The sequence below is a fragment of the Hemiscyllium ocellatum genome, chromosome 24 (assembly GCF_020745735.1).
Source record: "Hemiscyllium ocellatum isolate sHemOce1 chromosome 24, sHemOce1.pat.X.cur, whole genome shotgun sequence".
NCBI lineage: Eukaryota > Metazoa > Chordata > Chondrichthyes > Orectolobiformes > Hemiscylliidae > Hemiscyllium > Hemiscyllium ocellatum.
Window position 1 is genome coordinate 54,350,939 of NC_083424.1, and position 72,089 is coordinate 54,423,027.

The 72,089-nt window shown below is 40.6% G+C and overlaps 1 protein-coding gene across 2 annotated transcripts; it reads left to right on the forward strand.

Moving 5' to 3' along the window:
* Positions 1-806: 806 nt before the first annotated feature.
* On the forward strand, positions 807-56,387 carry patz1 (POZ/BTB and AT hook containing zinc finger 1). Of its 2 annotated transcripts, XM_060843819.1 has the most exons (5): positions 807-2,327; positions 38,263-38,326; positions 44,530-44,701; positions 50,924-51,106; positions 54,075-56,387. In XM_060843819.1, exons 1-5 carry the CDS (start codon positions 1,117-1,119, stop codon positions 54,533-54,535), a joined length of 2,091 nt encoding a protein of 696 aa, XP_060699802.1. In that variant the 5' UTR covers positions 807-1,116; the 3' UTR covers positions 54,536-56,387. The 2 variants fall into 2 exon arrangements, with proteins under 2 accessions (XP_060699802.1, XP_060699801.1); XM_060843818.1 differs by lacking the exon at positions 50,924-51,106.
* Positions 56,388-72,089: the final 15,702 nt, after the last annotated feature.

Consider the following 72,089-nt stretch of genomic DNA (forward strand, 5'->3'; position numbering starts at 1 on the left):
GGAGATTGTGGGGTTTTGAACAGCAGAAACGTTGATGTATATGGATTGGATTGGGGAATCTTGATGTATTGGAGTTGATGGTCAGGGTGGGGTGATCTGGGATAAGAGGCAGCTGGGTCCTGGCCAGGGTTAGGAGGAGTTGTGGTGGCCACAGAAGGAATTTTGGTATGGTCTGGGAGAGAGTTGGAGTTTTGAGCCAGGGTGGATATGATCAGGACATCTGAGGGCAGGGAGGGTGGATGTTTGGCTGGGTAGTGGTGTCCAGGACAGGAGGTTTCATGGAAGCTGAGGGTTTAGTCAGGGAAGGAATTCTTTCTCTGATCAAGCCCTCTGCTACCGCTGCCTGGCCGGGTGGTGGTCTGGGGTCAGAGAGAGAAAGAGGTCTAGGATACACCAGGGTGATTGGTATGGAGGGGGAAATGCCAATATACTAAGACCCAGAGTATTAGCCGAGGGACAGAGGGGTGGGAGTAAGGCCAAGAGTGTGGGGAGGAGATGAGGGTCTAGGCATGGAGAGTTTGGGGGTTGTCTTGGGCAGAGGGGGATGGTATAGAACAGAAGGAATGAGGTAACTGTCAGGGTGGGGGTTGTCACTGAGGTGATGGGTTATGATCCTGACTGTGATCTGAAGCAATGCGGGATGGTCTGGGGGTAGCGGGGGATGAGTATGTGTCCTCCCAGGATGGGGGTTGGGGGTGGTGCGTGTCCGGCTGGGAAGCGGAGGTGGGGGGGGTTCCTGCCCGATAGCGGGGGGAGGGGTCGCCGCCAGCGGAAGCGCCCGCGCTGCCATGTTGTTTGGAGGCGGCTCCGGATGGTGGGGGCCCGGGCTCGGAGGTGAAACAAAAGCAGCGGAAGGATCTCCCCCCATCCCTCCGCGGCCCACGCTCAGGCTTCGGCCTAAAGCCATCCCTCAAGCCCGGCTGTCGGTGTGGCTGCAGCATCGGGCTCCCAGAGTCAAGCGAGGCGGGGAGCGTGCTGCTTTCTAAAAAAAAATCTGGAGAGCTTTTCCTTTTATTATTTATTTCTCTTGGGGAGAGGGGGGTGGAGTTTTCTTTTATCCTGTTGTTGTCCCCTGTTTGTCGCTGAGTGAGCGAGCGAGCAGGCGGGCGGGCTGCCATGGAAAGAGCTGCCGAGCAGGCCTGGAACAGCTACACCTACCAGGTGAGCCAACACAGTGCCGACATGTTGAAGAAACTCAACGGCCAGAGGAAGAACGGCGGCCGCTTCTGCGATGTGGTGCTGCGGGTGGGCGACGAGAGCTTCCCGGCTCACAAGGCCGTGCTGGCCGCCTGCAGCGACTACTTTGAGTCAGTGTTCGGGTCGGCGGCGGCGGGGGACGAGGCGGCGGGCCGCGAGCTGGAGATGCACACTATCAGCGCCAAGGTCTTCAGGGACATCCTGGACTTCGCCTACACCTCCCGCATCGTGGTCAGGCTGGAGAGCTTCCCCGAGCTCATGACAGCTGCCAAGTTCTTGCTGATGAGGTCCATCATCGAGATCTGCCAGGAGGTCATCAAACAGTCCAACGTCCAGATCATGGTGCCCCCAGCCCGAGGTGATATGATGCTCTTTCGCCCCGCAGCTAATGTGGACTTCGGCTTTACCCTCGATCTTGCCGCTGCTACTTGTGCCAATGGGACCTTTGTGGGTGAGAATGGACACCTACTGGGGGCTGGTGAGGTCAAAGTGGGCAGCCCCGGTGCCCCTGCAGCTAGCCTGCCCTCCTTGCCTGGCTCACTGCCTGCTGTGGATGGTATGGTGACCTCGCCTGCTGCACCTACACTTGTGGCTGGTCAGTTCCAGGCCCCAGTGAACTCGGTGGGCACCGATCATGCCAAGGTTAAGAGGGGACGTGGGCGGCCTCGGAAATCCTCCTTGCTGGATCTGCCATTGCTGACGGCCCCTTTGGCCATGAGAGATGAGGGTTTTTACCCCTGCAGCTTTTGTGGGAAAGTCTTCAAGAATGCAAATCGCCTGTTGCTCCACGAGGCTCAACATACTGGGCTGAGTGTGGAGCTGGCGTCGGGGGAAAATCAACTTCCAGGACTCAGTGATGGTCTGCTGGCATCGTCGAGTGGCCTCGATCTTCCTCGTAAAAGAGGGAGAATGCGGAAAAATGTGGCCTGTGAGCTTTGTGGCAAAGCTTTCAGGGACGTTTACCACTTGAATCGGCACAAACTGTCGCATTCGGGGGAGAAGCCATTTGAATGTCCTATCTGCCACCAGCGATTCAAGCGAAAGGACCGGATGACTTATCACATTCGATCTCATGATGGAGCGGTGGGCAAACCTTACATTTGCATCAGCTGTGGAAAGGGCTTTTCCAGGTGAGTAGAAAGAGTTAATTTCTCTTTAACACTTAAAATGCCGAATCAGGAGAAATTATCTGGTTAGCACAGTAAACCCTGTGCAAGTGATGAGAACAAACCAGATTGAAAAACTGAAGGTAGTTTGGAGAAATTGGAATTCTAAGAGTATTAAGATTTCCAAATTATCTCCACTTGCAATGTGTCAAACATTTAAGCAGTAGTTATAATTCTCTGACTTTCAAACTCATGCACCTTAAATGTAACATTGGCCACATATTTGATGGTAAGTATTTCAGGACCTTAATTTGGGAGTGCATTGTGAACAATCTTAATTGCATTTCTCCTTTCAACTTCCTTAAAATAAAATTAAAATGTCAACCTGGGAAAAAAAGAATGGTAGAAAATTTGAAATTGCTGGGATTTTGAAAGAGGAAGTTATCTAACTCTCAGAATTGAAAGTCAGGTTAAATCCAGTTTGAAGACGCATTCAAAAGAGCATTGTCACCATAAGTTAAAGTGTACTTTTTTACTGAGTGCAGCATTCCAAAGCATTTAGAAAGTCATGTTATGTTATATTGTCTACATTTAAAAATAACAGGTGTATTGTTTCAAATCAAACTTTGTGCTTAATATAGATAATTATTTTTCAATTCTGGATGCAGTGTGAGATTAAAAAAGGGAAATATTTAATCTGTCTCATTAAAGTTCAATAATTTATGGTGAAGGATTATAGCTAAACAAAAGTAACAGGGTCTATTAGACAAAGAGCAGCATGGAGTTAAAATTCCTATTGTCTTTCAGCGATAAAGTTTGAATCTCTGAACTTGCCTTAAATCCTGTAGTAATAGATGGTAACTTTCTATTCTGAAAATATGTGCTCTGTATTTATTTTAAGACATTGCTTAACAGAAAGAGCCCTATTTTTCAACACAATCTCCACCATTTTGTAAGCCCTTTGCAAGTACTAACACCGCCCCCCCCCCCAGCTTCTGTCTTCCAGGCCGCCCCCAAGTGTTATCCACAGAGCATTGCTAGGCATGCTGTTACAGGCTGTGTGATCATCAATGAAACGCCAATAACCAGAGGGCATGTACAAACAGCACTATTTCACTCAACTTCAGAAGTTTGTTTCTTATTCTCTACCCTCCAAGTTTACTCAGCTGAGATTTTAGAAATTTTTCTTATTCACTCTCAGAATGTGGGCATCTCTGGCTAGGCCAGCATTTATTGCCCATCCCTAATTGTCCAGAGGGCAGTTAAGAGTCACATGTAGACCGGACCAGGTAAGGATAGTTGTTTGCTTCCCTTAAGGACCTTAGTTTCCTAGCCTACATGTTAATACACCTGATTGCACTGATGATGGCTGATTTCTTTCTTGCTTCTGAATTTTTATCACATTGTTTCTTTTGTCCTCAAGATCTTGTGGTATGTTAGAAGGCCAGGTGAACAGTAAACTTACAGGCTCAGCTAGTAGCATTATAAGACTGGAGTAAGGAGCAACACGTGGGCCAGGAAAGAAAATGGGAATAAGTCTGATCTTATTGAATGGTGGAAGTGGATTCTCTTGCTCCTAGTTCTTGGGTTCGAGGCACATGTACTGCTTCGCACTATTCACTTTGTTAGTTGGTTTTTACCCATGTTTCAGATTGCATCAATGCAGTCAGCTGGGATTCAGTTACATCCGCCCCCAGGGTTGAAATTTTCATATTGTGGAAAAATATCAGTGGAGCAATAGGGATTTTGATTTAGATTTACAGAAAGTAGGTAATTACGTTCTCTGACCTCATTTGAGTGTTGTTTATCGACAACATTTAGTATAGGCAAAAGTGAGGGCTGCAGATGCTGGAAACCAGAGTTTAGATTAGAGCAGTGCTGGAAACTGATGAAGGGCTTTTGCCTGAAACATCGATTTTCCTGCTGCTCAGATGCTGCCTGACCTGCTGTGCTTTTCCAGCACCACTCTAATCTAGACAATGTTTAGTGTGTCTTATTGCTGGTTGCATGTGTGTGTCTAGTTTAAACATTTGCAGGATGAATTAAAAGCACCACTCTGGAAATGTTTCTCTCGATCACTGTTTGGCTATGAGCATTGCTAGCAAGTTTGGCGTTTATTGCCCACTTCAAATTACTTTGAGAAGGTGAACCACTTCCTTGAACCATGTGATATAGGTGCTTTCACAGTTCTACGAGAGTGTTCCAAGATGTTTACTCAGTGAAAGTGAAAGAAAAGTGATAAAGTTTTTAAGTCAGAATAATGTGTAGCATGGAAGTAAATGTATGAGTTTTGTGGTCTGCTGCCTTCATTCCTCTGGGTGATTGAGCTCAGGTTTTGACGATGCTGTTGAACAAGCCTTGCAGAGCTCCTGCTGTTCAGTATATGTTATGCATTTACAGAGGAACCTCAATTATCTGGAGAAGATCTCAAGGTACCAGTAGAAACATTACATCAAAGACATGTTTCCAACACTGATCAAGTCTTTTGTTTACAGTGATTAAAAGTGAACTCGACTCACTGAAATGCTGCCAAGAACAGTCCTGGACATCGATGAGGAGCCCAGGCACTGGATCTCACTCCTTCACACCCCCCCCCACCCCCACCCCCACCAACTTTCCCTGGAGTTCTACACAGGGGTGTACCCTAAACCCCCTTCCACAGATAATCTCTCCAATGTTGTCCTATACAGGGCAACATTACTGTTGGTGTCCGGTTCAGCTGCCCCAGAGGGGGTGGGGATGGACAGGGGTTGGGGCGGTGTTGGATGGGGTGGGGAGGCAGCAGTGTTGGGGACGGCCGGGAGCTCGTGTACGGTATGCTGCTGCCTTGTCTCCTGAACGGGCAGTGGACTTAACAGAAAACTCCGAGCCCCAGAGGAAAGACGTCAAATCAACTAATCAAATAAGCAGTTATTGCATATGGATAATCCAGGTTCCTCTGTACACACTGCTGCCACTGAGACACAGTGACTGAGAGAGTGAATGTTGATAGGCTGCCAATCACGTGGGCTGTTTATTGGATTGTCTCAAGCTTCTTGACTATTGTTTGACCCGAAATTGTTCAGGCAAGTGGAGTATATTTTATCTCAATTCTGACCATTACCTTATAGATGGTGTCATTACTTGAGTTACTCATTTAAAATTCCCAGTCTCTGCCCTACTCCTATAAACACAGTATTTATTTGGCTGATTAAGTTTAGTTTCTGTTAAATGGTAAATTCTCAGCCTATTGATAGTGGGGGGATTCAGTGATAATAATGATCTTGAATGTCAAAGTGAGATGGCTAGATTCTCTCTGTTGGAGATGGTTGTGTAATGTGAATATTATTTGTCAGGTCTTGCTACATGTGGACATGACTGTATCAGTAGCTGAGGAGTTATGAGTGGTGCTAAATATTGTGCAATACAGCGAACATCTTATGATGGAAGGAAGGACATTGATGAAGCGTGAGACAGTAGCCTGTGAAACTCTTGCAGAGATGCCTAAGTGATGTAATTATTGGCCTCTGATAACTACAACCATCTTTTATGTTGGGTCTGTTACCATCCAGCAGACTGCTCTCTTTCGTGTGCCTGCTCAGTCTCATTCTCTCTTGTGGCTACTTTTGCTGTTATTCTTCTGCACTCACCCTCATGCTCTCTCTCTGTCATTCACTGTCTTGTCGTTTTGCCCTTGCCCTCCTGCTTGCTGTCATTCCTTCACACTTTGTCTCCAGTTTATCCTCCTGCTCTCACTTTGAACCAAGAATGTGATGACATCTGAAGCTTAGAGTCTCTTGATGAACCAGCTGAGCATTGGTGAGCATATTATTGCTGTATAACTGGCATTTGATAGCACCGCCCATCTTCCTTCGTTTTGATGATTAAGTGTGGATTGGTGGGAAGGTCATTGGCCAAATTGGAATTGGTCCTGTTTTGTCGAGGGCAACAGTTTCTGTCTCCCCACCTAGGATGAATTGCTGATCGTGACCATTTGGTCCCAGCTGGGTAGAGGTGGGGTGAAATTAAATGGATCTGAGACATTTATGGAGAGGAAAACATGTGACTGCTTCCCAATGACTGACTGAAGAGGAACAGCAGAGGTTGGCTGTTCCTTCTCTCTAGGGCTTGTGTGAAACACAATTGGAAGTAGTTTGAAACCCAACAACATTTTTCTTCTTCCCTCGCAATGAAGACATAATGTGTATTTAGAAGTAATTAAGTATTTTATCTTAAGGATCCAAATACCATGGGACCTCAGGCCATATGCAAAGTGTAAATTCTCATTCAATTAACTGGCTGGTGCTCATAGCCCTTGGTCTTCTGATTTAAGATTTGTTCAACATTAAGCAATGTTGTTCAGAGTAGCCTTTTAAAGGCTTTGAGGCCAGACAATTCAGCAAATATTATGAGCACAATTACATTGAATATTTTAGCGCCACGAGAGCCTAACTGTCTGAGTTTATAGATATAGTTGTACTTAAGGAAAATAGAAGTTACACTTCAGAAGTATTAATTAGTTGTAATGTATTTTCAGATTTCCTGATAATAAGGAATGTGTAGGATCAATCCAAGTTTGTTCTTTTGCCATCACTGAAGCTTTCCACTTTAATCCTGCTGAGCTGTTAATGACGTGACTTTGCCAGTTTGTTTTGAGTGTGAATTTTATTTTTTCCCTAGCAATGTTATAACAGGAGACTCCAGTCATAGGCTTGGATTCTTGTAATTCGCTAACACAGTCTATGATTTGTTCACACTGTGAAGTCCTGATTTCCATTATGTTGCTGTGGGCATTGCTCCAATAGAGACTAAATATGTATTCCCCATTACACTAGGAAGATGGGAGGGGTCGCCAGTGCTTGAAGTAACATAATTATTTAACCAGTTGCTACAAGGTTGAAAATAGTGCAGTGTAGCACTGAAAACCAGGTTGAGTAGGCCTTGAAAGAATGCACACAGGACAGCAGATTGTAGGACTTTCCATTGTGGTGAGGATGGTCGCTTGCAGATAGGTCCAGTCAGATAATTGGTAATCCTATGCTCCAGAGGATGCTAAAATCTAATTGGCTGAATGCATCTTCAAAACTAACTGCATCCTGTCTGCAGTTCGTCATGAATTATCCATCAATGATACCCAATACAGATGGGAAGGAAGCATTTGGCTACAAGGTTTTTGCTTAGTGAAATTTTTTTTTTCATCGAGATGACCCAAACAGAGTGACAAACATTGTGGTGACACAGACATTTTCTTCCATTTTAAAAATTAAAGTTTTCCAACAATCAAGACTGATCACCTGCTTGGAGGTTCATTCCAAAATAATGCCCTGGTTTGATTAGTCAAATATAGTTATTTTTAAGAACTCTGTTAGGCTAAAACAAGAAAAAAATGCATGTTACGACATAACTTGTGGAGTTGTGGGGCTGAATGATTCATTTGTATACTGATTGTGGGTGGAATCCCTGTATGATAGCAGCTGGTTTGTTTAATTCTTATTAATATTTTTGTTGGAATGTTGTATCACTGGGGATATAACAATCTGTAACAATATTCTGAAGCCAGTTACCTTTAATTGTTGAGAAAATGTGGAGCTGGAAGTGCACAGCAGGTCAGACAGCATCAAAAGAGCAGGAAAGTTGACCTTTAAGGGTCCTCACCTGAAACATTGATGTACTATAATTTAACTTTAATTTTAATTGGAAAATAAGTTTCTATTTAATAGTTTAACATTGTGAGCCTTACTATGTATTCCCTTTTAATTATTGACCTTCCATTCTTTTTTCCTCCCTCTCTATGGTTGAGATGTCTTTGGTGCCATGGACTAACTCTGAAATTAGTTCTCTTGAAGTGCATGTTCTGAGGAAAATTGTAAGTATCTGGAATTTGAAGGTCATGTTGAGGCATCATTTAGTTAGTTAGTAGGTAAGTCCTCACTAACAGCATGTGAAATATAGAAATTTACAGAAAGAATCACAAGTATATCAATCTGATTATCATAGTGATCCAATTTAAATACAGGCTGATACAAGACTTTCCTAAGAAAGAAGGCTGGAGTTGCAGCCAGCACAAGTCAAACTGTGTGCAGTGATATGCTGTACTTTCAGTTATGAATACATTCTAGTAACAGAAACTTAAAAAGCAGTGTCCCTTTTCAATTTCAGTTAGAATTACTCACGAGTTTTAATGAGAATAGAAAAGTCTGGTAAAGTATTAATATCTATAATTAAAATAATTCCCTGAAATAGAAGTTGATTGTAACAAAAAGGCTGCTGATTTTTTTTAAACTAAAGGAGAACTTACTGTGGAATAAAAACATCATTAAGATTGTTTAAAAGATGTTGTAAATTTTAAAATTTTGGAGTAATTGATATTTTAGAAGTGGCTCAAAGTTTTAAACAGCTAACTTGTCAAACTGAAGCAGACTAAAATTTCAAACACATCTTGAAAGCCATGGCTGAAATAAAATTTAATACTGATGTTCACCAGGTGATGGCTCTTGATTTGTTGCATGATAATCCAGTTTAGCAGATGAAGTAAATAACATCTAATAATCAATTGAATAAGGATACCGAATTCTGGTAGGAAGAATAAGGAGACGACATGATACCTGGAAAACTAGTGAAAATGGAGTAAAGGAGCAAAGCAGACAAGTTATGCAAAGCCAATTTTTGGTTATAGTTATCTTGCAATGATAAAAAGATATAGCCATGGAGAAGGTGCAGGAACAGCTCAAGGGTTAAAATTGAAACTGAGATGATGTGTTTATCAAAAAGATAGCGTAAACTGGAGGTCACTCTTTGAGAAATGAGAAGGCTGAGAATAGACCAAATGGAGGTCTTTACAATTTTCGAGTTTGTTAGGGTAGTTTTGGTAGTGTTATCACTATTTGTAGGGGAGGCTATAGATAAAGAAAATAATCAGCAATTAATCTCTTGGGGAATTCAGGGAAAAAGTTCTTTATCTAGGAAGTGGTTAAAATGTGGAAAACGTTACCATAAAGTATTGAGATAAATAGCATAGATGCGTTTATGAGGAAGCCAATCATGGAAGTACAAATAAATAGAAGGCTGTGCTGATCAGTTAGGATCAGCAGGAGGTGATTTATCTGAAGCATAAACACAGGCATAGACCAATTGAGCGAAATTACCTGTTGTCGACTCAATGTTATTTCAATGTATTGTTATTTGTATTCAGACATTTGATTTGTTTCATACCTTATTTAACTTCAGTGAAATTTACAATTCAAAAACTTTTTTTTTCCTGCCTTTTTGAGAGGCTTCAAAGATGAATTATTTGCAGAGCTATTATTTAAAACAGGGAGGATGGGTGGAATAAAAAAAGATAAAATACTCAATAGTTCATTGCTGTTCTTAGGGTTAGCACTGGATCATTATTTACATTGCAGATTGCGTCTCTATCTAGTTCCGAAAATTTGAGCCCTTAGCAATTAAGGCATCGCCACCTCCTAACTCTCCCACCCCGATCATGTGAAAGGATCATGTCTTTAAAATGAATATCAGATCATTTGAGTGGACTGTGTGGATGTCATTTTTGAGGACTTGAGCATTCCTTATACTGTTACAGCCATTTTGGTTATCATGTGCTTATAGTGGGTTGTTGAATTCTGTTGCCATGATTTTTTGAGAAGATAAAATCTCTCACGAGACCATTTAGTCCATTGTGCCTGTACCTGTTCTTTCCTAAGACCAAAGTTAATGCAGTTGAATTGATCATCTGCTTAGATATGAACTAGCACTTGAGATTATGGCTTTTATGAGGTATGTACAATTGTCTTTTAGTTTTTGTTCCTGGGAGGAGGGAATTGCTAGTTAGGCCAGCATTTATTGCCCATGCTTTTCTGTTCCAAATAATACCTGTATGCGCTTTGAATTGTGTAAATTTTTCACAAAGGTACTTCCTACTTTTAATTATTCCTTTCAATGAAGTTTAAATTATAAAGTTCACAATGTAAAAACGAATCACCGTGCATAAAATAAGATATTGAAAATTGTGCTTATGTTTGTAAAACAGAGGCCGTGCACTTGTGCTGTTTCTCTCCAAATGCAGTTCACCTAGTGACATTCCCCACCTTTTTCTCTGTAGCCCTGCTCATTTCTTTTTTTTCAGATAATGATTTTTTTTTAAACACCATATTCAGTTAGCCTCTATCACAGTCTCAGACAACGCATCCCACTGAGAATCATAGAATCCCTATGTGGAAAGAGGCCATTTGGCCTATTGAGTTAGCACCGAACCCCTGAACAGCATCTCATCTAGACACCAGCCTATCCTTGTAACCCTGCATTTTTGCCATTGCTAATCCACTTAACCTGCATGCTCCTGACTCAGCTTCCTGTTTGAAAAATGGGTTTTCTTTATATTTGATATTGCTTTTTTGTCAATTGATTTCAACTTATGAACAATGATTCTCTATCCTACCACCAAAGGATGCAGTCTGTCATTGGGTTCTGTCCAGTCCCCTCATAATTTTGAATATTTATATCAAAGCACCTTTCAGCTTTCTCTACTCTCAAGAGAACACTCCTAGTTCCTGCAATCTGTCTAAGTAATTGAAATTCCTTATCCCTACGAACTAGGATTGTGAATTTTTTTTGCACTCTTACAAGGACCTTCTTGTCTTCCTTAAGTGTGGTATGTGGAACTGAATGTAATGCTGCAGTTGAGACCAAACTAGCGTTTTCTACAGATAGATCCTAAGTAGCTTGTTTTTGTACTGTTGCCCATGAACCAATATGCTTTATTAACTGCTCTTTAAACCAGTACAGACATCTTCAACAATTTGTGCACATGTGCATTTAGTCCTTTTGCCTCACATTGCTTTAGAATTATATTATTTTTATTGGAGTTCCATGTTTTTTCAATCAAAGTGAAACACTTCAGTTCGCATTAAATTTCAATTGCCACTTGTTTGCCATTTCACACCTTTTCTGTTCTTTTCAAGTTAACATTGACCTCCTCACAATTCACAATAGTTCCAAGTTTTGTGTTACATGCAGTCACAGAATTGAAAATCATTTGACTCATTGTCTTTTCTGACTCACTGAAGGTACAGTCCAGCAATTACCATTTCCTATTTCAGCACATTTTTACTCAGGTAGCAACTAACTCCCTTGTGAAAGCTTTGATTGAACTTGCCTCCAGCATTCTCTTAGGTAGTACATATCAGATTAACCTACCCATGAGGACAAATTCAAACGGGATCTTGGGTTCATGCCAAACTCTTGCATTCAGGTAGCCGCACCACACCAAGTAAGTACTCACCCCACTCACAAGTATATACTTTGTCACACTTGTGCATGCGCACACTCTTGCCTCTTGAACACATACTCACTCTTCCTCCCCCACCCCATCCACGCACTAGCACGCACACACACATTTCCCTCTCCCTCACATGCATACTCAGCTATAAGTCTACGAGGTGAATTTGTATTTGCAGATACATTATATTTTTTTGAAAAAGCACACAATTTGTAGGCAGTCAATGTGACGTTTTATAAACTTCTACTTTGGAAATAGAACTAGTCTGACTCCAGGTTGGGTTAGTGACAGACTCTAACCTCATACCTTTAATGTTGTAGTTCTGTTCGCCGAGCTGGAAGTTTTTGCTGCCAATGTTTCGTTCCCTGGCTAGGGAACATCATCAGTGCTATTGGAGCCTTCTGTGAAGCGCTGCTTTGATGTTTCTTCCGGTATTTATAGTGGTTTGTTCTTGCCGCTTCCGGGTGTCAGTTTCAGCTGTAGTAGTTTGTATGTGGGGTCCAGGTCGATGTGTCTGTTGATGGATGTTCTTTCCGTTTCCGGGTGTCAGTTTCAGCTGTAGTGGTTTGTATATGGGGGTCCAGGTCTATGTGTCTGTTAATGGAGTTTGTGGATGAATGCCAGGAATTCCCTGGCTGTTCTCTGTCTGGCTTGTCCTATGATGGTAGTGTTTTCCCAGTCAAATTCATGTTCCTGGTTGTCTGAGTGTATGGCTACTAGGGATAGCTGGTCGTGTCGTTTTGTGGCTAGCTGATGTTCATGGATGCGGATTGTTAGCTGTCTTCCTGTTTGTCCTATATAGTGTTTTGTGCAGTCCTTGCATGGTATTTTGTAAACTACGTTAGTTTGGCTCGTGCTGGCTATTGGGTCCTTTGTTCTAGTGAGTTGTTGTCTGAGTGTGGAAGTTGGCTTGTGTGCTGTTATGAGTCCTAAGGGTCGCAGTAGTCTGGCTGTCAGTTCTGAGACGCTCCTGACGTATGGTAGTGTGGCTAGTCCTTTTGGTTGTGGCATGTCTTCGTTCCGTGGTCTATCTCTTAGGCATCTGTTGATAAAGTTGCGTGGATATCCGTTTTTGGCGAATACCTCGTATAGGTGTTCCTCTTCCTCTTTTCGCAGTTCTGGTGTACTGCAGTGTGTTGTGGCTCTTTTGAATAGTGTCCTGATGCAGCTTCGTTTGTGTGTGTTGGGGTGGTTACTTTCATAGTTTAGGACTTGGTCTGTGTGTGTTGGTTTCCTGTGTACCCTTGTGGTGAATTCTCCGTTGGGTGTTCTCTCTACTAACACGTCTAGGAATGGGAGTTGGCTATCCTTTTCCTCTTCTTTCGTGAATCGTATTCCTGTGAATCGTAAACTCTGGATCAGATACGTCGATGACACCTTTGTAATCATCAAAAACACAGAAATAGAAAAAACACACCGAATCATCAACGCCACACTCACAGGAATACGATTCACGAGAGAAGAGGAAAAGGATAGCCAACTCCCATTCCTAGACGTGTTAGTAGAGAGAACACCCAACGGAGAATTCACCACAAGGGTACACAGGAAACCAACACACACACACCAAGTCCTAAACTATGAAAGTAACCACCCCAACACACACAAACGAAGCTGCATCAGGACACTATTCAAAAGAGCCACAACACACTGCAGTACACCAGAACTGCGAAAAGAGGAACACCTATACGAGGTATTCGCCAAAAACGGATACCCACGCAACTTTATCACCAGATGCCTAAGAGATAGACCACGGAACGAGGACATGCCACAACCAAAAGGACTAGCCACACTACCATACGTCAGGAGCGTCTCAGAACTGACAGCCAGACTACTGCGACCCTTAGGACTCATAACAGCACACAAGCCAACTTCCACACTCAGACAACAACTCACTAGAACAAAGGACCCAATAGCCAGCACGAGCCAAACTAACGTAGTTTACAAAATACCATGCAAGGACTGCACAAAACACTATATAGGACAAACAGGAAGACAGCTAACAATCCGCATCCATGAACATCAGCTAGCCACAAAACGACACGACCAGCTATCCCTAGTAGCCATACACTCAGACAACCAGGAACATGAATTTGACTGGGAAAACACTACCATCATAGGACAAGCCAGACAGAGAACAGCCAGGGAATTCCGAGAGGCATGGCATTCATCCACAAACTCCATTAACAGACACATAGACCTGGACCCCATATACAAACCACTACAGCTGAAACTGACACCCAGAAACGGCAAGAACATCCATCAACAGACACATCGACCTGGACCCCACATACAAACTACTACAGCTGAAATTGACACCCGGAAGCGGCAAGGACAGACCACTATAAATACCGGAAGAAACATCAAAGCAGCGCTTCACAGGAGGCTCCAATAGCACTGATGATGTTCCCTAGCCAGGGAACGAAACGTTTGCAGCAAAAACTTCCAGCTCGGCGAACAGAACCACAACAACGGACACCCGAGCTACAAATCTTCAACCAGACTTCATACCTTTAATGCATTCTCTGAGCTGAGATGTCACTTTTTATTTAAGATACTGATAAAGCCTTAAGCTATCTCGGTGCTATAACTTGAAAGAAATTCTGGGATTCAAAGTGACTAAAGACTTAACAGCAATCTAGGTTTGTTCAATACATCCTTTCAGTTGTATGACACTTTGATCTTTTACTATAAATTCTGTGTCCTATGATCCTGCCTCACTGCCTACCTGATGAAGGAGTAGCTCTTCGAAAGCTTGTACTTTCAAATAAACCTGTTGGACTATAACCTGGTGTTGTGTGATTTTTAACTTTGTCCACCCCAGTCCAACACCAGCACCTCCACATTATGTGAAAAACATTATTCTTTGTGTCACCATTGGTTCTTTGACTAATTACCATCGACCTATGTCCTCGATTCTTCTGCCATTGGGAACATTTCCCCGACTTACTCTGTCCAGATTCTTCTTGATTTTTGAACACCTTTATCAAATCTTCTCTCCGTTTTCTCTTTCAAATGAAGTCAATTTCTAATGTCTCTGATCTATCTACATAACAGAAGTTTCACACATGGAGTTATTCTCATGTTTGCAAAAGTTGAAATTACATCCTGTGTGCCAAAGACTAGGTCATTAATAAAAATTATGAAGAGTTGAGTTCAAACTCTGAAACCTTCCCTCCAGCGCAAAAAATATTCAGTTACCACTGCATTCTGTTACTTGTCATGATGCCAATTTTATGCCCATGTTGCTACAGTTCTTTTATATGCTATGAGCCAAAACTTATCTGTCAACTCTGTTTTGTCGCACTTCATCAAATGCTGAAATCACTTTGGGCAGTTTGTTTAAAAATATCTAAAGCGGCAATGAGTAATTTGTTTGAAAAATGCATCATTATCTGGCAAGAGCATATTATATTTACAAACTATGACTCTGAGGCACTGAAGCTGTGCTCCTAACTTCTTATATCGTTTAAAACTAATGTCCATGTTTTTAACATTAAAATTGAATAGTCCTCTGTTTTCTAAATGTTCAGTTGCCACAAATGTAGCTTTGAAGTTTGGTTTATCTTCTTTAAATTTTCAGTCACCAAATGGTTCTGCAATGTGCAGCAATGGGCTGTGCTGGTGGTCTGGAATGTTGAAGGTGAACTGAGCTGGGAGTGAATTCTTCGGTGTTGACGAGTATTTCTCAGTCAGGTGGAAGGGAATTCTGGAATGTGACAAAGCTAAATCATTCTTCCAGTAGTGCAGGACCATTCAAGAATCTTCAATTTTCAAACAAATATGACTTGGGCGAATATATGTTTAAAATATATGAAAATATGAAGAATTTGCATTTAGATTGTGCATCTCATGTAATCCCAAAGTGCTTTTCAATTGGTGATTCAATCGAGCTCATCATTGTTTTCAAACAATTAATTTGCCCACTGCACGATCCCACAAGTAACAACTAGATAAATGACTTGTTGAATCTGCTTTTTGGTTAGGCCACTGCAAGTTCTTTTTGTGGGTAGGAGAAGTCTTGGTTTAATGTCTGGTTAAAAATATTATTTCTGGTAGTGCAGTGCTGTCAGAAACATCAGTGTATGTTATATATTCAAGCTCCTGGAATGAAACTTGTACTTGGAACATGGAGATAGGTGGGCTACTGACTGAACCAATATTGTTTTCCCTGCTTCTGTTGACTGTCTGTAGGTTAGTTGTCACTTGCACTTGGGCAAAGTTATATATTTATTTAAATGTTCAGTCGCTAAGTGAAGTTGTTACTGTATTTTTGATAAGAATTTCAGTTTGACAGGTTTTTAAGCACCACTCTGGTCCTGAACCCATTTTGAATGTTCAGAGTTCTTAGTACATAATTTTCACCACCTCTTGAAACTCATCTTGTGCTTTATAACTCCCAGATTCTTGAGTGTGAGAAATATAACTCTGGGAAGGCAATAATAACACCTAGGGCAATATGAGAACTCTTGTAGTATGATAACGAACTATATTTTTATATGAAAGAGAGTTTTAAATTACTTTTGTATACTTGTCAAAACATTGACAATTGAATCCACTGCTACACACTGGACTGTAGTTGCATTGGAAACTGTGTATTAACTCGCAACAGTGACTCCTGATTGGCAATAAACTCTGACCTTATGTTGCTTAAACACCCATTTACTTGAGCAGGTTGAAGGGCAATAATTTTATGTTCATGAATATGGATGTAACTTTGTAGTATCATGAGACACTCAATTGTAAGATCACAAGATGTGTTGAGTTGAGGATAGCCATTCAGTCCGTCAGAGCTCGTTTATTTAGAATGTATTTATTCTCCTGACTGCAGCATTCGTTTGCCTCATAAATGATGCAAAATCTGTTCTGTTCATGGCTGTCTGATAGCAGTCTTTTTTTTTCAAAATTAGTTTGCCCCCACCACTCGCAACTTGCTCTTGATCGTATTGTCCTTCAGAATTATTGCCCATATCTGATCCTGTTTTCCTTTGCAAAGTCGTTGATTATGTTATTTTGCCTCAAACCTAATTGATCCTGCAGTTTTATACTTTAATCCTTTCGATAGAATTTCTATTCCTTGCAAAATACAGAAATGGCCCTTATCGAGGCACAAATGACATCTCATGTGACTAACTGTGATAAACTATCCATTTGCATCCTTCCCTAATATCTGCTGCCTTCGACAGTTGTTTGATTATGCCATTGTCATCTAAGCACCCTCCCACAGCATTTTTTATTCATTCATTCATTCATGTGATGTGGGCATCATTGGTTAGACCAGCATTTATTGGCCATGCTTGATTACCTTTGAGAAAGTAGTGATGTTTCCTTTTTGCACTGCTGAACTTCATGGGGCATAGATATAAGGTAGGAGATTCCATGAATTTTCACCCTGTTACAATGAAAGAATGGCAGTTATGGTTCGAAGTCTCTATGGTGTATGGCTTGTAAGGCAACATTTAAGTGTTAGTGTTCTTGTGCATCTGCTGCTCTTGTCCTATCTAGTAGAATTCACTGATTTGGAAGCTGTTGTTTTTGGACCTTCTTGAATTGCTGCAGCGCAGATCGAAAATGGTTTGTCGAAAATAGAAGGAATGCTTGTTCAAAATAAAAGATGAGGTATCAATAAAACAAGCTACCTTGTTGAATTTGTTAAGTGTTGATAGAGCTGCTCTCATGCAAGTAGAGAGTATTCCTTCACAGTCCTTATTTGTACCTTGTATATGGTAGAAAGCTTTGGAGCGTGAATTACTTGCCTCAGAATTCCTAGTCTCTAAGTTGTTTTTGTAACTACTATCATTTTATGGATGGTCAAGTTCAAGTTCTGGTGATTAGTAATCCTCAGAGTCTTAATTGTTGGCAGTTTAACAATGGTAATGCCTTTGAATCTTGAGGGGATGTGGTTAGATTTTCTGATTTGGGCTTGGTCATTGCCAGGCGTTTGAGTGGCTTGAATGTTACTTTCCACCTATCAGCTCAACCACAAATGTTGTCTAGGTCTTGCTGTGTATGGACATCAACTGCTTCAATGTCTGAGGAGCCACCAAAGGTACTGAACATTGTATGATCATCAGTGAACATCTCCACTTCTGATCTTTTATGATGGAGGGGTGATGAAAGTGTTTGAGCCTAGGATACTATCTTGAGAAACTCCTGCAAGAATGATCCGGCAGAGATGTTTGCCCTCCAAAAGTCACAACCAGTTTCCATTGTGCTTGGTGTGACTCCCGCCAATAGAGAGTTCACTTCTTAATTCTAATATACTTCATTTTTACTAGGAGTGCTTAGTGCCACATGTGGTTGAATGCTAATTTGATGTGAAGCAGTCACTGTCACCTAAATTATGAAGTTTAGCTGTTTTGTCCATAGTTGGACCAAAGCTGCAGTGATGTTAGGAGCTGAGTGGCTCTGGCAACATCCAAACTGGATGTCAGTGAGTTGGTAATTGCTAGTGAGTGTTGCTTGATAGTACTATCAACAACCACTTCCAACACAAGGACAAAGCCCTCCCGTTCCTCACCTTCCACCCCACCAACCTCTGTATACATCGCATCATTCTCCGCCACTTCTGCCACCTCCAAATTGACCCCACCACCAGAGAGATATTTCCCCCCTCATTCATACCAGCGTTCTGGGGAGTCATGCCCTCCATGATTCCCTCATCAGATCCATGCCTGCCCACCAGCCCACAACCAACTCCAGGCACCTCCCCCTGCCACTGCAGGAAGTGCAAAATCTGCACCCACACCTCCCCCATCACCTCCGTTCAAGGGCCAAAAAGGATCCTTCCACATCCGATAGAAATTTACCTGTACCTCCACCAATGTCATCTACTGTTTCTCTTGCACCCATTGTGGTCTCCTCTACATCGAGGAGATAGGATGCCAACTTGCGGATCGTTTCAGAGAACATCTCTAGGACACGCGTATCAACCAACCCCACTACCCTGTGGGTCAACACTTCAACTCCCCCTCGCATTGCCCAACCCTTACCACCCGACGTCTAGAGAAAGAATGCCTCATATTCCATCTTGGGACCCTGCAACAACACAGGATCAATGTGGATTTCACCAGTTTCCTCACTGCACCCCCCCCCCCCCCCCCCCCACCCCCAATATTATCCCAGTCCCAAGCCTCCAACTCAGCACCGCCCTCTTGACCTGTCCATCACCTTCCCCATTTATCTGCTCCACCCTCCTCCCCGACCTTTCACCTTCTCCCCACCTTCATCTACCTCTCGAGTTCAAAGCTATCTTCACCCCATCTCCCTCCCATTTATCTTTCAGCCCCTTGGCCCCTAAGCCTCATTCTTGATGAATGGCTTGTGCCCGAAAACTCAATTCTCCTGCTGTTGGGATGTTGCCTGACCTGCTATGCTTTTTCCAGCACCACACTATTGATTCTCATCTGCAGTCCTCACTTTCTCCTTCCATCACATTTACCAATGTTCAGGAGTAGACTTGGTGACAGTGTGATAATTGGCTATGTTGGTTCTGGCTTGCTTTTTGTGTACAGGACATGGAATCCGTAAAGTGGGGAAAGAGGCCATTCAGCTCATCACGTTTGTACCAACCCTCCAAAGAGCACTTGGACCCCATAATCCCAGATTTACCATGGTAAATCCACTGATTATCCATTGAATAATCAACTTAACCTGCACATCCCTGGGGCAATTTAACATGGCCTAGATTGCACATCTTTGGACTTTGGGAGGAAACTGGAGCACCTGGCCAAAACCCAAATGGATACTGAGAGAAGTGCAAACTCCACACAGTCATGCAAGGCTGGGATCGAACCTGGGTCTCTGGTGCAGTGAGGCAGCAGTACTCACCACTAAGCTGCCCATACCTGAGTAATTTTCTACATTGTTGGGTAGATGACAATATTGTAGCTATACTGGAACGGTTTGGCTGAACCTGTGGCTAATTTTTTAAAAAATTAATTCATGGAATATGGCTGCAACACATGGGCTGGCATTTATTGTTCATTTCTAACTGCCCTTCAGAAGTTGTGGTGAGCTGTTTTCTTTATCGCTGTACAAATAACTCTGTTAGAGCAGGTTTTCCATGTTTTGACCCATGACACCGAGGGGACATTGATATATATACAAATATATCAATGGCTTGTAAGGGAACTTGCAAGTGATATTGTTCTTCTTATCTGCTGTCCTTGTCCCTTTTAGGTGGTATTGGTCATGGGGGTTTAGAATGTGCCATCTAGGGATTCTTCATGAATTTCTGCACTGCGTCATTTAAAAGGAAGCATTTGTGGTGGAGGGAGTGAATGTTTGTAGATATGCAAATCAAAGGGACTACCACTATCTTGGTATTAAGCTTCTTGAGTATTGTTGGAGCAGTCTAATTCATGCTAGAGGAGGGTATTCCATCACATACCTGTACCTATGTCTTGTAGATGGTAGACATGCTTTGGGAAGACAGGACTCCTAGCCTCTGACCTGCCATTTAAACTATTGTATTCATAATTGTGTTGAGCCACAACACACTGCAGTACACCAGAACTGCGAAAAGAGGAAGAGGAACACCTATACAAGGTATTCGCCAAAAACGGATACCCACGCAACTTTATCAACAGATGCCTAAGAGACAGACCACGGAACGAGGACATGCCACAACCAAAAGGACTAGCCACACTACCATACATCAGGAGCATTTCAGAACTGACAGCCAGACTACTGCGACCCTTAGGACTCATAACGGCACACAAACCAACAGCCACGCTCAGACAACAACTTACTAGAACAACATGAGCAAAACTAATGTAGTTTAGAAAATACCATGCAAGGACTGCACAAAACACTATATAGGACAAACAGGAAGACAGCTAACAATCCGCATACATGAACATCAACTAGCCACGAAACGACACGACCAGCTATCCCTAGTAGCCACACACGCAGACAACAAGCAACATGAATTCGACTGGGAAAACACTACTATCATAGGGCAAGCCAGACAGAGAACAGCCAGGGAATTCCTAGAGGCATGGCATTCATCCACAAACTCCATCAACAAACACATCGACCTGGACCCAATATACCAACCACTACAGCGGACAGCTGAAACTGACACTCGGAAGCGGCAAGGACAGACCACTATAAATACCGGAAGAAACATCAAAGAAGCGCTTCGCAGGAGGCTCCAGAGCACTGATTATGTCGCCTAGCCAGGGGACGAAACGCTTGCAACAAAAACTTCCAGCTCGGCGAACAGAACCACAACAACGAGCACCCGAGCTACAAATCTTCGCACAAATATTGTATTCATATGGCTAGTCTGGTGCTGTTTATGGTCAATGGTAACCCCCAGGATAGAGTCATAGAGATGTACAGCATGGAAACAGACCCTTCGGTCCAACCCGTCCATGCTGACCAGATATCCCAACCCAATTTAGTCCTACCTGCCAGCACCCGGCCCATATCCCTCAAACCCTTCCTATTCATAGACCCATCCAAATGCCTCTTAAATGTTGCAACTGTACCAGCCTCCACCACATCCTCTGGCAGCTCATTCCATACACGTACCATCCTCTGCGTGAAAACGTTGCCCCTTAGGTCCCTTTTATATCTTTCCCCTCTCACCCTAAACCTATGCCCTCTAGTTCAGGACTCCCCGAGGAGTAATTTTGTAAACCTCTATCAGGTCACCCCTCAGCCTCAGACACTCCAGGGAAAACAGCCCCAGCTTGTTCAGCCTCTGCCTGTAGCTCAGATCCTCCTACCCTGGCAACATCCTTATAAATCTTTTCTGAACCCTTTCAAGTTTCACAACATCTTTCCGATAGGAAGAAGACCAGAATTGCATGCAATATTCCAACAGTGGCAACATGACCTTCCAACTCCTGTACTCAATACTCTGAACAATAAAGGAAAGCATACCAAACACCGCCTTCACTATCCTATCTACCTGCGGTTCCACTTTCAAGGAGCTATGAACCTGCACTCCAAGGTCTCTTTGTTCAGCAACACTCCCTAGGACCTTACCATTAAGTGTATAAGCCCTGCTCAGATTTGCTTTCCCAAAATGCAGCACCTCGCATTTATCTGAATTAAATTCCATCTGCCACTTCTCAGCCCATTGGCCCATCTGGTCCAGATCCTGTTGTAATCTGAGGTAACCCTCTTCGCTATCCACTACACCTCCAATTGGATGTTGATAGTGATTGATTCGTTCACAGGTAATGCCATTGAAATTCAAGGGTGATAGTTCTCTCTTGTTGGAGAGGTCATTGTTCAGCATTCACCAGTTGTCAGTCCAAGCTGATTATTGCCCAGGTCTTGCTGCATTTGGACATGACTCCTCAGATACTAAAGTAGTGTGTGAATGGTGCTGAATGTTTTGGAATCGTCAATGAACATCCCCATTTCCCAAGATGGAGGGAAGATCATTGATGCCACCAACTCCAGAAATTTGTTTAATATCCTTTTCAGGTTGGTTAGAAATATCCACCCTGAGCTACTCCTGCAGAGATGTCCTGGACCTGATATGACTGACTTTCAGCCATCACAACCACCTTCCTTTGTGTTACGTATGACTCAACCTGTGGAGAGTAGTTAAGGATTGTAAGTCTGTAGTGCTACTAGGGAAATACTACCAGGGACCGGAGTCGTTGTAATTCCCAATGCTTTCAGCTTTTTTTAACGTTGTGGAATGCATCAAATTGGCTAAATTGATATTGATGATGCTGGGGACCTCAGAAGAAGGCTGAGATGGATCATCCACTTACCATTTCCAGCTGAAGAGATGGCAGATGCTTGTTTGTTTTTTGCACTGATGTGTTGGACTCTACCGTCATCGAGATGGAGTTACTTGTGGAGTGTCCTCTAGTTTTGCTTTTGGAGGTTGATTCAAAACTATTTCAGGCTTTGATCGTGCAGCTGTTTGTCATTTTTATACCTTGGTGAGGACGTAGATGGATGGGTTAGTAAATTTGCAGACGACACTAATGTTGGTATAGTTGCGGATAGTGCCGAACAATGTTATAGGTTACAGAGAGCCATAGATAAGCTGCAGAGCTGGGCTGAGAGGTGGCAAATGGAGTTTAATGCAGAAAAATGTGAGGTGATTCACTTTGGAAGGAGTAACAGGAATGCAGAGTACTAGGTGAATAGTAAGATTCTTGGTAGTGTAGATGAACAGAGAGGTCTCTGTCCAGGTACACAGATCCCTCAAAGTTGCCACCCAGGTTGATAGGGCTGTTAAGAAGGCATGTGGTGTGTTTAGCTTTTATTAATACAGGGATTGAGTTTCGGAACCATGAGGTCATGCTGCAGCTGTACAAAACTCAGGTCCAGCTGCACTTGTGTGCAGTTCTGCTCACCGCATTATAGGAAGGATGTGGAAGCTTTGGAAAGGGCTCAGAGGAGATTTACTAGGATGTTGCTGGAATGGAGGGAAAGTCTTACGAGGAACGGTTGAGGGACTTGAGGCTGTTTCCATTAGAGAGGAGAAGGTTGAGAGGTGACTTCATTGAGACATATAAGATAATCAGAGGGTTAAATCGGGTTGACAGTGAAAGCCTTTTCTCTAGGATAGTGACGGCTAGCACGAGGGGGCAGAGCTTCACATTGAGGGATGATAGATATAGGACATCTGTCAGAGGTAGTTCCTTTATTCAGAGTAGTAGGGGCATGGAAAGCACTGCCTGCAACAGTTGTGGTCTCACCAACTTTAAGGGCATTTACATGGTAATTGGATAGGAATATGGACAAGAATGGAATAGTGTACGTTAGATAGGCTTCAGATTGGTTTCACAGAGTAGCGCAATATTGAGGGCCTATGGGCCTATACTGTGCTGTAATATTGTATGTTCTCTACGTTCTAGTGTCCCTTCATCTGGGCCAGAAGGTTTGGGCTCAGGTCTCGCATGTCTCAAACACGTTTTGTAACATGTTCAAACTGATTATTTTAAATATATATCTGCTGTGTGGTGAATTAATACATGGATCCAAATATTACTGTTTCATGCATGGGTAAACTGTTGGCAGTACATTCTCATTTTTTAAAATCACTCATGGGACACGGATGTTGCTGGCTGGCCAGCATTTAATGCCTGTCCTTAGTTGACTTTGAGAAGATGGTGTTGAGATGTCACCTTGAGCTGCAGCCAGTGGGGAGGGAATTCCAAGATTTTGACCTAGTGAAGTGAAAGAAAGGAGTTATATTTCTAAGTCAGGATGAGGGTGAGTGGCTTGGAGGGGAATTTGCAGGTGGTGTTAATCTTCAGAATTATTTTTTGTGTTTGGGAGGAAATTTTGGATCTGACTAACAAGCCAAGAGTTGGATTTTTTTTTTCTTGAGAAAATAAGGAGACAGTATTGATATGCTTGATACGTAATCTACACATAACATTGCAATCCTCACTGGCTTGAGTATGCTACATATCAAAAGCTCAGAATGAATTGTGTGCATGTAGGCAATACTGTGGAAGTGCACAAATGTATTTGGAGATTCAGCAGCACAGAAACAGATCACTTGGTGCAGCTGGTCTATATCCGTATAAATGCTCCACACAATTCTACCACTTGACTTGGTCCAGTCCTGACCAATGCCTGGATGTAGTTATTGGCATTTGTGTAAGACTAACTGATTTTCTTTTGTTTAAAACTGATACAGAACTCTTCTATTTATCTGCCTGTTTTATTTTTAATTTAAAAGTTAGCTTTCACTTTTGAGTGAGCTCATTGTTTTAAGTTCACCTGCACAGACGTTCACCCAGCCAAGAATCATTTTTGTTTATTTGACTGTGGCAGATTTTTCACTAAATGTTAGTTTATAAAGTTGTATACTAGCCAAGTAAACCAGTTGTATAATATGTTGACACTTCCTTGGTTCAGAAGGATCTCCAGTTTTAAATCTCAGTAAAGTTGCATCACTGGACATTGTTGAAACCATTGTTATTTTATTATACTTTGTTGTTTTTAGTTTGGAGCTGTGAAGTGAGATCTGAAAATGACCTTGGACTGTGAGCTGCAGCTTGTTTTTTTGTAAATAAAAAGAACAAACAAATTGATATTTGTTGATTTAGCCCAGGCTTGTAGATTGGTTCTTGTTCAAAGTACTCTGGTTGTTTTGACTCTGGAGATTCAAGGTTTGTGTAAAGATTTGTAGCTTGGGTGCCAGTTACAGTTGTTGTGGGTATGTTTGTTGAGCTGGGAAGTTGGTCAGCAGCAATTTTGTCCCTTTTGAGGTGGCATACTTAGTACGGTGGAGCCTCCTGTGAAGCGCTGCTATACTGTGGTGGTTGAAATTTATTTGGTTTCGTTCCTGCTGCTTCCAGTTGTCGTTCCAGTTCGTGCAGTGGTCACTATATGGGTCCAGGTCAATATGTTTATTGATGGAGACTGTGGATGAGGGCCATGCTTCTAGAAATTCTCTAGCTGTTCTCGATTTGGCTTGAATATTTTTGTTGTTGTGTTGTCCTGGTCAAATTTGTGGTCCTTGTCATCTGTGTGTATGGCTACTTGGGACAGCTGGTCATGGTGTTTAGTGGCCAGTTGATGTTTATGAATGCAGATTGCTAGTTGTCTGCCTATTTGTCCTATATAACGTTTAATGCAGTCCTGCATGGCATCTTGTACACCACATTTGTCCTGCACATGAAGGGTCCTTTGTTCTGGTGAGTTGTTGTCTGAGCGTGGCTGTCAGTTCACGTGTTGTTATGAATCTGAGTGGTCGGAGAAGTTTGGCTGTCAGTTCTGAGTCATTTTTTAAATAAGGTAAAGCTGTTAGTGTGTTGGGTTGTGGCATGTCCTCGATGCATTGTTTGTCTGCCAGGTATCTGCAGATGAAGTTTGTTGGGATATCCATTCTTGGCAAAGACTTTGTCGAAGCGTTCTTCTTCCTCTCCACAGGTTGGGAGTGCTACCAGTATGTTGCAGCCCTTTTGAACAGGGTCTGACTACAACTTCTCTTGTATGTGTTTGAGTGGTTGCTGTTATAATTCAGGATCACTGACCACTGCAACAAACGACCAGAACCAGCAACCGCAAGCAATGGGAACAAAACCAAATAAATTCCAACTGACATAGTACAGCATTGCTTCACAGGAGGCTCCACAGCACTGAGGATGTCGCCTAGAAAGAGAATAAAACAACTGCAAACCAACATCCCATCTTGGCAAACATATCCACAGCAACCACTCCAGAGAGGTATTATGCAGTTGGCCGATTTTTGAATGGCAACTGGGGCCTTATAGGAAGACAAACAGTCCAGCAAAGTGAAACCAGAGCTTTTGAACAGTGCCTTGATCAGAAGGCTTTTGGCTACCACAACTACAAGATGGAGGTTTGATTTGCTTCCTGGTTGTCCTCCTATTATCAATTCATGGAATGTTCAGAGAATAGAATCTCCATGATAAAAATCAAATGAGATTCAAGGTTTGTGTTCCTTAGAGCTAACTAGACTCCATCTGCATGCATTGGTGTCTTCAGAAGCCAAACATGGTACAATCTTATGTGCCTGTGATGTTGTGGATCATGGAGTCTGCTAAGTGAGCTGGCCAGGTGCATCTCTTCAATTTTTCTTTTTTTGGTTTATCCATTAACTGTGTCTGTGTAGCCGAATGGCTGCATCGTAATTCCTACACAGTACCAGAATGTTCAACAGCTAGGTCTCCACAAGGATAGTGGGAATTAGGAGATAGTGAGGACTGCAGATGCTGGAGAGTCAGAATGGATAAAATGTAGAGATGGAAAAACCACAGCAGGTTAAGCAGCAACAGAGAAGTCCTGATGAAAGTTTCCAACTTGAAATGTTAACTTTCCGCTCCTCTGATGCTACTTGACCTGCTGTGCTTTTTTTAGCTCCACACTTTATTGACACCAACTTCATAGGGCCAAATGCCCACTATGCAAGAAAGAACCAGGCATTGCTGGTTCAGCAGAAGTCTGGTAATAAGGTTTGTTAAAAGGCAGCTTGATCTTTGTCGTTATCAAGGTCACTGAATGAAATACGGAAGGGGAGGACAATGAGACAGCTATATCTTGTCTATATGATTCTTGGATGGACGATCTTAGAGTCAAAAAGGGCCTAGGTGAAAGTCAAACCTGTGAGGGAAAACATTTTATTAGTGTTTTGAAGACATCAGCTTAACCTAAGAAAAACTATCGCAGGAGCAGGACCCTGTGGTGAGTCTGAAGCAGCTTTGTTTGTAACCTGCTTTTTTTTTATACTATAGTATTAAACTGACTGATAAAGAAGTAGATTGCAGTAACAGTACAGGCTGTAATCATTCTGTTTGCTGATGTTGCTTTGGAGAAGGCAACAGATGACATCAAAGAGGATTAGTTTTAAATAATAGACATTAGAGACCTTGTAATTTAGCCTAGCTCTGTTGAAGTTACTATATTATTAATTAATTGTTAAATCTTTTGTTTAAACTGTAAACTTGATGTCTGGTATTGATTATTCATAGTCTGGTACTGGTTTTTCAAAAGATTGGTTAGGAACCATTATGGTCAGTTTTGAGGGTCATTGAGTATTATAATTTTGCTGTTGTGTATACAGAGATAGAGAGGCTGATTTGATTTGGTTATCTGTGTTTGTGTCAGAATGACATGGATTGCCAAAAGTTGGTCCTACCTCCTTAACTCTTTACTATGAATTATGACATCCCTAATGTTTCCAGAGTACCCCATTCCTTTATGGGAGCAAGCAATGATGAGTTATGATTAACAATAATTCAAAATATTTAGTACATAAACTTGATAGAGGTAGCGAGAAAAAAGCAGACAGGGACTGAAAGGGATAATTGTAAGGACTCACTGAGCTGAAGAGCTCCCAGAATGATGAAACAATAACTAGATTCAAATACAGTGTAATTGTTGGCAATTTTTAAGATTGTTAAAAAAGCTGCTCACAGTTGGTCAAAGGATGAAAGTGGTGTACATGATTCCTGATGTTTCAGTAAAACAGTCACAGCAAGGCATAATATTACTGAGTTTGAAAAATATCACCACACCTTCACTGTCTCTAGGTTATAATCCTGAAATTCCTTAATGGTGAAATGGATGAACCTAATCTTTTGTAGCAGTTCAAGATGATTGCTCTTGAGAAGGCTGCTCATCATAACTGCTCTTGAGAAATGAATACTGGCCTTCTGCTGTTCTGAACCCAAGATCAGATATTTTAAAAAATGAATAAAGCAAAGAGAAACATCAACCAAACAGCTTGACAAGCACAGAAGTTGTAAGAGGTCATTTGGCCAATTACTATGTAGCACAGAATTAAAGAAAAATAGGCATGAGGGAGAGAGAAAAGGAAGACCTGCAATTGGAAAACACAAAACAATGTATAAGTGGTTCTGCAGTTGATTTCTTTGTAATCTGTTAGCATATTATTTACCTTGCTTGTCAAAATGAAATCTGAATTTTCTTTTTCACTGAAACTTTGTAAGTAAGTTGGAAGAAAAATGAGTTATTATGTTAGATATGTTGTTAGAAAACTCTCCAGTGACTGATAGGGATGATATTAAGGATTAAGAGAGAAAATTGTTCTTCATGGATGTATATGCACGTATTTGCTGGAAAAAACCTCGTTTAGAAATGATGCATCTGTCCTCTAGTGGTCAAAACAATGGCAGGTGAAATTTTAAAAATATTCAGTTGCACCTGGGAAGAAAATGTGAGCAATGTTTGCATTCTGAGTTGTATTGAAATACCAATGAAAAAAGTTCGAATTCTATTTGTTCTAGTTACTGAGTTTGAAAAGGATCACCCCACGTTCACTGTCTCTAGGTTATAATGCTGAAATTCCTTAATAGCAAAATGGATGTATTTATATCTTTTGTAGCTATTCAAGAAGCCAGCTAACTACCATTTCTCAGGAGTAATTAAGGATGAGCACTGAATACTGGCTTTGTGCTGTTCTGAACTCAAGATCAGATATTTTTAGAAAACGAATAAAGCAGGGAAAAATGAACCAAACGCTTCAACAACCACAAGTTGTAAGAAATCATATGCATTCCTACATTTAGGTGATCAACCATACCTTGAGTACTGTTGCCATTTATGATGCTGTAAATGGTCCCACTGTAATGCTGTGACGCCACATTGGAACCCCAAAATGCTTATGGGGCTTTCAGTTCTTAATTCCAAAACTTTTTTTTAAAATGGAAGACAACAACTACAGAGATTGGTTAATTAATGATCTCATAATGAAGACATTGAATTTTACATTAATTTGGAAGGAGACCTGAGTGAGTCTTTTGTTTAAATTTAAATAAGGGCACTTATAATGGCATGGAAGTTGAATTGATTAGTGTGACTTGGCAAATTAAGTTAAAGGATAGATCAATAGAGATGCAGTGGCAAACATTTAAGGAGATATTTCAGAACATAAGCATAGGTATATTCTAAAAACTAAGAAAACTTCTAAGGGATTAACCCACTATGGGATACTAGAAAGGTTTAAGATAATATTGAACTTAAGAAAAAGCACAGGAGTTTGAACAGAATATATATAAAAGCAAAGAATGACCAAAAAATTTAAAAAGGAAAATTTCAAGGACAAGAGAAAGCTAGCCAAAACCTATAAAAATAGATAACTTTCTATAAATATTTCAAGAAGAATAGCGTGCCCTACAAAAAGTGAGTCTGGAGAATTAATAATGGAAAGTAAGGAAATGGCAGATCAATTGAACAGGTGCTTTGCATCAGTCTTCACTGTAAAGGACACAAGTAACATCCCAGAACCCACCATAGATCAAGAGATGGAAGAGGGGGAGGAACTCAAGAAAAGTGATACTGAGTAAACTGTTAATCGAGGATTGATAAGTACCCAGTTCTTGGTGGATTTTCACTCTGTGGTCTTAAATGAAGTGGTTAGTGAGGTATTTTGATGCATGGGTTTTAAGTTTTCAAAACTCCCTTGATCCAGGGAAAGTTCTTTCAGATTGCAAGATAAAAAATGTGAATGCTTTCTTCAAAGGGTGAGGGAAGCAGAAAGGAGCAGCTGATGAGGAAAGTGTAGGCCTGCATAACACATGGCGCTTCTCCCTCCCAAAGCACAATTTTTAGACTCGGATGGCTTCAGTAGCACCTCCAAACCCACAAACTGTTCAGTCTAGAAAGGCAAAGTCACAAGGTGTATAACAACATCATACTTATTTGGACATATATCACCATTAGTTAATTATTACTGGGTCAACATTGTATGTAGGTAGCATTGTTGGAGCTTTTTCTTCACCATATGCTTTGCAGCAGTTCAAAGAGAATACTCATCACTAGTTTTTCAGCAGCAGGAAATTATGGGTTAGTTAGCTTAACATCTATCCGCACATCAACCATGATCTCAATGAAGCAAACTCAATGGACCGAATGGCCTATTTTTGCTCATATTTCTTATGGGCTCCCTCAAGTCCAAATTTAGTTTAATATTCAGAATTAGATATAACTTGAAAACAAGTGTAAAGAAAACAGGAAGTTAAGATATCTACTATACAGAAACTGTATTTCTGCCTGACCGTTAGTTGTCAACCAGTTACAAATGGTTGCCTAATTAGTTACTAATTAGTATTGCAGTAAGCTAAGTTTTCATAATCAATCTGTTAGAGATGTTATTATACACGTATAGAGTAGGTAGGACTTGAATCCAGTCCTCCCACTACCCTGCAAGAGGCCCTTCAATCTGAATTAATTTTTAACTTTTTAATACCTATTTTTCTAATTGACCTGTTCAGAGATGTTACTACACACCTGGAGCAGGTGGGACTTGAACCTGGGTCTCTTGGTCCAGGGATAGGGGTGTACCTCTGTACCACAAGAGGGCCCAGTAAGCTGAATTAATAAGTCAAACTTGAATGAGAATCACTTGCAAGTTAACAGGATTGGCTACCACAAAGTGATTGCAGAACTGAATACATCTTCAACAAGAGTGCAGAAAGGTTTGGGGGAGGAATAGTGTTCTTACTTCTACCCCAGGAGGCTGAAGTTCAAGTCTCCCCTTCAGAGGCTGTACTTTAGAGGCTGTACATTAGCATTGATGAAATAGTTGATTTGAAAATCTCTGAACAGGAGTGCTAAAGTTAGAAAATTGTTAAGGTGCAAATCAGTGCAGTTGGGAATGGGTTTAATTTGACTAAATCAGCAATATAAGGTAATAGACCAATTAATCTAATAAAACAAAAAGTTGTGATTCAATTAAAAATAAGGAAGTAATAAAAAGTAAGGTCAGACAAGTAAAACAAGGCAGGTGTATATGATAATGACAATATGTGGGAGTACCTGAAGCTCAAGGAACTTTGGTCAGAGCTAATACAAATATACAAACAAGGAGAAGGTTACCACCCTGAAAATGCCCCCTGAATCCCTACTACCTGTCTTCTGTTAGTTAGTTAATCCTCTTATCCATGCTAATATACTACCTCCACCTCATTCTCTAAACGGCATATGTTCACTCTTGCTTCTGTCTCTTTTTATTATACTAAAAGAAGCTTTTGCTGTCTGTCTTGATATTACTTGATTTACCTTCAAAGATTGTTCTCACCCTCTTTATATGTTTTAGTGTCTTTTGCTGTTTTTAAAAGCTTACCCAATCCTCAGGCTTGCAACTAACCTCTGCTGCATTGTATGTTCTTACTTACCATCTGATGCCATCATTAACATCTTGGTGTCGTTCCCTCCTTTGTTTGAATCCTCCTCCTTCACTGGGATATTTGTTGGCTGTGAGCCATGAACAATTTACTTAAATAACTGCCATTGTTCCTCAACTGTCTTTGCTGCTGAACCCTCCCCTCAGTCTACTGCAATCAGCTGTGTTCTTATTCCTTGGTAACTACTCTTACTTAAGCATAGCTGAAAATGTGTTGCTGGAAAAGCGCAGCAGGTCAGGCAGCATCCAAGGAACAGGAGATTCGATGTTTCAGGCATAAGCCCTTCTTCAGGAATGAAGACTCCTGAAGAAGGGCTTATGCCCGAAACATCAAATCTCCTGTTCCTCGGATGCTGCCTGACCTGCTGCGCTTTCCCAGCAACACATTTTCAGCTCTGATCTCCAGCATCTGCAGTCCTCACTTTCTCCTTATTTAAGCATAGCTCACTTATTTCAAACCCAAATTCCTCCCTTTCAAATGGAGTGCTAAATTTTGCCATGTTATGATCAAAGTTTGAGGAAATATTTTACTGACACAATTTATGGAACCCACCGCATTACACGTTACCAGTTCCAAAATAGTCTGATTGTATCCACAAGGTTTTGTTCTAGGAAACTGTCCTGAATATGCAATCCAAATTTTTCTGTATGGCTTCCTCTGCCAATCTGACTATCTGTATTGAGACATAGCAGAGAATTCCCATTTGCACGAAATAGCATTCTGTTAATAATGCAGTTCTGTAGTCATTTTGAGCTCTACACTATTGTTTGGGTATTAGTTTATCTGTAACATGAATATGTTCTCCTTTTTGGGCATTTGCTGTTTTGATTGTAAAGGCACACTCACTCCAGGTACAGAAAATCATGTATTTTCTTGCTTGTGTGTTACAACCATGAGAACGATGAACCTGCTAGGTATAGTTTCCTAGTCAGGACTGTTTGGGACAATCATTGGGGCATGTTTGCTAGCCCTTTTCTCGAGCAAAGTGAGTAGAAATTAAGATGACTGCTCTGTCATGGATTCCATTCCTGGAGAGCTACTTCTGCCCCAAATCCAAGAGTTTGGTAACCATCAGTGATAAGAGCAGATTTGTGACTGGGGACTTACAGATTCACAGCCCTTTTTTCCATTGCAATTCATCCACAGCGTAGAGCTTTTTGGTGTCCCTGGCAGAGAGTTATATATAGAGCAACCTAGATTTTCCGAATAACAGATTATCTGACAAATCACAAGGTCCCAATGCTTGGCTAAACTGTTATCTGGCATTTGGTGATCTGGATTTCAATTAACGGAACCAAATACTCCCCACCTGTGTCTTTCAGATAATCAAGGTTCCTCTGTACCTGGAGAGTACCAATTGCTCTGTAGTCTTCGTTCACGTTCTAGCCATTGATGTGTGCACGTGCCTTGTTCGTCTGGTTAAATATGCTTTTGAGACCTTGAAATTTTTTTTAAAATAGCGTTTCTCCCTCTGGATCTGCTCAAATCAACTTTTAGGGTTTTAGCAGGAACGACTTTGTTAGAGCGATAGGCTGTGAGCAGAGCCACAACTAATCTGCATTCCTGACATTCAAGGGCCACTACCAATGGGAGGCTACTACTCATTGGAGCCTTTGGGAAACAGGAGGAAATGTTAAATCCATGACTTGGTTTCACCATCAAGAACCAGAATGGGGGATACAAGATTGCAGAGATCTAACAGGCCTGCCTTACTGAACTCTGCACCACAACTCAGGCAAAATAGTGCTTTTACCCTACCCACCTAAGCTGTTTTGGAGAAAATCAATATTGGTAGAGGTGCAACATAGCTTTTTTTTCCAGCAAGGGAAGATGACTAGAGGCAAAGGATTAACCAAATCGCACCATGAGGACATTTGCCTGCAGCATCGGACACGCATCGGCATCCTCTGAAACCTGCTCAGCAAGTTGTGGCTGCAGAGTTTGTGAAGCTCTGGAGGATAATCAAAGAAAGTCTCATCAGGCTGGAACTGATCTCAGTCGTGCTACAGAAGCATGATCAGGAGCTGGAAGGACTCAGGAGGCGAGTGGAAGAGGTCAAGTGAGCGGATAGTGGTGTTGGTGACCATGGTCCGCCATGGACCATGGACCACCGAGAAGCAGGTACAGGCGTTAATAGAGCAGGTTCACAACCTCAATCTTAGAGGTCGAAAAAATAATATCCGGGTTGCCGGGCTGCTGGACGGAGAGGAAGGCAAGCAGCCAACAGTTCTTTTGAAGACCAGTTGGCGCGATTTCTTGGCTGGGAAGCCTAGGCAGACCAGGTGCGGATCGACAGAGCTCACCAGGTTGTGGTGCACAGATCCAGTTCGGATCAGCACCCCCAGCAGGTTCGAGGGCGATTCCAGTGTTGCAGGGACAAACAAATGGTGATGGAAGCCTCCAGTTTGCTGGGGAAGGATCCACTGGCCCTGATCTACAAAGGATCCAGGATTGTTTTTCTGTGGTTGTGATCTGGAAAAGGGAGTCCTTTGATGAGGTGAAGAAGAGACTGAGGGATCTTGGTATTCAGTACTCTGTGAGATACCTGGCGGCGCTCTGTTTAACCCATGGTGGGTGAAAAAGCAAAAACTTTCTGGACACTTGAAAATAAACCAGTTTGTCTAAAGGGTTGTGGAGAATGATTGGTTTTTTTTCTTTCCCTTTACCTTTTTGTGTACTCGTTTTTTATTACAGAAAGTGTTTTTGGATTTTTTCCAGTGTTAATTGAGGTTAATATATGGCTGGGAATGGGTGATGCCCTCTTTTAATTTCTTTGTCCATAATACCTGTCTTTCTCCTTTGCTTGAGTCTGGGACGCACTCAAGTTAGAAGGAGCTATGGAGGTGTATTGTTAAGTGCCCCTGTGGGCAGGGGGAAAAGTCCCACATAAAGTGTCTTTTGTATTTTTGTTTTTGGTTTAGTTTAATGTGTTGATTTTTAGTAGATGCAGCTTTTAAAAGTTCTGTTAAAGCAGTTTTAGTGTGTGTTTGTGTGAGTGTTTCCTAGGCTTGATGAGTCTTTATTTACTTAGCGTGTTGTAAGTGGGGTTCTTCCTCTTGGGAGTTCAAGGGTTGTAATTGACATGGCTAATTGTCTTAAATGGTGCACCTGGAATATTAAGGGGAGACACTCACCGGTCAACAGAAAAAAAAGTACTCTTGAGTCTTAGGAAGGATAGGGTTGATATTGCCCTATTGCAGGAAGCCCTTGATGATAAAGAACATCGAAAATTGCAGCAGGGTGGGTTTGATCAAGTGTTCTTTTCATCATTTAACATTATAAGAGCAGGGGAGTGGCCATACTTGTTCGGAAGAATCTCCCACTTAAGTTACTAGGTTTCGTTAAGGATGAGTATGGATGGTTTGTAATCCTTAAAGTCTTTATACATGGTGAAGAGTATGGCGTTTAAAATGTCTATTGTCCCCTGACGCACCTTAAATTCCTGGCAGATGCACTCTCCAAATTGATTGCCCTTGAAATGCAAATTACTATCATAGAGGGAGATTTTAATCATCCCATGGACCCTACGGTAGATAGAATGCCCAAATGCTCTCCCAAAACCTGTCTGCAATCTAAACAACTGGTTGACTTGTGTGTGTAATTGGGAGATGTCTCCACCCTACAAGTGGGGACTTCACCTTTTTTTTTCCTAATCCACATAAGTGTCATACTAGGCTTGGTCTTTTCCTAGCCCCCTCCTGCTTTTCTGGATTTGATGATATTCTGTACAATTGGAAATATTGCCATTTTCGATGAGGCAGCAGTATATTTGGAGGTGAAGATTAAGGGCAATGGAACAGGCTTACGGCACTGGCAAATGAATGGGTCCCTTTATTCTCAAGGACAGTCAGTTTATTGAGTGCTTCTCGAATGAGTTCAAAGCATTCTTAGTCATTAATTTAGGTACGGCTAGCAACCCATCTGTACTCTGGGAGACTGCTAAGGCCTATGCTAGGGGCTTAGTTACCTCTCACTCGGCCAGTCGGAAATGACAGTAAGGAGAGCAGCAGCGTCTGCTGGAGGCATACCTGAAGGAAGCCGAGACAGCATACTTTGATAGGACATTGGTGACTAATTTACAGCGGGTTACAGTTCTTCAGCTTACTTTGAACTCCATGCTCACTCAGACAGCGAAGAGAGAACTCTCTTTTACGAAACAAAGGTTGTTTGAACACAGTGATATTTTTTACACCCTGGAACAGTTTGGTCTAGGTGAGGGGAATACCTGACATTGAGGGTAAATCACAATTTCCGTTTAAATGGTTGCAGGGGTTTTTTATTACTTAGCCATTTTTGTTTTTCCCAACTTTGATCAGTTATTTAAGGCTAATTTTATTCACTAGCTTAACAAGATTGAACAAGTTCTTCAATGATGGAAGGCCTTTCCAATATCTTGGTTAGGTCGAATAGTCTTCAATAAAATGAATGTCCCTCCTGATTTGCTACATCCCATGTGAATATGGTCCCTCTGATATTTTTTCCCCAGGCAAACATTGCAGAGACTTACTGGCTGGTTTAGTTTTTTTTATTTGGCACCACCAGCAGCTCGCCAAATTGCAACTCTCCCAAGGGCTTCGGGGAGTAGATTTCCCATAGAACAATACAGCGCAGAATAGGCCCTTAGGCCCTCGATGTTGCGCCAATCTGTGAACTATTCTCAGCTTGTCCCCCTACACTATCCCATCATCATCCATGTGTTTATCCTAGGATTGTTTAAGTCACCGTAATGTGGCTGAGTTGAGTACATTGGCAGGTAGGGCATTCCATGCCCTTACCACTCTCTGAGTAAAGAACCTGTCTCTGACATCTGTCTTAAATCTATTTGTAGTTATGCCCCCTTGTACAAGCTGACATCACCATCCTAGGAAAAAGACTTTCACTGTCTACCCTAGCTAATCCTCTGATTGTCTTGTATGTCTCTATCAAATCCCCTCTTAGCCGCCGCCTTTCCAGTGAGAACAGACCCAAGTCTCTCAGCCTTTCCTCATAAGACCTTCTCTCCAGACCAGGCAACATCCTGGTAAATCTCCTCTGCACCTTTTCCAATGCTTCCCCATCCTTCCCGAAATATGGCGACCAGAACTGTACACAATATTTCAAAGAGGCCACACGAGCATTTTGTACAGCTGAAGCACGATATCGCGGCTCCAGAACTCAATTCCTCTACCAATGAAACTTAACACACCAAATGCCTCTTAACAGCACTATCAACCTGGGTGTCAACTTTTGGGGATCTATGTACATGGACTCCAAGATCCCTCTGCACATCCACACTACCAAGAATCTTTCCATTGACCCAGTACTCTGCCTTCATGTTGTTCTTCCCAAGGTACATCACCTCACACTTAGCTGTATCGAACTCCACCTAAGAGATACCACCTTCTGTCTTGTGAGTGATTGGGCTTGTGAGGATCTGTTGTCAATATGGTTGGATCTAGAAACTTCTCAGACAAAGTGCCCTTTTACTAGCCTGTTCTTTATGGATAAGATGAGGACCGTTGCGGAATACTGTCAGAATCCAGTCATGAAGGGCATTGCAACAGAGTCAGGGCAATATATCTAAAACCTCTTTCCTCACCCCTGTAGTTGGTATGCTGGGATTCTGGCCAGGGATAATGGGTACTGGGTTTAAATTTTGGGCAGCTAGGGGTGTCTCCTGTCTGGGTGACTTGTTTGAGGGTGAGATTGTGATGTCCTTTGACCAAATAAGCTGCAAGTATGGGTTATCTAGAAGAGACATTTTTTGTTTTTTCCAGGTGAGGGACTTTATCCAAAAATGAACTACCTTACGATCTGTAGGGTTTTGACCAACCCCTACAGATTCAGTACAGCGAAGAGGGTGCTCTATGCCAAGAGCACTCTCTTGGTTAGTACTCTCTATCGTTTACTGGGAGGTGGTTCCTTGGATAATATTGACAAACTATGTGAAGTCTGGGAGAAAGTGTTAGGAGTTAGATCTCCTCCAAGTCATGGGAGGATATTTGTGAGAATGCGAGAAAGATCTCGATCTGTAACAGGACACCTGCCATACAGTTGAAAATTCTTCATAGGGTCCATCTGGCCCCAGATCATCTTTTGAAATTTAAGGTGGGAGTATCCTCAGGGTGCCCCAAGTGTAAAATAAGTACTGGTACACTTATGCACTGTCTGTGCTCCACAGGCTTCATAAGTACAGGAGTGCTATAGCAGGAGTGATCAAGGAAGTCTTAGGGACTGAAGTTAAGATGATCTCGATCTCTCCTCTTCTGGGCCGGTCCAACTTACCCGCTCTAGATATACATGGGAAAAAGCTTTTTAATATCCTCACTTTCTGTATGAGGAATGATATTCTGATGTGCTGTGTGTCTGAAAACCCCATAGATGTCAGGTTGGCATAAGTTAGTCATGGAACACATCCCCTTCTCCCCCCAGACTTTCTCACATGTGGTGCACAAAGAACTGCAAATTTTTATGAAACATAACAGCAATATTCTACAGATCTGCTTGCTGGACCAGCAACCAAGACAAATTGGCATTAAGACACCAGTTGAATCAAAGTTGGATGCAACTAGACCAGCTGAAAGGCATGATGAAAACTGAAAAATCAAATGCCAACATTCTCCTTACAAGATGATTGGAACTTGGCTTAGCCTTTCATAACATACTTTAGGCCCTTGTGAGTAACTGGTAGGAAAGTGAAGGCCTGAATCACAAAGTTTCTCCCTCCTAAGTGATTTTAGCAGCACCTCCACAACACTGTTCAGCCTAGAAAGACACCATCAGAAGGTGTATGATGTCATCATACTTATTTACTGGAACATATATTTCCATTCATTCATTATTGCTGGGTCAAAATTGTACATAGTAGCATTGTTGGAGTTCCTTCTTCACCATACAGTTTGCAGTCGTTCAAGGAGAAGGCTCATCACTTGTTTTTCAGCAGCAATAAGTGCTTGCCAACAATTTCTTAGAATTGATAATCAAATACCAGGACATTTTTTTAATGTACTGATGTGCCCTGAGGTTCTGTGTCTTGTGCATGTATTTAAGAAAATGCTGTTCAAAAACAAAATTTTCTTACATTTCAATACCTTGCTAATTTTGATGTTTTCATTTACAGACCGGATCACTTGAATGGCCACATTAAGCAGGTTCACACTGCAGAGAGACCCTTTAAATGTCAGGTGAGTTCACCTTTTAGTTTGCAAAGCCCTGTGTGTGGAATTGATCTGTCTAAGGGCAGATCTTCTACTCATTGCTCAACATTTTGCAGTTCTACAGTTTCCTCATCAGCTGCTTGTGAGACCCTCTAATGTTTCACTTTAGTAACCAAGGTGACTAGGCTGAAGAATCCATGCTGCAATTTCTAGTTGGAGAAAGTGAGGTCTGCAGATGCTGGAGATCAGAGTTGAAAATGTGTTGCTGGAAAAGCACAGCAGGTCAGGCGGCATCCAAGGAACAGGAGATTCGACGTTTTGGGCATAAGCCCAAAGATTCCTGAAGAAGGGCTTATGCCCGAAACATCGAATCTCCTGTTCCTTGGATGCTGCCTGACCTGCTGTGCTTTTCCAGCAACACATTTTCAGCTGCAATTTCCAGTTGCCTATCTCGTTTGCATAAAGGAAACACTAGTTCTCTACTTGAAGGATTATCTGTGAGCATCTGTTATCTAGCTCATCAACCATCATCATCAAAAAATTGATAGTTGCACCGTTGACTGTGGCTTGTAATCCTTCTCATGGGACCCTTACCTGGAGTTAGTGACTCTCAAAGAGCAAGGATGATTGTCCTGTGAGCCCCAAGTGAGCTTCCCCATACATGATGAATTTTGGTCACTCCATGCCTTTTTCTGTAGCATGAGCTGCCTCTGAAGTAATTTGATGGGAAGAGTTTTGTCGAATGCTTGGTCCTGTCTTCATTCATTATCGACCCATTAGAAACGACTGGATAATAATTATGTGTAGGAACTCTAACTAACATTAACTTTTTCTGACTCAAGGACACTTCAGATTAATTCCAGCAATTTTACTAAATCAAAAACACAAGAACTGTGGATTCTGTAAATCAGAAACAAAAACCAATTGCTGAAAAATTCACCAGGTCTGGCAGCATCTTTGAAGAGGAATCAGAGTTAATGTTTCGGGTCCAACTCTATAAATGCTGCCAGACCTGATGAGCTTTTCCAGCATTTTTTGGTTCCAACAATTTTACTGCTGTTTTACCAAGCAGTAATATAATCTGTAAATTGTTATTTGAAATTATACTATTCAAAAGGTTAAAAAGAAATTGAATTTGTATTAGCATCTTTGAGAAGTGTCAAATATCTTTGTGATTAACAGCTAATGAGGTAATTTTGATGTGTTATCACGATTGTAAGAGAGCAATTAATGTGTAAACAGCAAGCTCCCACACACAGTAGAGTGATAATGATCCAATAACCAGTTTTTAAGGTATTGATTGGGGGATAAATGTTGATCAGTACTCCCTTCTTCAGAATAATGTCACAGACTCTTTTATGTCTAATCAATTATCTCTTTTAATGGGAGATGTAGCATAGTGATAATATCACTGGGCTAGGCAGGGGTTCAGACCCCATGGTGTCTTCTCATGTAACCACAGAAGGTGTAACACCTGCCTGTTCATCTCCTCCCTGTTCACCGTCCAAGATATGAAACAGTCTTTACAGGTGAAGAAGTATTTCACCTGTACCTCATCAAATCAGGTCTGTTGCATTCGCTGCATCAATATGGCTCCACTCTATATTGGAGAAAGCAAACGCGTACTAGGTGACTGCTTGCAAAACGCCTCCAGTCGGTGTGCAAGCATGACTCTGACCTTCCTGTAGCCGGTCATTTTAACACCGCATCCTGCTCACACGCCCACTTGTCCATCCTCGGCATGCTGCAGTATTCCAGTGAATCACACCAAAAACTGGAGGAATTACATCTCTCAGACTAGGCACTTTACAATGTCTGGACTTCATGTTGAGTTCAGCATCTTCAGATTGTGAACTCGCTCCCATTTGTTTTCTTTCGTTTAACTTTAATTGTATTCTCTATCACCATGCCCTCTCTCCCCTCCCCTCATTTCAGTGACTCCATCTGTTCTTTTCAGTTTGGCGATTGGAAATGCCACTGTTCTGCCGTTCTGACATTCTGGTCACTCAGTCTGCACGATCAACAGCCTCTCTTCCCCCAGCTCTCCGCACTTCCATGCTATTGTATAAATGCAGTCCCCTCTGCACTTCTCATGAAAAATCATCTGGACTTGAAAGGTTAGCTTGTTCTCTCATCATGGATGCTGCCTGACTAGTTAATAAATCTGGAATTAAAATCCACTCTTGAGTAGTCCTGATATAGCACAATGTCAAAAAAAGTCATCTGGTTCACTGATGTCCATTAGGGAAAGAAACATGGGGAGGCAATGGCCTAGTGGTATTATCGTTGGAACTTTAATCCAGGGACGCAGATAACATTCTGGGGACTTAGGTTCAAATCCAGCTCAGCAGTTGGTGCACTTTGAATTCTGGAATTAAGAGTCTGGTGATGACCATGAATCCATTGTCGATTGTTGGGAAAACCCATCTGATTCACTTATGTCCTTTAGGGAAGGAATCTGCTATCCTTACCTGGTCTGGTCTGTATGTGAATTCAGATCCATAGGACTCTTAACTGCCCTCTAGGCAATTAGGGATGTGCAGTAAATGCTGGCTTTGCCAGCGACATCCTCATCCTGAGAGAGAATTTTTTTAAAATGTGTTATGTTGGCCTGGATTGGTCTCTATATGACTTCAACATGACTCAGCAAAGTGATTGACTCTTTATTACCTTTTTTATTACTCAGTTGTATTAAACCACTACAAGGCCTAAGGAAGATAATTGGATAGACTGCCCAACCTCAAACTACAATGGCAAATGCAGCCCTGTCAACCTTACAAAGTTCTTAGTAACATCTTGATATCTGTGCCAAGATTTGGGAGAGCTGCCTCTCAGACAAGAAAAGCAACAGCCTGGCATAAGTCCTAATCACAGAACCAGACCGTAGAAACTCCTAAACATGACCATGACCAAATATATAGTCTTTGGACTTAAAACGTCAATTCCATTTCTTTCTCTACAGGTGCTACCAGATCAGTTTCTACAGTCTTTTTTTATCATGCTTCTAGCTTTTTGAGCATTTTGATTAGGGCTTCCAACATCAACTGTGAATCCTATGATCTCATGGGATCTAGTCAAACAAGGGCAAGGAAACCTGCAGGCTACCACTTGATGCACATCTCAGTTAATGAATAAGTATTTCTCCATGTTGAACACTACTTGGAAGAAGTAATAAATATGCAAGAGCGCAGAATATATTCTGGTTAGGGAACTTCACTGACCGTCACCAAGAATGACTTGCTAGCACCATACAGACTGAACTGGCTGTGTCCTAAAGAGTCTATGTCTGTATCAGGTGTTGAGGGAACCAACTAGAAGGAAGAAAACCTACTTGATGTTGTCCTCATCAATATCATAGATGCCATGGTAGTACAAGTGTATCTACGTAATCATTGTGACACCAAGTTGTGTGTCTGTGTTATTTTTTTTTTAGATTAGACTTACAGTGTGGAAACAGGCCCTTCGGCCCAACAAGTCCACACCGACCCGCCGAAGCGAAACCCACCCATACCCCTACATTACCCCTTACCTAACACTACGGGCAATTTAGCATAGCCAATTCACCTGACCCGCACATCTTTGGACTGTGGGAGGAAACCGGAGCACCCGGAGGAAACCCACGCAGACACGGGGAGAACGTGCAAACTCCACACAGTCAGTCGCCTGAGTCGTGTGGCATCATCACTATCCTAAATGGGATAGATTTCAAGTAGATCTAGCAGTTCAAAACTGAGCATCCAGAGGCACTGTGGGACTGGACATCTAAAAAGAAACCAAAATTGCATAACATCCACACAGGATGGGGTAATGATTTTCTGTTCACAATTATAAAACTTTTGCTTTGTATGTCACCAAAGTGTATCAGTAAGTTTAAAAAAAGAGGAATATGGGATAACAGCACATAGCACATTCAAGGATAGTTTTATCTCAAGCAGCACACCTTCTACAAAGAAAACTATTGAGTAGATAGCTGTTTTGAAGGCTCAACAGGATTTTTTCTAAACTAGCACCAAAGCCTAAGGCCTGCACTGAAGCATCATTTCATGTGTGCCATCTTCTGGCAAAACATGATCGTTTGTAGTTGGCGAAGTAATTAAAGAAGTACTGGCTGTGGCAGTTGACTCTTTATTCAGAGACTTTAAGAACACTGAAGGAATAACAACAACAATTCAAAGCACGTTACTTGGTAATTCCATAGTTGCAAGATGAGTGGATGTTTTTTCCAAAGATGTCTTTCAGCAACTACAAGAGGACCTGAAGGACTGTGAATGCTCCTCACTGCAGTCAATTAATTGATCAACGTGATGGGCATGACTCAGATACTTATTTTCGTGTGCATGGGTTTTAAAGGCATAACTAAAAACTATTTTCTCACTTTTGTCTGTGAGAGACAGACAAAGGATGAGGATCTCTGCAACAAATTCAGAAGGTAATTGTTTGAGAAAAGCATTCCAATCAAGAAATTGACTTCCATCGCACCTGATAACATACCAGCCACCTTTGGCGTGAATGCAGGCTTTGTTGGCAAAATGACCCTCTTTTGCCAATTATCATTGTTTAATTCACCAGTAAGCATTATTGAGTAAAGTATGGACTTTTCTCATGCATTGAAAGTTGTTATTAAGATTGTAAGATTCATCCAAAAACCTTTCACCACTGCTTATTTGAATTCTTATTACATAAGACCACTAAATCGTAAGCATTAGGAACAAGAGTAAGCTATTGTGGACTGCAAAATCATTCAATAGGATTATGGCTGATTCGAAATTCCTCCTATCTACTTTCCTGCATTTTACTTCATAAACTTGATGCAACTAATGGTGAACTAATCCTCTAGGCTGTTGTGAGGTGGTTTAGTCAAAAGAAGATCCTTCAAAGATTTTCTTTTTAGATCTGATGCCTGAAATAGCCAATAGCCATCAAGGAAAAATCTGCACTGAAGTGTCAGACAATGCGTGGTTGTTTCAGAATCTGTATCTGGATTCCTTACAGATATAATGTCAAAACTGAATGAGCTCAACTCTAAACTACTGGAAAAGGACAGAGACTAAGCAAATATGCTGCAGCATTTCAAGTCTGAACAAAATATGCAAAAAATCAAAGGCAAATATAAATGATCCCACCCAAAAGAAATTGTCTGTGCACACCTAAGGAAGTTACAAGAGGAATTCAACAGGTGATCTCAGAAATTAAATGCTGGAACAAAATGTTTGGTCAAATCTATTTCTTCAAGTAGACATTGGTGCATTGGCTATCAATTCCATCAGGTGTCTAAGCATTGGAGTTGTCACAGAAAAAATTACTATTTGTAATGATTCTGAACTGAAAGCCACACCAACGGAGGGTGAATTCTGGGGATTCTTAAACAGAGAAAAATACCTGCTTCTATCATCCTGTACTTTTAAAACTTAAGAGTTAAGTGGACTAAAAGTAAGACCACATTCTCCCAAATGAAGAGAATCCTGTCCCAAGCATTACAGTCATCTCTCATCCATTTGACATACTATATATGACTAGCAGTCTTAAGCTGCAACTGACAGATAATGTGCAATTATTGGTATTACACTGATACTTGATGATTAGAGGACGTATATATACACACTTGGTTTTAGTTTTATCTAGCACTAAAAATAAATTGTTCTTTGTGATAGATGATGGGTTTTACTTAATTAAAAAAATGATTATGTACTTCAGAAGAACCTTGAAGAACAAAGACAGCAGATACATGGGGACAGAACCAGCTGCAAAGTTCCCCCCAAATCTCAACCATCCTGACCTGAAAATGTAAGACTGTTCCTTCATTGTCACTGTGTTAAAAAATCTGATACTCCCTAGTAACATTGCAGGTGTATCGACATCACATGAACTGCAGCAGTTCAGAAGACAGCTCCACCACTACCTTTTCGGGGCAATTAGGGATGGCCAAAAAGTTCTGACCTAGCCTGTGATGCCCATTGCCTGAAAAACAAATAAATAAAAGGTCCATCTGAGAGGACAGGTGGTGACTTGGTTTATGCCTCATCCAAAAGACTACACCTCTAGTTGCACTGCACTCCTCAGCGTTGCATTGGAGTATTAGGCTTGATTTTTGTGCTCAGTTCCTGAAGTTAGTCTTGAGCTCTCAATCTTCTGACTCAGAAGCAAAGGTGAGATTAACTGAGCCACAGCTGACACCACTGGTACTGTCAGGCTACCAGAATGATTTCCATTTTGTTCACCTGTTCCTACAGACCTGCGAAGCTTCCTTTGCGACCAAAGACCGCCTGCGTTCGCATTTGACATGCCATGAGGAAAAAGTCCCCTGTCAAGTGTGTGGGAAATATCTACGTGCAGCTTATATGACTGATCATGTCAAAAAGCATAATGAAGGACCAAATAACATCTGCAACATCTGTAACAAAGGTAACTTTTAAAAAATAATCTAAAGATCAAGGTGTGTTGCTTACCTCTAAAGGTTGTTACTATAGAGATGGCGTTTGAATCTGATATGTTTTGTTGCTCTGAGGAATTTGTCTTTAACTGCACAAAAATAATTAAGCCAGAATATAAAGGAGTCTAATTTGCATCAGGCTTAGTTGTGAAACATTTTTATGGTAAAGTTGAAAAACACAACTAAATATTTTAGTACTTTGAAAGATGTTATTAACTTCTATGTAATTAAGCAGTAAGTTTAGCATGAGCCTGGCCTTGTGGAAAATATACAGTACTAAGTGTCACATATGCAAGTTATTGATCATGCTTAAACCTAATTACCTCAAAAATGCATTTGGAAATTATGGTTAACTGCACATTGATAGAAAATGTAGAAGATTTACCAGTAGATAAACAACTGCCAAAGGGAAGACTGGCAAACAGAATAGTAATCAAAAATGTGCTGAAACTGAGTTTGATTATATCTTTAAATACTTTGAGAATTTTGTTGAAAGTGTAGTGCTGGAAAAGCACAGCAGGTCAGGTAGCATCCGAGGAGCAGGAGAATCGATGTTTTGGGCTTATGCCCGAAATGTCGATTCTCCTGCTTTTCAGATGCTGCCTGACCTGTGCCTTTCCAGCATCATACACTCAACTCTGATCTCCAACAACTGCAGTCCTTACTTTCTCCTTTGAGAATTTTGTCAACAAATGGAGTGATTGTAAACTGACTACTGTAGATTTACTGTTTTGTTTTTTTTTAAAAAAAGCTTACCTCTAAGCTTAAACCTTATTTTATTCTGTTGTTGGTCAAGTGTGATGGGATATTTAAGAAGCAATTAACAGTTGGATGTCATGACCAGCTGAGGGTGAAGGTAAAGATGTTTTCTGGAAGCTTTTTGAGAAGGCCACGTGATTTTACTAATCCATCCAGTGAAATATCAAGAAATTGGAAACTAGGATTTGATTGATGACTTGTGACTTAAATCTATCCACTTCAGTTCTGAGCATCTGATCATTTAGTTTATTTAGCCTAAGACTTTTTTTTTACCTTTTACCCCATCATTTCAATCTGTCGATTTCATAGTAAAGTAAATATTGATGATGGAAAATAGTAATGACTGTCTGTTTTCCTCTTCATTTCAGTTGATAAACGCAATACTGTACTATTCATTTGTACATGATGCAAGACTTACTTTATCCTACAAATATTCTGACTTATCCTAAAACACCAAAGATTACATCAGATTATTTTTCTCCAGATTTGTTCTTGTTTTGTTGTTCTTCTTCATACATCACTCTTGCTATTACAATTGAAACAGTAGTTTCAGGTTGCAAAGTTGCAAATGCTGTCTCCAAACCAACCAGTTCATGTTTTGTTCTTTGTGTTAGACTTGCATTTATTATATAAAGTTTTGCATGACCACCAAACACATCAGTAATCTGTTTCTATGAATTTGATTGAGGGATAATTTTTTTTCATGATACTGGGGGTATCTGCCTTAATTGATCAAGGTAATGCTGTAGGATCTTTAAAATTGGATTTGCATATTGTTTGTTGGTGTATGAGAATATTTGAAAATGATTCCCAATTGGCCTACACCGATCCTCATTTTTTTTTGAGTTCTGTGCCTGAAGGCAGTTCCTTGGCAATTATTCACTGCAGCTTAGCAGTGTATCATAATTTTTCCCTGAGGGTGGATTGTGGGGAGACAGTCTAAGCCCATTCCAGCCAGAAAGAGAGAGGGTCAAACATCATACTATTGACATTAATCTGATCCAGGCTGTAGCCATCTAGCTAACTGAATTAACCAGTCCCAAGATTCAGTTAGGACCATGACTTATTTTTTCTATATGTCAATCTGTTATCTGTGTTTTGTTCTATTAGTACTGGTTGTTGATTTGCAGAGTGGTGAGCTGAAAAGCTTGAATTTTCCATTCTAATGGGAAGGCCTTTGGACACTCAGTTGCTCTCTAGTTTTATTTAGCTCAAGAATTTGTGCCAACTGTGTTCTTTTTGTGAAGAAAAATCAAAAGTCTCCAATTATCTCGCTCCTACAGGAAAAATGCACAGTAGGTGGCAGGTAGGAGAAAGCAAATTGGATGGTTGATTCATGATTATTTTCTGGGCTTACCAATGCTTGAAATGCTGCTGTGTTTGGTCAAACTGATGTTTACTGACTGTCACTGTTTAGTTTAGACTGCCATGCATGTGTACTCTATGACTGGTGTTGCTGCTTTTCTGCATGGTCTCCGTCTACAACACAACTTTTAACAAACTCATCCACTGTGAGAAGACCCTTGGTCAGTCTCTCTTTTTTTTCTCAGGGCTCATTTTTGCTATGTTCAGAACCAGAAGAACAGTATTAAATCTAAAAAGTGACTTGGCTTCTACTTTATCTATTTTCATCACCAGTTTGACACCATAAGTTTACACAAAGAGAAACTTTTGGATATATTGCGAATTTACCATTACTTTGGGGGAAAAGTGACACTCTTACATCTCAAGTTCTGTATAGAGCCAATACGTGTTGTAAAATATCATAGTCTACCTCCCAGATCCCTGCTTATTTAGATTTTATACCATAAAAATTGGTAATCTTTCTATGCTGAGTGATACTCACAATGCAACATTTTCTTTGGCATATCCCAGTGTTGGTTCAAATGTTTTGAGGTTATATATAAGAATTTTAGGTGCAAAGGTCCTTCTATATAACCATAACAATACTTTCTGGCCCCAGTCTAGAAGAGTGCTTCTATTTTGCCAATTTGATAACTTTTCTCTTTACAGTTTTAGCCATCATGTTGCCTTGGAATTACATTTATATTGAACCAATTCTGAGTGTGATATTTTTATCCAATAAATGATGCAAAGCATCTGTTAGCTATAACCAGGATGCTCCAATATGGGAGTAATACAGTATTTCCAGTGTTTGAAGGGTCAGTGTAGGACTTTTGAGCGAGGTTATTTAGATGATCATGCAAACAGTGATCCAATTTCAGAGGAAGCAAGGTTTTCTAGATAAATCTGTTAACCTGAGATTTATTTTGCAACACAAAAGAAATCAAGAATAAACCATGCAATGTGGAGTGCAGTTTAATGCAGAGTTTAATGTTCTGCAAATACAATATTAGCTAGTTGAGGCATTGCAAAGATCAGGTCAACCTCTTCTTATTTCATTTTTTTAAAATCCTTTTTTCATTTCTTGCTCATACATTTCGACTAATGCTTTAGTCAGAAGTATCAAACTATTGAAATCTCCACACTGAATCTCTGAATTAATGTGCATTCAGGCGTATTTGGATGGTGAGCACTATAATGGGTTGATCTGAACCACTTCTCTCTAACTTTCCACCAGGAGGTGCAGTTTGACTTGGGACAGAAGGATTTGTTTGCCACAGTGTAAATCTGAGTTGAAATTCTGTGTTCAGAGTCAAGTAACTTAAACCAATGCGTGATGAATGGATTCCTTGAGAGTGTGTATGATGTAGATTTAAAAGAATACATAAACTTAGCAAAAATTTTGACAACTGATCAAGTTATACATTTGCACTGCATTCATTCTGAGCCCTTGGATGACTGTGTGAAGTGAGTGAATGAATGCAGAGCTGGTAAGTAGACTAATGGTGACCATAAGGCAAACCATTTTTCATTGTCATAAAAACCCTTCTGGTAAGCTAATGTCCTTTCGGGAAGGAAATCTACTGTCTTTCCCTGCCTGGCCTACATATGATTCCAGACCGCAAAAATGTGATTGACACTCAATTGCCCTTCAGGCAATTAAAAATGGGCAAAAAGTTCTGGTCTCATCAGTAATGCCCTCAACCCATGAATGAATTTTGTTTTAAGTTAAACATGTGACCCCCTCCAGTACCACCACCATTACCTCAGTTCCACCAGTTTTTTAGATTAGATTAGATTAGATTACTTAGATTACTTACAGTGTGGAAACCGGCCCTTCGGCCCAACAAGTCCACACCGACCCGCCGAAGCGCAACCCACCCATACCCCTACATTTACCCCTTACCTAACACTACGGGCAATTTAGCATGGCCAATTCACCTGACCCGCACATCTTTGGACTGTGGGAGGAAACCGGAGCACCCGGAGGAAACCCACGCAGACACGGGGAGAACGTGCAAATTCCACACAGTCAGTCACCTGAGTCGGGAATTGAACCCGGGTCTCAGGCGCTGTGAGGCAGCAGTGCTAACCACTGTGCCACCGTGCCGCCCACACAGTTTGATCTCATCCTTTTTTTTTGAAGGCATTCACCATATGGTGCTAAGGTCCCACAAGCACCGACTGCTTTCTGATATTCCATTGAACTGCCAGTTGTTAGTATGTGACCCTCTTCAGGCTATCTCACCATCACATGGCATTAATACTGGGGCTACTACTGCCTGAACTGTAAGTGAACGGAACTTCCGTCTTAGTGAGGCTTGCTGTCTTTTCAGCTGTTGAATCAGCAAAGAGAATAAATATTTAACATTTTTTTGGTGGGGGGAGCAGGGGCATCTTTCCGCATGTTGTTACTCTGGCAGCTCGTTCATGTTCAGTAGTTCCTTTTCTGTTATTGGATGTCAACTGTTGTTGGCCTGTTCTGGGTAGTCAATCACTATAGGATTTCACTGTTTCTATTTGTGATTCAATTTATTAACTCTGCTACCACTGTATATTGTTCCTTGTCAGTATGTATCTTTTTTTATTTCATTTTTCTAGCTTTATTTCCTTTTTCTCTTGCTCATGTATCTCCTCTACTGCTGTAGTAAAAAATATTGCATTGTCAATTTTGCAGAGATCTCCACGCTGAATCTCTGAACTAATGTGCATTCGGGCGTGTTTGGATGGTGAGCACTAGGATGAGTTGATCCTAACCACTCCACTCCAACTTTCCACTAAGAGTGTAGTTTGACTTGAGATGGAAGGATTTGTTTGCTTCAGTGCAAATCTGATTTGAAATTCTGTGTTCAGAGTCAAGCTTCTCAAACCAAAGTCCAGTTCTGTACTCTTGTAATTACTTAATGCCTCATGTTTACATTCTGTATACAGCCATGTACTGAATGATCAGGTAAACAAGACTTCTGACAGCATCCGCCTGTACTGATGTTTTGCTAAGACAAGGGAAAACTACTCTAGTTAATTTCTTTTAGGTTGACGTTGTCTCCATTAAGTCCTCTCTATCCCATGCCATATACCAACAGGTGGCTCAGCTAAAATTGGAAACTATCTATCTCTGTGCACCAGACGTGGTTTCCACGAGGTGTTCCCTCTAGTTAGATATTCAAAAATATAAAGTTGATCTAATTTGGTAGCTAAAGGGCCATCCTTAACTTGGAGCTTTTTCTCACTTTTTCACAGTGAATGTAAATCCCTGGAGCCAAACAATCATTCACTGAGTTTAAGATGATTAATCAATCACTTAGAGTCTGGAGATGAGACACGTCTTTGTAATATGTAACATTGTTTTGCGTACTTCAAGTGCATTAGGTATTTGAATTCAGACCTTGTTGGTGGAGGTTGACAGCTTGTTCTGAATCTCTTTAGTAAGGGCCATCTCACTATATAGTTCAAAGCCCTCAAGAGATATATTTAGTACAAGGAGCTTGTTAGTGGCTTCCTGTATTCCCTGATCCTGGATCCTTGGGATGTCTGCTGGTAGATCTTGCTCAGGAATGTTGCTTAAAGAGAAATCGTTAGAAAGCAAGCTTTCTTCACCCATTATCAGTTTGGGAAAGCATTTTACAAATTTGGACTTTGCATGTCCAATCTTGACTCTTATCTGGAATGAATATTTGGGGCTGAAAAACACTGGTATATTAAAATGTTGATGATACATGTCCCATTTATGATGGTCTTGCTGAGACCAGCTGGAGGGTGATGGTACCATTAAATGTACCATAAAGCATGAGAATGCAATAGTTTGTAGTTCCCCTGCACTCCATATGATGCGCTAGTGCTAATATACTAAGCCTGGTGGCAGCACTATTGTCTTTCTCTCCCAAGTCAAAACCGACTGCTTGATAAGTGTCACATTATACAGGGCGGAAATGAGAAGAGAGAGCTGCTCAGAAGAAAATGTGTTGGACATAAGCAGCCCCCCCCCAGAGATCAAACTGGTGGCATATTCTAATTTTGAATGTACGGAAGGCTTGGAAGAGTTTGGGTTTCATCTGACGGAGTGACAGAATCTCTTCTGTCTTTTTCCTCAGGTTTTTCTACTGCTTCCTACTTAAGGGTCCATATTAAAACCCACCATGGTGTCCCTCTGCCCAACTCGCACACCTCTGACCCTTGTGAAAGGCGATGCAAGCCCCAGCCTCAGATCATGATTCACAAGCAAACACAGAGCGGGGAGATGGCTTTTCACTTTGACAGAACACGCTCGTTACAAGGCAAGCCAACTGCCATCATTCTTTGTATTGTGTGAGTGGGCGGGTCCATGCAGAAGTAGTCATTGTTTGACTCAAATCCTACTGTAAATCTATACTGGTACCTGCTGAGGAATAAATGTTTTACCACGGAGATGCTGTTATCAGTGGTTAGATAAGAACTGTACAAGTACTAATCTGTGTGACGGGGAGTGACGGCACAGGTATGTATGAGTTCCCTTACCTGGTGCAATTATCAACTCCAGCTGTCTGTTTTTAAGTGTGGCTTAATCTTATGAGCAGAGGAACAAAATATCCTTGAGAATAACTAACAAATAAAATTGCTATCTTTGTGTCTCTGGTTGGCTATAACACAACCTGATAGAAGGTTATTTTTTTTTCTGGAGAAGGACTGGAACTAAAGAAACATTATTCAACAACTTGGGAAGAGGGTAACGAGAATTGTTGCTGACAAAATGCTCCTGTAAATGGAGTGATTGATAATGGAATCTACACTGATATGATTGGAGACGTCAGGCATAGCCAAGAGCGCAGTAATAGTCTAGACTACAGTCGTGTTAACAGACAGATTTATTCAAAGGAAACATTCGTGACATTTGGGCAAAGGACATGATATCTCCCATGCCATCCAATTTGGAGGTTTCTGTGCTGTCCTATCTATCATCCTAATGCAGGATCCTGATATAGAATTTGCAGAAAGGCTAGCAACTTCTGAGGTCTATGCGGTTTCATTTCTTCCCTCAATTTTTTTTTCTCTGTCAGCAGATATTACACAAAACCTGCAGCATCAAAGATTCCCTGTTGTTCTTTGCCAACCACACTTGCACATTTGAGTAGAGGCCTGTGGATAGCATTGTAAGAGAGGTATTGTGGCTTTCGTCCCCTCCCCTGCCCTCCATGGTTGCAGGGGTCTTTGTTGCACACCCACCCACTCACTGGCCATTGTATTGACAGTCAAATGTTAGGAAATGTATGCATTCAAAATTACATGCTAATTCTTAGTGCTACACTAGGCAGTGTCTTTCCTAACTAATTGTCATAAATACTACCGAACACTGTTAAAAGGGAATTATTTGCGCTCTTGCAATATTCCACTACCAAGCCCCCAACTTAATGCAGTGCATTTCCACGAGCAATGAGACAATATACTTGTATATTAAAGGTCACATGTTAAAAACTAAGCATAATGTGAGGCCCAGTTCATGCAAAATCAATGAAGCTGCTCCCATCTTAGAGCTTGTTGCATTCTTTTGACAGTGAGAGCACTGTTGAAATTTAATTTCTACGTGGATACCATCTTGCATTCAGTTCTCAATGGCTCCAGGTTAATGCATTAATTTACTACCTGACAGGGAACACGTGCTCCTATTCACATGCAACAGCTTGGACAAAGGGGAGATGTATATTTGTAGTTCAGCAAAGAAGAATTATCACCTTTGCCTTTCTAAGAATGCCTGTTGTAAAAAAGAAGTGTTGACAGATCCAACTGCTCTGTGTGGCAAAGGACTGAGTAGACTTTGGAAGAAATAGCTGAAGTTGAGGTGAACTGACTAAAGTGAAGTATTTAACCAAAAGGAATTGAAATTGCACAGTGAGATGCACATTTGTTTGTAATTCCTTTCAGTAGTAGTCTGCGATTCAGTAGTAGATTTAAATCGTTGGCTTTAAATGGGTTGATCATCTTTTAAGTTGGGAACAGAGCAATTTCCAGAGAATGTGCTTAAACTATTCACTGACCAAATCAGTACAATAGTTTCTTTTGAAGAATTATGCAATTTTGAAAAGAAAAGAAAGCAACCTTTGAAATTTGGTTTAAAATAATGCTAAGTTGTGGGATTTTAAATTCTAATGATGATGAATAAAAATGTTTTCCAATGCATTTGTCATTTCGAAACAAAACTTGAGCTGACCCAAATATTTCAGTGACTTGAGGTGAGGAGGTGGTGTCTCATGAATGTCACTAACACTTCAAGAAAAGGATGGTCTAAACAGATGAAGTTACATGCAGCGCATTTAAATTGCCTGGTTCATCTGAAACTGATATTTTCAGATGAAGTGTCATGAATTATTTTAAGTCACCCTACTTCCTGTTTTCTGCTTTATTTTGTCAAAATTCATATCCACATGCCAACATTTTAAATTATATTGCTTCAGGTTGAGTGAACCTGTATGTTACTCATCATTAAAGAGCTGCTTTCTGATTTCCTCTCAAGCTTCGCACATTATGTAGTAGACTTTCAGTGATACATAATGCCTGGTAGATGTGAATGTATTGTTTAGCTTACATTTTCATTTTAGTTAATATAGCTTTGATTTTTAAAATTAAAGGCTTTTAATTTGTATATATTTCCCCAGTTGTGAAAACAGGTAATTATTGTTAAGACTCTGAGACTAGCTATATTGTCTCTTCAACCCTGCAGATCCCTGTGTTGCTGTAGTAATCACATTGCAGTATGAGTGGCCCCATAAGTTTAATCTTAGATTTTCCTTGTGGCTTTTCCCTTGCACCTTATTCAGGAACATAACATCAGAAACTTCCCATACCAGATTGGGTGCATTAGTCTATCACTCTGCCATCACTATAACTTATTCTGGGAAGAAGAGAGGGTTATGGTGTGGGGGAGGAGAGAGAGAGAAAAAGAATAGGCTAGAATATTTTTCCCTCTGGTCTAAACTAATGGGCAAGTAAATAGTGCATAGTTATTCCAAGATGTTTGCTGTCAACCAAATGCAAATGTTGTAGCTCTTCCAAAACAATTAATTAGGTTTAAGAATTGTTTATTGGTGAATGTTCTGAATGTAGCATGTAAATTAATGGAAAGCTCTTAGATCAAAAACATATTCTGCAAAGTGAAGCAAGCCTTAAAGCCACAGCCAGGTCACAGAATCAGATGTTATGAAGGATGTTATGTTTGATTTCTTTATGCCACTGCAGGCTGTGGCTAACATTGATTTTGCTGTGTTTCTGCAGATGGTGAGATGGATGGATTGAAATGTCAGCATCAGGACTCACAGGACAACTCTGACTCATTTGGAGATCTCTCTGACATCAGTGACCTTAAGTCTCCTTTGAAACATGACCAGGATGAGTCTTTTCAATGTGACCTCAACAATGGAAAAGTTAAAATAGAAGCCAGTGCCGAGCAGTATGCTGAACCGAAGAAATACAACTGCCCGGACTGCGGCTCAGTATTTAAATCCAAGTCCTATCTGAACAAGCATATGCTGAAGGTCCATGTCAAGCCCACTGCTGGTGCGCTGGCTGACTTGCCCACTGGCCTAAGCTCACCATTTTCACCTCAGCAAAACATGTCTCTCTTGGAGTCTTTTGGGTTTCAGATTGTACAGAATGCATTTGGCTCTTCTTTAGCTGATCCTGATCCTGGCCCAGAACCTGAACCAAGCACTGAGGACTCTGCTGAGCAGAAGTGAGGTCTCATCCAGGAATAGCTTCTCAAAGTACAAAAGATGGTCGGCTTCCAAGGAATGGCAGTACTTAGATTGTCCAAATTTCTTTTTAAAAATGACATAGAAAACAGAACAATGGGTGCTGGATCTGTAACCAGCCTGGCCATCAGACTTGGTGTTCTCCAGGACATTTTCTTGGGTTGAAGACAGTTCGTTACCCTTTCATATAGAAGGTGTCAATTGCCCACAAGTTGGATGTAGCAGGTGTATTTGTAGCACTCTCAGTGTGCGAATTGGGGGTTATCTCCAGCAGCTAATTATTTCCAAAGAACTGCTTTCATAGATGGTTGCAGTGTGTCCTTTTGGCAGACATAACTCATGCCAGCTAACATGTCTGCCCAATTAAAATAATAATTGGTAGGGCAGGCTCGAGAGACCAAATGGCTCACTCCTGCTCCTGTTTCTTATGTTCTTAAGTTTTAAAATTCTAAAAGTATACACTAAAAACTCATTTAACTTCGAAAACTATAGTATGGAATGGCTTAGATACAGGTGTTAAGATCAGTTTAGTCCAAATATTAAGATATAACTCCAAAACCCAAAAAGGAACAGTTCTCACACAACGCAATGATTGTTGTTGGGTGCCTTCTTTAATTATTAACACAAGTCATAGAACTGTTGAGTGCTTTTGTGAATAGCAAGTGGCTATTTGAGTCACCCATGTGCTAGTCTGGATGATGAGGGATAGTACATTAACATCTTAAAGGGTACTACCAAGCTGACCGCAATGCATGTGGCATTGATGTGTTTGCATCAAATACTGCTGTTTGGTACTTGTAACTAAATTGTAAAAAACAGAAACAGATGTAATGGTTTCAGGACAGGAAATATTTGTAAACATTTGGAGACAAATGCACGCAGACAATGATGAGAGAAAATTCCAGTTAACCTTTAGAGCAGAGTGCGCTGTCAATTTCCAAAGTGAATTCTACCTGCAGTGATGAGCTGCTGATGGAGAGAAAACTTACATCCCTTTATCAACATTTTCCCTTATTCAAGGCCCTGATTTTTGAATCCTTTGTTTTAAGGCTTGTGTGCTTTTTTTTCCCCACTAATGCACAAGATGGTTTATGGATATGCAAAAATCCTTCCATCTAATCTCATTTTTTTAATGGAAACTGTGTTGTAAGTTGCTAAAGGTGTATCACTTTGCTGGGCATTTTAACCATTAGTGTTGTCTCCTTTGGCACCAAATGCAGGCAGGCTTTCAGCTCTTCAGAGCAATGAATAACTGCACACAACATTGGGATGAAAGCATTCTCTTGCCAAATTTATATTGAGGAGATTAACATTTTGTTTTAAAATAGAAAAAGGAACCTGTGATAGGAGCTAGAGATTAACAAAGTTTTGTGCACAGATTATGTGAAACTTGAAGTTTGTTTTTGAAGGCTGCAAGGTAGAATGAAAACAGATGGAACAGTAAAAAGGCTTTCCTTGTACAGGTCAAGTCTTTGGAGTCCAAAGGGACAACTGCACCAGCTCTTCAGTTAGTTAATGGACTGTCACATGGGGCCCTTGATTTTTATTCATGTTTATTTATCAACTAGGAATGGAGTTGAAGTTAAGCAATTTGATTTTATTAATATGGTAATGTCTTTGGTACTAATGCCTTTGGTAACATTAGAGAACAAATAGTCTTCATACAATTGGTGATGTTGTTCCAAAATCCATATAATGTGATTTCCACCTGAAGTACGCATTTAAAAAAAAATGAAGGTGATTAAGCTTTGAAACTGCAGTTTGATCAGCATAGCAGAAGTTATAAGAAAAGAATGGTCAGTACTTAACAGAATTAACTAAAGTGAGATTAACCATTATCTTTACAATAAAACGATAGTAAACGCAGATTAGTGTTCAGATCTTGCCTGACCCAAAATGAAACTGAAATTGCATTTTCTGTGAATGATATAGTTGTAATACAGTTAGTTCTTCTATAACACATTGGTTGCTTTCTGGTGCAACCCTGCATTATAGAAAAATTATGCTTTAAAAATGGCTCTTAAAGTATTGGTGCTGTAATCATGTTACAGCCAACACGTGTTTTAAAACTTTGTGTTGTAAAAACAGCATCCACAATTAGTCGTGTCACAGTGATTCACATTGACAAAACACATTATAACAGAATGTCCTATATCAAGATTATTACTGCAATCAGAATGGTAATTTTGAATCTAGGAGTTGCCTGTCAGGTGTAGGTGATTGAGTGCTGCTGTACACTCCTGGCAAGCTAAGAGGTGGCAGTGCAGTAGTCAAGTAACTTATCTGAGAAAGTGGATAAATAGCCTTAATTTCTGCTAATTATGCTGATGTCAAGTCCTATTGTCACTGTTTTTTTGACATAGATTAGCACCTGAAAGGAACAATTGGAGCATAGCAATGTGGAGATGGGGCGAGCGAGAGAAAGAGAAGAAAAAACATTTTTATTTTAATACTCTTTACAATTCTATTTCAGTCATCAGAACCAGCGTTTTAAACTAAACCTATGTTTAGGTCAATGGCATGCTTGAGGTGCCTGTTGAGCTTTGATGTAGGAGACCACATCAATTTTGAAAGGATCTAGGCCGGTGTAATTTTCCATCCAACAGCAGTTTCTTATCCTTTTCATTTGAGTTTGAATGGGGTGAAAGCTTTGTCATGGTTAGTCCCACATTAAATTTAATATTATGGATACTTTGAGGGATGTCATAATTTATGTTTTGTCTTGTTTTATGTATGTATATCTATATATTTGTATATTTGGTGAGGTTTTGTACTAGGGAATAAGACACTTTACCACTTCGGTGACATGCTAATTTGGCACACATCCTCAGGTCAGGTCTGGCACAGACCACATGCTGCCACAAAGTGTATCAAAAGCAAACTTTTCTATTTCCATGTCAACTATTTTTACAGATTCTCTGAGTTGTGTTATTAACTTATAATTCAGAGGCACTCTACAGGAACTGGTTGAATATGGTGCTGAATTCCCTTTCATTTACTGCCTATATTGAGGGCCAGCGATCTTTTTATTGCATCTGTCTGGAACATGTTAAAGGAGACTGGAAGAACACAGCAAGCCAATAGGTCGACTTGTCCTCCTCCTTGATGCTGCCTAGCTTGCTGTATTCTTCCAGCTTCTTGCCTGTCTACTTTAGATTCCAGCATCTAGTTGCTGCCTGAATACTAGCAGCTAACTAGCAACAGGGAAGACACTTACTTGTAGTTGAGATCAAGCAGGAGGGACAGGAGAACAAACAGTTTCTGTAAAGCTGCAGTGAGATCCAGCTGTCCTCGTTGCTGTTGATATTTGCAGGTTCTCAGTAATTTTGGAGCTAGAACATGGGCATGGAGAGAAATTTCTATATTTACATTAGTTTTGGGTTGGCCTCTGCAAAAACAACCTCTGACTCTAACCAGGAACATTTCGAAGCCCGGTCTCTTGTGCTAGATATAGACTATGTGTACACTACTGACTTTTTTCCTTCCTTGTCTCAAAATCTAGAAGTTTGTGCTGATTATTAGCAAAATGCCCTTCGTTGCTAATGAATGAAAGATACTCTGATAAACCCAAAAATAGTTTCCCAATTAACGTCCTATTTAGGTTAAGATTGCTGTCGGCTTGATTACCTTTAAAAGGCTGACTTAAGTGCTTTGTTCTGTTGTTAGAGTTTCCACCAAATCTGAATGATATTGTTTTGACCCTATGATACTACCCATGCGCATCGTGAGTAGAGTAGTTGGAGCCAGATTGTAATATGGATGTTGTGGGTCCCGCATGATGAATTCTGAGCTGGTATGGAAAAATTGACCTCTGGTTCCTGTTCTTAATGACTTTGTCAGTGATGTTTCCTTGAGGTATGAGGTATGTATTTATGTTAAGTTAGACTATACTTTTCTTTGAAGCCCCAGAAGGTACCCCAACAATACTGATCCTGAATTCTGTGCAATGACCCTTCCAGGAATTGCTGATTGGACTGATCAAGTGCAGACAGAATTGGGATTGGCTTCATTTGTTGCACTGCCCATTTGGAGCTTGATAGCCATTCATTATTTGGGTTTGCATACAGAGATAGCAAGGGACATGGGGCTGCCCTGCAGCAGTTGAACTGTGTCCAACAAGGTCAATGTCTTTCATAAGATAAGGTGAGTATTGACACGTAGATAAACTGCAACTCTTACGAGGGCTGCATAAAACAAAGAAATGGAAGTGTTTAAAATCTGTAATCTAACCCATTCTGAGATTAGCAGGAATCGAAGCTGCACAGATTTAATTTGTACAAACTTATTTAGTTTCTGAGAAATAGTGATTTGTGGAAATGAGAACCTCTAACAGAAGATGTATTTTTAAAAAACAAACTACCATTTTGACAAAAAACCTTTCTGTAGAGATAAGCTACTGGTGGAAGCTTGTTGTTAGAATGGACTAATTTGAGTTGGGAATTAATCTTGGGGAGGTTTATTTGATTTGTGTTCAAATTGCAAGATGGCAACTTTCAAAATTTTCGATTGTGGATAACAAGTTTCAGAGTGAAAGGTCCTTTACTTGGCCAGGCGAGGAATGAACCCCACTGTGGGAAGGAGATTTGAGATGGGTTTATGTTAGATTTTTAAAGTGTATTCTTTCAAATTAATCAACTTCTCTTTCCAGTGTTTCTCCCTTTTAGCAAGTAATTTGCCTTTGAGCAGATGCCATGTCTGTGACAAAGCATTTAATGGCAGGCACAAATTGCTTAGAACATTAGAGTCTGGGCATATGTAACATAAAAGAGTCGAGTACTGTTTCTTAACGTTGCTATAAACTGAATTGGGTGAATTTTACTACTGCTGGGATTGTTGGATCAACAGGGTGAAATATTGGATGCTGAAGAGACTTGAAAAGATTTTTTTTTCACAGGATTGCTGTCCTTTCTGATATATTTTGAGTACTTTATAACAGTGTGGAGTTTTCTTTTAAGCAAATATTTTTATTCTGAATTTCCCTTAAGTCCGCAAAGTGATGTGATTTTCACAGTGAGGAATACTCGTGCGGTGCATGTTTGTCAATATTCCTCAAGAAGAAATAATGAAATTATAAGTAAATAAAGAAATAATTTTAGGCAGGAACTTAAGTGACCCCATTTCTTCCCCTCAATAATATTAAAAACCAACAGTATTTTCTAAGGATGTTTGTTTTAATTGTTATGCATTCATGAGATGTGGACATTGCTGGCTAGCCATCATTCTGTACCATCCTTAATTGATGTTGAAAAGGTGGTGGTGAGCTATCTTCTTGAACTGCTGCATTCCATGTGGTGGAGAGACACCTAAAATGTTGTTTGGGGGGATGTTCCAGGATATTGATGCAGCAACTATAAGGAATAATGATAATAGTTCCATAACCTATTAAATGGTATGAAGAAAAGGAGGAGAATTGGGATTTAACTGGGGTCATGGCTGACCTCTGTGGCTTAATTCTACTTCTCATTTCTGAGTTGGTGGATAATAGTCACTGCATAGACTTAATATTTTGGGTTTCGTAGGGGCATCTGAAAAGTAATTTGCAAAGATGAATACTGTAGATTCTCTCCATTGATAGAAATTGGTCTTCATGTTAGACAAGGATGTGAGTAGGTGGGGTCAAAGGTTGGGAAGGAGATTGCATGATGTTTTGGATAACTTCAGGTCAATTTGCTTTCACTGTCTGAAATGTTGACTTCTGTTGCAATTAGCAGAACTGTTCTGGGTAAAAACGAAGCGCTCCTGTGCACTGTCTGTAAAGCAAAATACAAGACCCATATTACAGAAGTGTATAATGTTGGAGATGGGCTGTGTAGACCTAGACATTTCCTTATTGGAATAGGACAGTTTTTTTTAAAAAAGCAAAATGGATATGGTAAACACACACCACCAAAGTATATCCATCTCTTTTTAAATTCGTCTATTGAGGCAGATGCTCCCAAAATAATGGGTGGGTCATCCTGTCTTCTATTCAGATTTGTACAAGCTTGACTGTAAGAGGATGCCTGCAACTGCAGTCAAACAATTCATTTCTCCGTGTATATAGATAGTTTGTCTTTTAGTGTATCTGTGCTATTTGTCTCTGCTACAAAGTCACAAGTTTTAGCCAGTCTCTGGACAAGGACATTTATCTGCTGAGGAAAAAGCAGTTGCTATGCACAGTGGACATCAGCCGTAGTCCAGTGGCTAGAGCTTTCCGCTTGAGTGAGGGGGAGTTCCACTCCAGAGATTTGAATTCTGTCTTGAGGGAGTTCTGCTGTCTCAGCTGATTGCCTTTCAACTGACTTGGGAATTTGACTGCTCTCTGGGGCAGATGCAGAGATCCCATGTGAGGAATGGGGAATGGTCTTTGGTATGTTTAATCAACATTGTTGAAAACAATTCGATCTTCTCCAGATTGTATTTGTGGGCCTTGCTTTGTGCAGAATGACTATCAGATTTCCCATATTAAAACGCTTATGAAGCATTTCATTAGCTGCAGAATGCTCTGGAACATCCTGATATTATTCAACACTATATAAATGAAGATCTTTCTTTCAGTCCTACAATCCCCATTCATTTGTATGCTGTCTAAGAAACCAGTGGCCAAAACACCCCAGGGTGAAACAGCAGCTAAGTTCACTGATGGCTTCGTTGTTAAGGACACCACCCAGTTCTGCATTGAGCTGCACAGGTTTGTGTTTAATTATTCAGTATTGAATTAGTTTTAGTATCCTGATGTATGGAGGATCAAGAAAGTAAGTTCCATTTGTGATTGCAACTAGAAATTGCTTGTGTAAAAACATAGATGAGGTAGGAATGTCTACCTTTTCTGTGGCTGCAAGCTGACACTTATTGTCAAGATTTACTTATGAAGACTGACAATTTAAGCAAGGTCCAAGAGGGCTGTAGGTACCCTTAAAGACTTGGGGGATGGGGGAATGGAGGTATTGAATCACGTTTCTTTTCTCCCTCATTTTGTGTTAAAACCTTTGTAAAAGGATCAGACAATGAGCTGGTGTCAAGTGGACAAGGTATAGTCAGCTCAGCTCAACTCTGCAGTGAAGCAGAAAGCCACTGAAATGAACCTCGGTTGCTCTGGATTGCCATCTAGTGGTTGTCTGAATACTAGCAACTGGGCAGAATACATGAAGTTGGGATCAAGCAGAAAGGGGAGAGGGGAACAAAGTTTCTGTAAAGCTACAGTGACATCCAGCTGTCCTCTTCGTTGCTGTTGATGTTTGCAGTTTCTCACAGTAACTTTGGAGATAGCATGGAGAGAAATTTCTATATTTACATTAGTTTTGGTTGACCTCTGCATAATCTTAGTCTAGGTACAAAAGGAGCTGAAAATGTGTTGCTGGAAAAGCGCAGCAGGTCAGGCAGCATCCAAGGAGCAGGAGAGTCGACGTTTTGGGCATGAGCCCTTCTTCATGATTCCTGAAGAAGGGCTCATGCCCCAAAAACGTCGACTCTCCTGCTCCATGGATGCTGCCTGACCTGCTGCGCTTTTCCAGCAACACATTTTCAGCTCTGATCTCCAGCATCTGCAGTCCTCACTTTCTCCTAGGTACAAAAGGAGACAATGATACTTCTTTGGGATCTTTAAGTGACAACCTCTTCTCTGTTTATTATAACTTGCTATAAAATTGTAAATGTGTTCTTTGGAAACTTAAATAACTTTGAACAATACAATTAAACAGAAAGCTTGTTCAGCATATCCCTCTGCCAACTTATTGGTAGAATCCATTTCTCTGCTTTTCTCCTGTAGCTCAGTAAATCTCTAATTCACATACTTATCTGTTGAATGTTACTGTTGAGTCTCACATTATTTAAAAACCAAACATTTCTTGCTGTCACTTCTTTTTGCACTCAGCTTAACTCTGTATTCCCTAGTTGCCAACCCTCTTACTACACATTCCTACTTTATATCATCAAGTCTGTTCATGATTTTCAATACCTCCATCAAATCCCCTCTTAATTCTCTTCTATAGCTTCAGTCACACAGTGCAATTGGACTCTTATCCCTAGTACCATCCCAATAAGTCTCTGGTGTCCTCTTCAAGGCCTTAATTGTATGTTGAACACTATCTAGCTGAGGCATAGTAAGTGTTTGCAATAAAGTTTTGGCATAACTTTCTTGCTTTTAAAATCATCCATTATTAATAAAGCCATGGATCTCCAATGCTGCCTAATAGATTGCCAAACTTCTGTCAACTTCAAAGATTGATATATAATTTACCTGCAGTTTCTCCAAATCCACCACATTTTAAAATTATGCCATTTAGTTAATGTTGTTCTCCCCTGACTTCCTACCAAAATGAATCACTTCACACTACTTTGTTGTCTGACCATAATCTTTCTCATTATTTAATATATTTCTGTTTTATGTCAGACTTTGAAATTATGGCCTGGTGATGGCATTTCTCCTTCATAAATGAACAGAATGAAGTGCAGTTATTGTGAGGGTGCCTGGAGCAACTGTTTGGAGAACTGTTCAATAGCTGGATGTATTTGGGAAAACAAAGAGTAAATGCTGGATATATTGGAATACCCTTTTCTGCTGATGTTTTTTGACCATGGAATGTATCATAAACAACTTATTTCTGTGAACGTCCTGTGTGATTTCAGTGAGTAATGCTGAACCATTTCTGATGCTCAGCTTGCATGTCCTATCAGCACACGCATACAGAGTCTTATGACAGTTGATATTTACAATATTGCATTGACGCTGTAGGCTGCCAGGACAGTTTGAGATTTTAATTAACCCATTAAAGTGTGTTTCTTTTAAGTGCTTTGAGACATTTAACAGAACCACTGGAGATGAATTCTCTCCAAGGTTCTTGGTCATTTCATGGTTGACATGAAAAATATTGACACTGTTAGTGCTGTTAGATTTCCCTCCTCTCAGTGTCTCACATTTGCATTCTGTGTACCTCTCTTTACCAATGTCAACTTTTCATTTCCAGATTTTCTAAACAAATTAAAATTCTGACATTTCTAAGATATGTCTCAAAACCTCGTCCTCCAGGTAACGGGTCCAGTCCATTGACCTGACACTAACGTACCCTATTTGACCAGCCTACAACGGTTTCTGATTATTGTGAAGCACATCTAAAAATAGACTTGATCCTAAATGGAGCTATGTGTGTGTGCCATATATATATATGGATTTCTCATGTGTGAATGAGCACCAACTGAGGAAAAATTGCTGTAAGCTTGCACATTCTTCATCAAGCATGAACAAACAAGAATGTTAACTGCAAATATAAACCAGCGGAAGAATACTGTCACTAAAGTTTGTCTGCAGTGAAATGGGTGTTTGAAAGCAATGTGCTGTGTCAACTTGAACTGTGATGTAATAGGCCCAGGCGCATATAATGTTCTTTCAGAGTCTAAGCTGAATTTAGCAAGTGCATTCTGAATTATATTGATACTGGGCTTGTGTGCTCACAAGTACAAGTCTGTCGGTAGTGCTGGAAAAAATTTAATAGAATGAATTGAAAACTTTGAGGCAGTTATGCTGCAATGTACTTATTTCTGTATGAATTTAAGAATCATAAAATCATAGAAAATAGGAGCAGTAGGCTATATAACCCATCAAACCTGCTGTACCTTCTAATAGGATCATGGTTGATCTGATTGTGGCTTCAACTCCATTTTACAACCTGCCCCAAAAACCCCCCTTTTGTCAATCAAAAATCTGTCTAATTAAGCCTTCACTGTTCTCTGGACTAGAAAATTTCAAAGACTTGTGATCTTCTGTAAGAATAAATCACTCCTCATCTACATCCTCAACAGGAGACCTTTTTTTTTGACTTTGCAACCCTAGTTCTAGATTCTCCAATGAGGGCAAACATCTTCTCAGTATCTACCCTGCCAAGCGCCTTGGAACCTTTCATGTTTCAGTTAGAGGACTTCTGATTCTTCTGAGCCCCATCGAATGCATGCCAAATCTGCTCAACCTTTCCTCGTGAGACAGCACCTCCTTCAAATGCACCATCGAACTATTTCAATACAAATCTGTCCTTCCTTATGGAGCCCAGAACTGTGTTCAGTACTACAGGTGTAGTATCCCCAATGTCCTGCTCAGTTGGAGCAAGATCTCCTGAAATTTGGCGTGCATTCCCCTTGCAGTAAAGGCCAATATTCTATTTGCTGCCTTAATTACTTGTTGTAACTGCATGCTAATGTTTTGATTCATGTTCGAGGAGGCCCAAATCCCTCTTGTATAGCAGCATTCTGCAATCTCTATCCGTCTAAATAATCTGCTTTTGATCTTCCTGCCAAAATGGACAACCTCTCATTTTCTCTCATTATGCTCTCTTTTTGCCCACACTCTTTTTATCTTTATATTTTTTATTGAGAATGTGGTGCTGGAAAAGCACAGCAGGTCAGGCTTAAGCCCAAAACGTCGATTTTCCTGCTGCTCGGATATTGCCTGTCCTGCTGTGCTTTTCCAGTACTACACTCTCAACTCTGATCTCCAGCATCTGCAGTCCTCACTTCCTCCTTTTTTTTGTGTCCTCCTGATATATTGCTTTCCTACATGTCTTGGGTACCATCAGTAAATCTGGCTACAATCCAATCGGCCCCTTCATCCAAGTCATTGATAGAGATTGTAAATGACTGAAGCACTGGTCCCTGCAGCAAGCTACTCGTTATTGCCAACCTCAAAATGTCATTATTCCTTTGTAGTTTTGAAATGACCGAGAGGAAATAGAATGGGCAGTTTGTAAATCCAGTGCATTTCTGTCTGTGCTGTTTGTTCCTCACTTCTCTATTTCAGAGTAATAATGTTGCATTGAAACAAAGCCACGGAGAACAGTGACTTCGCGAGCCAGTTACTTGTCCTTCTGTTTGGACAAAGTCCCAGAAAAGCCACTTTTAATGTTCTGTATCTGAAATAGACAGAACCTTTTTTGCAGTTTGCTGTGTAGAGGCTTGGGAACCAATTGTCCATAATACACTGGAGTGCTTTCCTTACTGTGATTATGTATTGACAAATAATAATATAATTAATTATTTAACAAATTCCCTTGTTTATGGGAGAATTCCCTAGTGCTTTAATTTGCCAGGTCAATGCTATTACTAGTGAAGGTTACTTCTTCAAGTTGAATGAGTCCTCCTGGCGGATTCCAGTACTTGGATCTGTCTTCTAAGAGAATTGTTTGTTAATGTTGAAAATTATTATATGATGTTGCAGACATACAGAGGAGGATTGATGCATTTTTTGGAGAAATGGAAAAAAAAATGTTACCCTTTAGAATAAGGCATTCTCTCTGTATTGAATACCATTTTGACCAGGCAGAATTTACAGTCAACATTAATTCCAATAGCATGATACACCAGATAGTGTGTACTCTAATCATGACTTGAAATGTAAACTCTGCTCTGTTGTCACATTTGCTATCTTTGACACCTCCTCCCTTCCCAAAAACACCCCCACAACCCCTTCCAAAAAAGCTTTCTGGTCCCACTCCACTGAAGTAATGCTCAAAAGTCATTGGTGAAGATACCATGCATGTCTGATGGGTCATTGAAGAAAGGACTACTGTGAGCAAATTGATGTAGCATTAGAGGAATGACTCCATTCACTTCCCACAACCAAAGCAATATGATGTATGCTTGGTATTGTTGTTGACATTTTGCTTGTGAGTCACTATCATTACCATCTTTATTCCTCCACCCCCCACCCCCTGCACCTTAGTGACACAACACTGTCGCAATCCAGTGCAGTTAATGGGATTGATCTATGTGACATTACAGTTAATTCCAGGCAGTCTGCTAGCAGATATGAACATTGATTCAGGGGTACTGAGTCAGGAGCTTACTGCTTTGGGTCCATCCCTTCAGGAGCTCCCAGATTGAGTAGCCTAGGCTAAGAGCAAGCTAAGAGAGAATACACTATGCAGCCACTTTAGGTACAGGATTTCACTCAGGAGTTAAAGCAGGGTTTCAAGGCTGTTTGCAAAGAAGTGTCTCGGGTAGCTGACACAGTGTAACCTCAACTGGTGTGATTGGAGTGTGTTGGAAGGAGATTGTACATTAGCTTAAGTCCTTTTTATTCTTCATATGTACCATAATGGGTAGGTGAATGGAAAATTGGAGATTTAAATGCTAAATGTTTGAACTAGTTTGTATGCTATATCAGAACCCTTTATTCTGTTAATGCCAATAACTGCTTGCTACCGTTCTTCTTGTAATGTGTACAGATTTGGTAGATCTTGATAAATTTCCTGAGGTCGTGCTAAAAGCCTCTGTGATGCAAACATATGTTATATTGATCATGTGACTGTTCAGAAAATTTAATTTTTCTTTCAATGGTTTTTTCAGTACTATGTACAAGCCATGACTTGATTGCAAAGCTACATGAGAGAAGAGCCTTTGTTCTGGTCTATGATGGCTTGTAAACTGTAGAAAGCTAAAGTAGATGATGTAATGTAATCTGTTCAATATTTTTATACTGTGGATGTTGGGGAGCAGGTGGATAATGCTTTACTAAGTCAGAGTAGTGTATTCATGATCTCCTAAACAAATACCTTTAGTTTGTGTTTCCGTGTAATTAAAAGCAATTTTTTAAATATGTTTAATAGTAGTGTGTGTCTTGATTATTCTAACTGTTTTAAAATTGTTAGAGCAGTGGAATATTGAGTTTATCTTACAGGAGTGCCCTGTCCTTTATTCATAGTTTCCCTTCATGGAGTGAAAAGTTCCTGCACTCAGATAAAATATGTGTTCTACTATTCCTATTTATATGGGTTATGTTTTAATTAACTTAAAAGTAGCAACTACTGTCTTGCTTTCAGTTTGTTGGGTTAACTATTGGGAAGTTAGCATTTCGGATTCACTGACACATGCTGCTGATCTCAATTGAAGTGTCAGCACAGAATTATCACTAGGAGTTCAAGCAATTCTTCCCTTTCACCTTCCTCACTTACACTGCAGGGCAAAAGTTTACAATTTGCCCTTCCTGTATCAGACTCCATCTAGAAAGTGTATTTCAGGCCATAGAATGTATTTAGGTAGCCTGTTGGGTCCAGATATAAAACACAACTTTAGGCTCAACCACTTCACATATTTCACTGGAGCAAAGTTATAGTTAGCTGAATGGAGCATCACTTTTTTTTATGTGGATGGAGAAGGCACAGTAATTGCCATAGACCATTTTGGAAATGGGAGTTGTTTCATTGGAGAAGGTGATCATTTTATACCGGACAACTCATGCCTGGTCCAGATATATCTGTGAAGCTGATTTGTAGCATTCCAGGAGAGTTGGCTGAAATCAATTTCTGGACAGTTGCTCCCTATGGGCCTCAAGGGAGATTAATCTTTAACAATTATGTAGAACAGTTCCACTTTTTCTTTATCTCCCACCTCTTTCCATCCAAGTACGTTATGCTGTCCTGTGGTGAGATCTAGCTAATCTGGCCTTGAAATAGGAAACAGGAGACAGATTAGAACTTTACAATGTCATATCCATTGCCGGACACTGAATGTACCTTAATGCAAGACAACACTCCTGTGTTTCAAGGAGGCTGTGCTTTTCAGCATGATAAACCAGGCTTTTGTGAGTAACAGTGCAGTGTTTACAGTGACCTGTACAGTATGCACTCCTCTTTCTCCTTTCTCCATTTAAAATTTTCAATTCCAGCCAAGTACAAGCTACCAAAAGTAAGGGACCAATGTGAATTCAGTGCTTCACAATACATTGCTTGGAGAAGGCCTTGTCTTTTCTCATTTGCTGTGCTTTTTAGTTGTGGTGTAGCTAGTTGCTGAAAGTGAGAGAATTGTTGGAACAAACCTTTATTCTATAGCAAACATTTCCTGAAGCTCTTAAGATTTAATTTACTCAGAATGTGAGACTGTTCATTTGACAATTTGAGAGGGGAAGAGTTTTTTTAAAAGGAAAGATGAATGTGACGGTTACATGCCATTGAATCAGCATCTCAGCCCCAATAAGTACTTGAATGGCTTTGGTACTGAGTGGCTGTGCCTCATCAACTGTTGTATGTTGACATTCTGACCATCTACTGGGTCTATTAAGTGTGCTGTTATTCCCTTGTAGGCTTAACTCGGACTAATAGGAATAGAATTAATGAATTTTGGATGATAGAGTCAAAATGATTGTGTTTCCCAACCATCTGCTCTTACCATTATCTGTCCTGATGGGTGCCCAAGCTTCTTACCTTTGAGTCACCTGGATATGTACCTCAGAGGCAATCTGTTAGCTACAATATAATCTAATCTGTGGATGCTGAGATGTCTTGGTGTGCTAGTTGATCCACTATGGGGCAACAGGGCCAAGCAACAATTCCTGTCACCTGCAGAGACACAATATTCAAACACATGAAAATATAAGTGTGAAATGTGCAAATAGGAGTGGATTGACTGAGCCTCATGGACTGGATTGACAGGGTCTTTGAGCTGGGTGTGATTTGGATATGCCTGTGACATATGATCAAATGAATCATGTTGGAGACATAACCTGATTGAATTCCTCCTCCCTACTCTTTCTTTCACTCCCTCCCCCAAATAAAATGTTTGGTCCTGGCTGTTAATATAGAGTGTGGAAATAAAGCTAGCTGTGAGACTGATTTAGCCATATTTATGTATATAAAGTAATTAAGTAAAATCTGACCACACTGTAGTTCTACATAAGAAAAATGCACCTGCTTTATCTTATCTTCAAATTGGATATTAATTGTGAAGTATGTCAGACTCTACATGCGTGCTGCAGACCTGTTACTATGTGCCTTCAATGGGATATTTTATATATACACACATACATACACACACACATATACACACACACACACACTGTATAATACTATTGATTGGAGTACAGTTTATATGCAAAATTTCTGTTCTTAGTCTAAGATATTTGTATCCTTTATCCCAGTCATTCTGAATCAGATTTTTAAAATGTAGCAATGTTATCCATGTTTGTCTGTTACGAAACTAGAAGTGTTTTTATTTACGTTTGGTAAAGTGACTGAATACATGCCTGTTCCACGGGTATGTATTGCTTTTGTACTAGTTTGCAAGTTATATCCTCTGTATCATGTACTTACAGGGATGGATGTAATCATAAGACTTATTAATAAATGTCTAGAGTTACTGTGGAGTGTTCATGTCTTCATCAGTGATATCTTGTGGTGCAGCTCACAATAAGCCTGCAATATATCTACAACTTCCCCATCATCTCACTTATGCTCATTGCCAATGTTCTCTCTTCAGCTTCTCCATCTTGTCAGAGGTTTCTGTTATTCTCATTCTTGGAGTGCACGTGGGTTTGTTGCTATTGCAAAGGATAACGGTATTAGTGTAGTTCGAGGCATCCCTGTCATCATCTCGCCTGCTCTTTTCTCATCTGTATCCCCAGATTCCTTTGCCTCCTCCTCAATCATTCACCATTCCCATTTAAATATCCTTGCTTCTCTTCATGCTTTTCCCAGCTTTCTGTTCTCATTACTACACCATCCTTGTGTATGGATCCTTTCTCTTTCTCACCACCTACCCTTCCACTGCATAATCTCCATTCCTGCTCTACATTCATTTCATCACCAAAACTTTAAATGATCAGACTTTGAACAATGAACTGAGAAACAGGCTTAAAGATCATAGAATCCCTACAGTGTGGAAACAGGACTTTCAGCCCATCGAGTCCACACCGATCCTCTGAACAGTATCCCATCCTGACACACCTCCCTACTCTATCCCTATAGCCTTGCATTTACCATGGCCAATCCGCTTAACCTGTATGTCTTTGGACTTTGGGAGGAAACCCATGCAGACATGGGAGAATGTGCAAATTCCCTACAGTTGCCCGAGACTGGGATCAAGCCTGTGCCCCTAGTGCTGTGAGGCAGCAAAGCCACCTCTTTTTAGGGCCATGAAGATTCAAGATGATAAGGATTGAAAGGGTGTAAACTCATGACTAGAACAGAGGGGAAATGAAGCTGGGGTTGCTGCCAATACCAAATTGGACAGGTGAGATAAACCTACCTCAAGACTTGAACTTGGGGACAGTGAATGGACATTAGTACATAAGAGAAAGGAACAGAAAAAAGGCCATTTGGCCCATCAAGTCTGCCGTTTGATCAAGGCTAAAACTCTTAACTTTATTCCCCCATAACCGTATGATCCTATCTGCTATTAAATGCACTCAATAACTTGGCCTCTATGGCCTTTTTTGGTAATGAGTTCCATTGATTGAAGAAATTCCTCCTCATCCCCATTCTAAAGGGTTGTCCCTTCACTTTGAAGCTGTGCCTTCAAATCCTTGTCTTTCTTAACAATGGAAACATCTCCATGTCCAAGCTATCCAAGCCTCTAAGCATTCTGTAAGTTTCAGTGAGATCTCCCTCCATCCTTCTAAAACTCCATCGAATACCGATTCAGAGTCTTCCAACTGTGCCTTACAGGAAGGAAATAATTCTTTTCAACTGTGTATCCAATTCCCTTTTAAATATGACAAATGAATCCATCTTCCATTTTCTTTAGATAATGCATTTGAGATAACTATTTCTTCAGTAATTGCCACCCCATATCTAATGATTTGAGTTTTTTTCTCGAGCTGTTCTAATGTTGCCAACAGTATGCAAACATATTCATGGATTGTTGTTTATTATTGTTGAGAGGAAAGCACAAGAACTGAGAGTCAGTGAAGTTGTGAGTTCACCTGTTGTGGAGCTTGAGATGTTTACGATTATGGATCTTGTCAAGAAGGAATTTACAGTGATGTACATTTTGCAGATTGGGACGGGGAAGAATTGGGAACCAACAGAACAGAAATTGGGCTGAAATTGCGGATGACCACTGAGAAATGGTCCAGGATGAGATCAAAAGTCTTAATGTTAGCTCTCCACAGATGTTTACCATACCTGCTGAGTTTCTCCAGAATCTTCTGTTTTTATAATCTGAAATATAACAATGAATATCCAGACAATTTTGCAATATCTGTACATTTTAACAATCCACCTTTCCAATCTATGGGAGTTTTGGCCATTTCCATTTCCCTGTCCTATTTTCATTGCTGTTTTGCAGTGATCTAATTTTAAACACTTGTCAAATGTTAATGTTCTGATTGAGCACTGGACCAATAGATAAATTGTTCCACTTGCTGGGCCTTTTGAATCATGGCACAAACTTCTCGGAAAATGGGTGCAAAGGTCCAGTTTAAAAAATACTAAATATTTCAAACGTCATCTACTGGGTGTGAAATTTGAACTGCAAATAAAATATTAGCTGCCTGTGACGCATATCGACAACGTAACTTGGATGTGTTGCCAGTGCGTTTAAGGATAGAAACCACAAGTGCAAGTTACTTTATTTATGGTGATACAGACTGTCCCCTCAGACTTAGTTTCTGATGTAAACAGGGGTTTCCTGAAATAAAGGCAGAAAATACTAGAGAAACACAACATCTGTGGAGAGAGAAAGAAAGTTAATGTTTCAAGTCTGGTACCAGATCTGCAAAGCAGACTCAAAGTTAACTCCCTTGTAGCCCTACACACGGCTGAAAAAAACCACCAATTCGACTGGGACAACACACCTATCC

Coding starts and splice junctions, on each gene's coding strand:
- patz1 (XM_060843819.1), top strand. CDS start 1,117: ATGGAAAGAGCTGCCGAGCAGGCCTGGAACAGCTACACCTACCAGGTG. Junction 2,328..38,262: donor TGTGGAAAGGGCTTTTCCAG/GTGAGTAGAAAG, acceptor TTTCATTTACAG/ACCGGATCACTTGAATGGCC. Junction 44,702..50,923: donor CTGCAACATCTGTAACAAAG/GTAACTTTTAAA, acceptor CTTTTTCCTCAG/GTTTTTCTACTGCTTCCTAC.